At 37.4% G+C, this 72,089-nt stretch overlaps 3 protein-coding genes across 4 annotated transcripts; all 3 read right to left on the bottom strand.

Moving 5' to 3' along the window:
* Positions 1-16,543: 16,543 nt before the first annotated feature.
* LOC111518421 (60S ribosomal protein L39) lies at positions 16,544-16,808 on the bottom strand. Its single transcript, XM_023175054.2, has one exon. The coding sequence runs from the start codon at positions 16,769-16,771 to the stop codon at positions 16,616-16,618; it is 156 nt and encodes a 51-aa protein (XP_023030822.1). The 5' UTR covers positions 16,772-16,808; the 3' UTR covers positions 16,544-16,615.
* A 20,627-nt stretch (positions 16,809-37,435) lies between these two features.
* LOC6640903 (serine-rich adhesin for platelets) lies at positions 37,436-48,064 on the bottom strand. Its single transcript, XM_047009582.1, has 3 exons — positions 42,591-48,064; positions 38,059-42,506; positions 37,436-37,552 (listed from the first exon to the last, which is right to left on the bottom strand). Exons 1-3 carry the CDS (start codon positions 48,049-48,051, stop codon positions 37,436-37,438), a joined length of 10,026 nt encoding a protein of 3,341 aa, XP_046865538.1. The 5' UTR covers positions 48,052-48,064.
* Positions 48,065-64,262: 16,198 nt separating this feature from the next.
* On the bottom strand, positions 64,263-68,305 carry LOC111518435. 2 transcript variants are annotated; one of them, XR_006953858.1, is made up of 3 exons: positions 68,091-68,305; positions 64,811-64,974; positions 64,263-64,624 (listed from the first exon to the last, which is right to left on the bottom strand). XR_006953858.1 is itself a non-coding variant. In XM_023175104.2 (2 exons), the coding sequence occupies exons 1-2, from the start codon at positions 64,939-64,941 to the stop codon at positions 64,366-64,368; spliced, it is 390 nt and encodes a 129-aa protein (XP_023030872.1). In that variant the 5' UTR covers positions 64,942-65,108; the 3' UTR covers positions 64,263-64,365. The 2 variants fall into 2 exon arrangements, 1 of the variants encoding a protein (XP_023030872.1); XM_023175104.2 differs by lacking the exon at positions 68,091-68,305 and having other exon boundaries at positions 64,811-65,108.
* Between the last annotated feature and the right edge of the window lie 3,784 nt (positions 68,306-72,089).

Below are 72,089 nucleotides of genomic sequence, written 5' to 3'. Positions count from 1 at the left end.
TGGTGGCTTATCAGACAAATGCATCGCCAGTTTGCTGGGCATTCAGTTTTTATCTATGTGTCAATGCATTTTTATCTAATGGCTGCAGCTTCTCCCCATTGATTGAGTGTGTGTGGTGTGTGTGTGTGTGTGTGTGTACCCCCCATGGGGGATTGGTATCCAATTTCATTCCCATTCTGACTTATGGCTTATGGTCGGTTGGTCGGTCGGTCGACGTCGTCGTCGTATCACGGGGCTCTGTCCTGATAGCTTCATAAGCTGCGATAAGACGCTAATTGCTAGCAAAACTTTTTGGGGCGCCACAGTCAGTTTCAAGGCGAGTAGCTGTACGAGAGGGACGGTCACTTGGGGGGGACTAAATATAATTCGGTTGCTTGAATTGGAGTCTGGAGTCTGGCTATCACCTGCATGTTATCGCCCCGACCAATGCATTTTGCAAATTATTAACATATGTGTGCAGCGCAGTTACACGGCTACAATCAGACAGACATACAGCCAGCCAGCCAGCCAGTCAGCCATATAGCCAGCATGTGCAGATACAGATACATTTGTATCTGACGCCAATGGGTAGGAAGCTGTTGCTGTTGTTGTTGGTCTTTGGTTTATTGGCTGCTGGTCTGGGCTCTGGTTTTGCACTGCTGTGGCTCCAGCTAATTGATGTCTGTGCACAAAACTTGATTTATTTCTATTAATAAAGCCTCAATGCAAACGGTAGTTGTAGCTGCTGCCAGCATTCACACCGCCGGCTGGAAATATGTACCTACACACTCTCACACACACTCAAACACACACACACAAAGGCAGAAAGATATCTCCTGGTAGCGAGGTGTCTGCAAATGTTTCCTTTTTTTTTCATTTCCATATTTGGCACCAAGACCTGCTACCCAGTGGGAAATTTTCAACTAAATGTGTTTAATAATATTGCAAATAGTCTCAATAAATCGAATGAAATTGTGTTACATTTGTCGAAAGTGTTTTTCATTCTCCTCAATTAGAAGTGAAATGGAGACATTTGGGAAATGATTCGAGTGACGGCAACAACATTCACAATAGTAATGTGTGATTTCTTATGCACTGGGGACTTTACTGGAGACCTGAAAAAGAAGTGGAAAGGAGATGTACTATCAGCTGAATTGATTTAACTTTGAAATCTATCAAGTGTAGAACAAAAAGTTGTTTTGATCAACTTGATTTTTGTCGCTTTGTAGCTATTGAAATACCAGAAAAGACAACATTAAAGTTCGTTTCCTAAAAATTTATGCTCTTTTAGATATTTTGCTTTACAAACTTCTGGCAATTTTTTCTCTGAGTGTAAGCTAAACCCTAAAGTAACTAGTATAACAAAATATAATATAATGAACAATTAATATTTGACTATTTTTTAAACTAATAAACTTATAAATGATATTGGGTGAACCATAGAATTGAAAAAATGTCTACAATTACCTAAAGTCGAATGCTGAAAATCGTGTATTTTTCTTAAGCAGCGTTTTCAAGATAATAGCAGAAATCTAGTTTTTAGGCATAAGTATTCAAATAATTTTACATATTTCGTATAGCGTATTGTCCAGCCACATATTTGTAAGTCACATTGATCACATAACAATTATTCTAATGTAATTTTTTATCTTTCCATTTATCATACTGGAAGTACTTCAAAATCTGCAACTTTTTGTTCGAGAGTCTTTAACCTACCCTGGGATCTCAACATGTATTAATTGTTGTATTCGATCATGCTTATTTGATCATGATATTGCAACTTCTTCTAAACCAATTTAAGTTTTAAATTTTCCGTGACCGTATAGGATTTTTGAATGAAACTCTATACTTAAGGCTTCTTCTCTTAGATCCTTTTTGAAATCAAAGAGATAGCTGAACTAAAAACTTACTACAATAAGTAAGAGTTCGATCGGAAAGTCGAGATGTTTTTTCCGTAAGTGCTAAAAGTGGGAGAGAGTTAGCAATAGTTGAAAATAAACTCAACTCAAGTCTGAAAATATCAGAAACCACCTCTTAGAAACTGATTTGACTACTTTATGAAGTATTCCTCTACTGCTTCAAAAAGGCTAGCAACATGTACTTTTTTTAAATTCAATCGGTAGGTATTACAATTAAAAAAAAAAAGTTTGGATTACTAAAAACGTTTTGAAAGTATTATTACAATTAAAAGAATAAATTCTAGATCGAAAAAAAGACGAAGGATTTTGTTTAATGCACTCTATATGCGGACAATCTTTAGCCTTACTCAGATTTTGTTATCTCATATTCTACAAGCTATAATATACTCCCCTCTAGAGTACTAAGCTCTGCATATTTGGAATGATTTTAACATGCATTTTTTTTTCCACATAAACTAACCACAGTTGTTTTTGGGGTAATTTTAATATTGCATATGATTTATGGCATTTTTCCAATCGGGCTTAAACCAGGCTGGGCCAATAAATCGCTTGTTTAGCCACAATTGAACACACGAATGGAAAACCAAAAATAACAACCAACAAAAAAAAAAGACAACAACAACAAACACCAACAATAACAACATTAAATATAATCTGGCAATTTGGTTGGTTTTTTTGTTTTTGTTGTTGTATGTTGTTATTCCGATTCGGTATATTGGTCGATAAAAATCACATGAAAATTTAGTTGCATAAATTTTAACACCGATTTTAATCGAGCCAATGTCGATCGAGAAGCCAAAGCCAAAAGCCTAATCCGACATGGCCAGGTTTTTACCTGCCCCCCTCCCCCTGTCTGGCACTCTTTTTCTGTGGTAATTACGGACCAACAGCAGTTCCGGTGGCCTGTCTGCAAAAATCCAACACTGCAAATTTTGTTATAAATTATTGATATGTCAAATCAAATTCAAGAAATCTTTTCCAGTTTTGGTTATTTTTGGTTATTTTCTCGTGTGGAATTCAACAATGCAATTATGGAACTGCAATTTGTGTGAGGAGTGGAAGGAGTTAAAGGAAGAAAGGTTCGTGATGTTATCAACAAAAAGGAAATGTTTAATCATACGGTATGGAATCTAGATTAGGAGTAGTCGACGTGTTTTTTTTTTTTTTTGGTGCAAAGCTATCAGCTACATAAATTACCCTTTCCATATCCTGATGCAGTACGTTTTACAGCGTGTTTTTGTCAAAAAAATAACACTTTTCTTAGGGCAAAGATTTTTTTCGAAATTCGTATTGTCAGCCAGAGGATTTGTTATATTGTGACAAGTTAATGGACTATAAAGTATATGATAAGACTATAAAGTATAAAGTATATGATAATTAGTGAATAATAAGTGTTAACGATTAGTAGTATAAATACCCCTTAACTTAAAAAATTCTTGGATTTTTTTGTTTGTGTACGAATATGGCCTTTAACAGCATATTCCAATTGACCAAAATAAATGAATTAAACTTGGTTCTAATCCTGTATGGCATAATAAACGAAGTATTACCAAAACCTAACCAATTAGGAGTATCATAATTTATAAAGTATACCATAAGATTATCTTATATTTGTGAATAACTTTAAAATTTCGAATAAAGATTTTCCTTTGATATTTTTATTGTCCATATCCAAAATCAAACTTAAAATGACGAGTTTGGTTGGATATTATCTTGTGTTAGGTAATACAATTATTGGTTAAATAAGAAGTTTTTTCAGAGCAATCACATTTGGTATTAGTAAGAACTAAATTCGATCAAAACTAAAAAATTCATTCATTCAAATTCATTATCCTGATATTTATAATTTCTACAAAATACTAAAAAAGAAAAAATACTAAAATCAGGAATTTTTTTAATCAAAAATAATTATTTTGTTATAGATAAAACATGAGGCCAACAGTAACCAAAACACGATAAAATTTTTTTGCTTGTACAATGACTAAAAAAACTTTTAAAACGGGTTACAATTTTGGGTATCAAAACAAAAGATGAATAAAAATGTTCCCTATACCAAAAAAGTCATAAGTTGCATAGTTGATATCACTTTTCAATTAGTTAGTTAGTTAACTGACTTTTGAGAAATAATTCGTAATTGCATGTTGCATTAGAATGACAATGGAGTTAAATGGAGCAGGGTATATGGTGTATAATGGGCGATATTAATCTAATATCATTGTTAGAGTCCATATGCGAAAATCATAGCACGTGTGTGTTTGTGTTTGGGTATATGAGGAAAGACTTTGGATGTCGATGTCGGGCCAAGACAGATCTGGGGGAGTTGGGCGGCCATGTAAAACACTTTGCTTTACAAGGCGATACGAAAAATGAGCAAAGATTTCTCAAAAAGTATTGCCGTGCCATGGAATTTTTAAAGTTACCTCATGTTTTATTTGGTTTTTGACATAACTAGACCGTTGCGGCGTGGCGCTGCCGCTGGTTGCTGCTGGTTGCTGCCTTTTTTGCCATGGCATATGCAAAGCAAGTACAACCTGATTTGGACGAGGACGAGGACCTCCCTGCCTGCCGCCAGCCCCCATCCCCCAACCAAGCACTCAACCTTCTGTCTTGGGGTCTGTCTAACAAAATGCTCAAATGCTTGTCTTAGGTATTTGCATTTCGATCTTTTGGTAACTGGCCAACGAACCAGCCAAAAACAAATCCTATGGTAATAAAAGTTTTTTTTCCAGTTTTGTTTTGTTGGCTGAAAATTACATGGAATGGAAATGGGTGCGGGTGCAGGAGGAAGTAATACATGAATCTGTATATAGAGTACACACACTCAGTGTGTAAGTGGGTTTTGGTTGTGCCTGCCTCGAATCGCGTCCGCATTCACAGTTGTAGCACATTAGACTTTCACTTTTTTATTTTTCCTAGCCACACAAATGGCCATTTGGGCATTTTAGACGACTGCGCTTTAAATTTATGTTGATTGGCCGAGTTTGTTTTTTGGTTAAATGTTTGTTAAATTGTTTCTTTCCCCTCCACAAAATGACATGTTTTGACAAATGATTATGCCCGCTGTGGGCGAGTCAAAAAGGAATTTTCATACAGATTATGTTGAAATTGAAATAATGCGTGCAGCAAAAACAGTTTAATTATAAAATCGAGAAATACGTATGTAAGAAACTTCCTTTAAATTGAAATCGATTCTAATGTATTGGATTTGAAACTCTTCCAAAATCTAAAGCTAGCTTTCTACTAGAGAATCTAAATGCTTTAACTATCACTGAACTGCCTCTAACAAGCCTGCCAAGTGATCACGAAACTAGATCTCGAGCTCTTAGATGAAGACAGAGTTGAAAATTTTTCCCAACTGTGAGTTCCAAAATGTATTCCAAAGAAAACAAATGTTTTTATTGCAAAAGTCTGATCTGATATGTGAACTCTTTGCTTTGGAAATCTATCTTCAAGATCTACCAATCTAAGGAGTATCTTCATTTTTCGAACGACAAATCTTTGTTTTTTGCTCATTTTCGTTTGATTGCAACAAAGTAAGTATTATGACTTCTGAGCCATAAAATGCCCAAATACTGAAGCGAAAAATTCTTTGACAAATGCCGACACCCACAAAAGTCGTCGCAACAAATAAACCTAAAATAAAAAAAGTCTGAATTTTTGTTATTGTTTTTTTTTTTTTTGGTGATTGGTTGAGCCCTTTGGCGACCAGAAAACAGCAACAAGAGGCGACCTTCCTTCCGCGTACTACATAAAGTTCAATATTTATGGCGAAATTTTTTCATTGCTGACCCAAAACAACAGCACATGGTCAAGATAAACATCGGAGAGCAGAAAGAGAGGTGGAGAGAGAATGAGATTGGGATGCGAATTCGTATGCTGCGATTTGTTGTTTAGAGGCGTAACCCAAATAGAGGCGTTGACGCTTGACTTGACCCTATCCTTTTGTTTGTTTTTTCAACGAGGAGGACAAGTCTAATATACGACTTTCATTTCTATGTAACTAACGTCTGGCAATGGGAATCGTTCTATATAGTGTGAGTGAGAGAGCATTGCGCAAAGGCCTCAACTCACTGGCATCTCGTAAATAGTAGCGACATAAATTCAGTGCACTTTTTGACGTTTTTGCCTACCTTCTAGGCGGCTACCTGGATAGTTAGCTACACCTGACACAAATTTTCCCTTGCTTCTGGTTATTCTTTTTTCTTGCTTTTTCATTTTCATTTTGACTAGCTGGCCGCTAATCTTTGTAAACAAATCACTGACAAGGCCGGGGGCGCGTTTTAGCCACCTTGTCTCGTCTTCCTGTCCTGTTGCTGTTGCTGCCGCTGCTGTTGCTGTTTTGTGTGTGTCCTTGGGGACACGTTGGTTTTAATTGCTGCCAGACATCGCATTATTTATGAGCATCAATAAAGTGTCAACTTTTCTGTGTCTGTGTGGAAAAACGGGCAAAATAAATGCGCTTCTGGTTGTAAATCATCTGAAGAAACGTTCCTGGAAACTGCAAAACTAAAATGAAAAGAAGGGCCAACATTCTGGATTCTTAACTCGGCCAAGACATGCAATGCTATGAGCCCATCTAGCTGGCCAGCTAGCTAGCCAAGTTTCCGTCTTCTTTTTTTTTGTTTTGATGGCATTTGCATTTCAATTGAAGCAAAGTCATTAATGTATCGTATATCTGTAGAATTTTAATTGCCAAGTCAATGCACTTTTGTGCCTCAGCCAACAGAGATGCAACTATCTCTTTACACTGGACAACTAAATAATGAAACCGCATTGAATCATATATGGCCAAACCTCAAATATTCAGCTCGATGGTGTAAGAGTCGCGCGTGTGGCCCCATCACGTAACCATTTGCTTCCTAAGCCTTCCAAAGCCAGCTGCTGCACAGAATAACTACAACAATTAAAATATATAAATGAAAGGGTTTCTCCCTCCCCTTCATCCCGTCCCTCTATTAACATAAAAACAAAAACCACAGAATGCTAAACAATATCCGTTGCGAATAGCTAGAAACTTGATTTTTCCAAAAATTATGTAGAAAAACCAAAACATACTACTCAAATGGAATGCCTTCGGCTAGCTGAATGGCTGGATGACTGCACGTGATGATTGCATCATTGTGTCAGCTTAGTACGTGCTCCTCTGGGTTTATCACATAAAAAATGACACATAATTCTGAGCATTGCCTAGTTGCAGCACTTCCTCGAACATTCTTTCCATATAAATACCATTTTGCATGCTGTGCAATTTTGTCTATATTTGGTTTCCGGACAGATGTTAGAATTTCATGTGTCAGAAAAATGTTTAAAAAACTTGTGGTGAAACGAATAACAGATCAACCGCTTTACAAAAGGATTTACTTTAGGCAATTGAAATTTGTTTTCCTTTTGAACAACTGTTTTTATTTTCTAATTTATACCCTTCTGTCGAAAACAATTGCTGCCATCATGGAAAACCTTTAAAAGAAACCGCAAAAGACGATCACATGGAAAGAAAATTTAATTATAATCTTAAGAAGGACAGCAAGTTACTAGATTCCAGAAAAGTATTAGAATAAAGAAAGAAATATGTCAATATTTTGACGATTTAGTTAAAAACATTTGAAATGATGAAACAGAGTAAGAATAGTATACAAGTTTGTTAGACAAGCAAAATCTTATGAAGACGGTTTCTCAGATAAATTTTTAATTAATTTGGAAGATATTGTAAGGTTTGCTTTTTTTTTAAAGTGGTTCAGAAGAATATTTATCTTTAAGGTATACAAATCGCTTTACCGCCTTGAACAGTTTTGTAAGTGATGAAAGTAAAGAACTATTAACTATTTAACAGCATTTGCATATGGATATCATTTTAGAGATCCTTATCTTAGAACTCATCTTACCTTACCTTATTCTGTCTTACTAAATCGAAAGTATTTTTAACGAGTATTCCCCTTAATAAAAAATATTAATGAGTTTGCAAAAGGAAGTTTCATTAATTGTTTTTAATCCAACTTTATTATGGTATTAATAGTCATAAGTTGTAAACATTTTTAAAACCATTTTGAATTAAAATCTTCTCAATTTACTCAGAATATGATGACTTCTACTTAAGTTTCTAATTCTAAGAACAAAGTAGGACAAATCAAATTAAAAAAAATTTATGTAAGCGCTAACTGCTCGACCTTTTTCACTTATTGCAGTTAAAGTGTATGTACTTAAATAAACAAAAGTGTTTAATTTAAGGTGATGGACACTATCTATACTCGAGCTCTCAAAGATTGTCTTACTTGCCAAGTAAATCGTTGCAATTTTTTGCAAAGAAAACAAGAATAAACTGTGTAATTAATACATAAGAATAGCATGTGGTTATCAGATATTCTTATGCATTTAGATTTATTAGATTAATTTAGACAAATTTTTAAAAAAACAGAAAAAGGTCTAGATAATTTTTAAAAATTCATTAACAACTATCTAGTTTGGTATAAGAAAATATATTGATTCGGTCAAATGGTATTATTTATAATCAGTAGAACAGATTTGGTACACACCCAAATAAAAGGAAGCCCCAGTAGGTCATTTGTAATATATCTATGTATATTTTACGATCCATTCATATTTCCTACTAAAGAGTTAAATTTAAATATCAGTCTTTAGGGTATCTTGCCGCCTTGATGTCTGGTCTGAAACTATGACTCAAACACCAAGAAAACGATCATCGAATGATGGGAAATCATTCTGAAAACAGCATCAGCCTTTATCTTTTCTTCTGAATTTCGAACCGATTTCCGTTTTATTGTTATGCTAAGTCCATCTATTAAATTCATAACATACACAACAAAACAAAAAAAAAGAAGTAATATTGAAAACGCGGAACAATGCGGATCCAGAGCGTAGCTCCGCGGAGCCTGTTTAACTTTCGCCCGCGCGAACACAAAAGCCAACTTTTTTATATGCCACAAAAAAAAAAGAAGAAAAAAAAGGGAGAAAAGAAAAAGAAGTTTCTCATAATTTATGGCAAATGCGAGCATTAAACTTCATTAGATCGAAAATTTCAGGCAAAGTCCCATAAAAAACCGATCGCTTTTTTGTTTGCAATTAGTTCAACGGATGGAAGCAGAAGCTGCACACAGAAGATGAACAAAAAAAGAGAAGCTAAATCTGTAAACTAAACTGGACTACAAGTTCATTGAAGGCATATGGAATGGAGGAGAAAACGTATAAAACGAAATATCAAAGAGACAAAGGCGGCCACATAAATTTATTTTTAAAGAAATGCCGAAAGAAATGCACCACCAACTGCGTCATTGTTGGCGGTTGCAGTTGTCAAACGACTGCCGAGTTGCAGTTGCCTCCGGGCCTCAGGGTGCATTCCCCTCCAACCAAAAAAAACTTGAAATTAAAATATTTTTCTTTAGTCGACACCCACCCATTCAAAAAATTGGGGGGCCAGGTCCATGTGTAAACATTTGCTGGTATGTCAAAACTAATTTGGTTTCTGTTGCTGCTGCTGCTGCTGCTTGCGTGGGCATTAAAGCAAGTGCAGCTCCATCTTGCTGTCGATAATGATAATGATGAGTTGAGGGGAGACTCTCGACTCTTCACACTCTTGGTGATGGGTGTCAAGTGTTGAAAATGTCATAAATTTCATTGCCAAATGCAAAGTGGAGCTTATACTGGCTGCTCCACTATCTCCTACTCCTCAGCCAGATGTGGCCGCATGTGAAGAGCCCTCAAGTGAATGGCATCTAGGAGGCGTTACAGTTTGAAAATTAACACAGCAGAGTTTGCCAGAGTCTGCCACGTTCCATTCAATTTTTCACGCTACCTAAAACACACGCGTTTTGCCTTTTTCCCTTCATGACCTTGACCGATTCGCGGCGTGAAGCGCATCGGGTCATAAAAATCAATTGACAAAAATTGTTGTCATCTCGTTTTGAGAGTCCCTGCTGGGCGTGCGTCGCGACTAGCAAATGAGTCTAAAAGTGACCTGGCCAAAGCGTTACTCTTACCAGGAAAAGGTCTTGGGAATTTGTCATGCTCGAGCCTTGTCGCTCGACTTCGTTTGAAATTAGCTAAAAACAGCAAGCATTCCCATTGAATGATCATAAATTACCAAAAAGGGAAGGATTCGCGTGTATGTACATCCTCCATTTCTACTTTAAAACGACGCGTGTTCACTAGTAACTATTTTTACCTGTTGTTACACTGCAGCGCCAGCAACAAGTGTAAAACTAGCAGCCATTTTCAGGCCAACCCCCTCCTCCCCATTTGAGAGCCTACAATGTTGGAGACCATACAAATCAGCACAAGACTCAACCTTGGGATAACAAGTCAACGCCGCACCGCGGCATCCCTATGCGCTTAAGGCGCGTAAATTGTGGCAGACATTTAAGAGCCGAGACAAGATTAAATGTTAAATTACGTTAAGGCTAATGTAGATAAGCCAACCAAAAACCCCTTCACTTGACTCTGATTCTGACTCTGATTCGCTGTCAGCACAGAGCACCAGAGGAGTGCCCCGTGTCCAAGCCAAGGTGGCTAATGATAACGAAATGAAATGAAATCGAGTTAACGAAAAGTGGGGAACTCTACGCTCTTCGCCATGTAGTCTCGTGCACTATCTCAATGCGTATAAAGTATGAAAACTGATGCGTAGCATAAATTATCAATGCACTGTGGGAAAACTACACACAAAAAAGCACATCACGAAACTGAATAAAGTGCATAAATTTATGTTGAAAGCTACTATCGAAAATTTACAAGATGGGAACTAGAACAAACTTGGAAAAGTACTTATAGATGGAATACTAAAATTGATATTTAGTTAAATTATACAATTTGATCTAATCAATAGAACTATATACACTACTATTTACTTACTCTCTTTTGTCACTAAATTAAGACTACCTGATCCTAAATTGTTATTTTCTTGCACTGAAATAGTTTGTGGAACTTTTATACTAATTTTACATTTAATTGCTAGGTCTGGCATCAGAAACCTCATAAAAAAGCATATTTCTAGAGATTTGTTTACTGAAAGTCTTTGCAAAAGAAAAAAATCATGAAAAACTGTTAAAAATTAGTTCTATATCTTCATTGTTAATTATTTCTTGCATTAATCTGACAATCCTGAAATATATACCTATAAATTTATAAAATATACAAAATCATTTCTAAACTTTATATTAATCATATTTTACAGATTTAAATTCATTTTTGAAGTAGACGATTTGGATTATTTTAAGTAATCATTAACAGATACTTAATATCATTTAATTGAATTTTATTCTATATCTAGAAATTTCTATGTATAATACTTACTTTTCACATGGGATATATTTCGTTAAATTATTTCATTTACAAAATCTTTTATGAAATGATAATATTTTAATTTACACATCGAAGTTATGAAAATGCACTTTCTATCAAATATTAGAAAGCTTTTTTTTAGTTTTTGTAGGTTTCCAAATTAGCCTAATTAAAAAATAATTTATATACGATTTGTATTAGTTTTTTTATTATTATTAGAATGAAATCCCTAAAACTTTAGTGATTTACCAATTTGTAATCATTTTTAATAAAAGAGTTCAGGAACGTAACAAAATATTAAATTAACACATTCTCATTAAAGTCCCTCGAGTATCTAAATCCGCTCCTGCTTAGCATGCAAAGTACTTAAAACTTCTTACTTATGTATATTTTGTTGCAGAAATTGCATTCTTTGCCCACTGCCCACGAGTATTTCTTGTTTTGCTGTGTTTTTGCCTGGCCTTATCTCAGATGGAACATTGCTGTGAGTGTGTGTGTGTGTGTGTGTGTGTTTGTGTGTGTAAATCTCTCTTGGGTAAAGCACTTGAAACAAAGTCACAGTTGGCATTGCTATCGTCACAGTTGCCTGGCCGGGGATTTGACCCAGGGCGTCGTCTGACTGATAAGTAAAATTGATTTTTGCAATTATTTTTAGCATAGCTCAGAAAAATCATCATGGAAAATGTGTCAAATGGCAAATCGGGCTCTCCTCAAAAGGAAGAAAATACTCATAATTTTATGATTAGTGGCAATGCTTGTTAGTGGGCAGCACTTTGCTCCTCTCCCGCTCCGTTCTTTCCCGCTGCCCATCAACATGTTGCTGCTGCCCGTTGTCTGTGGCCACATCAGCAACACGTACGCACACCTCTCTCATGACTTGACGCTGCAAGCAGAGGACGACGAAACTTTTGCCAAAAAGGCCGCCAAGCCGACGTTCTGTGATAAATTGCAATGATAGCAAAAGTACTTGACTGTCTTGCTGTTTCCCAAGTTGTTGTTCTCTGTTGCTCTTTTGCCGAACAGAAAAAAAACCCACAAGAAACAGAAAAAATTGAAACGAAACGAAACGTTTTTTGGCAGACGTGTCCACCAGACAACCGCCAAAAAAACAAAACAAAATTGAACCGCCAGCAACAGAGTGTTGCATGTAAGCCAGTCAGTCAGACGAGTAAGAGAGGACCCGTAAGATGATATATCCGAAAATTCCATATAATGACTGCCAGGCAACAACTTTGTTGTTCCCAGTTGCCTGCCTGTTGCTGGTCAGCAGCAACATCATCGGCAGCAGCAGCAGCAGCAGCAATAACGGCAAGTACTCGACGCGCATTAGAAGCTAGTGGAAAAAAAAACCCCAGACATGGGAACTATTTTCACGCTTAGTTGCAATCTGTCAATGCCGTTCGCCACACCAAAGAGAGAGACAGAGCCATAGCCATGCCGTGGCACGACACCTTCCTTGTGGCCTGTTGCATTTGCAACGCCCCGGCACGCTGGTCCAAACCGACTAACCGACCAACCGACCAACAGACCAATCGACCAACCGACCGACTAGCTAGCTAGCCAAACGCGCTGATATATCAAAGCCAAACCATCATCATCTTATTAAAGAGTGCCAACTTAATTTGCTTCTCCATGTTGCTAGACAAGTTGTTGCTGTTGCTGTCCTCGGTGTCTAGGTGTTGCTGTGGGGCGTTACTGAAAACAGTTAGAAATGAAAGAGACAAGGCAACAAATTGGGAAAGCTCGAAGTTTTAATATCCTTTGGCATAGAAAACTAAGAGTTTTCTTTATGAATTGTTTCACAACTAAAAAAATAAAACCTTAAATTTCTTTAAAATAACATTTGAAATTATATCAAGATTTTTTTAATCCTTTTTGTTCTTAGTTTTTGTTCTATGTAAGACGCTTGTCGATGCCGAAAAAAAAAAACGTGTTGATGTAACAGTTGAGCCTGAACTTGAACTTTATCAATTTTTTTTTGGTGCGAAGGGGCGCAAAGGGGATTTTACTCCTTCACTCAACACCTTTTGGGCTGCCGCTAGCTGAAAGCTATAATTAATAGATTACCATCGACAACATTTTAAATTCGCATTAAACTTGCCAGCGCGCCAAATTGCAGCGTCAAAGTGGAAAATGCCAAAAACTATTTTCTAGCCATTTTATTTTTCCCTCATTTTTTGTTTTTTCTTACTCGCTTACTAACTTCTGCTTCATTTTGGCATTATTCTTTTTGACTGCTGCAGCGCTTTGCTCAAATACGCGGAAGTGATTTTTCCACTTCAATGACATAGTCTTCATCATCATTGACATCATCATCATCATCATCACCATCATCATTCTTATTGTTGTCCTCGTACAACAAGTTTCATCAGGTTGTTGTTATTTTTGTGTGTTTGGAGGTGTCTGCCAATGTTGTTGCCTCAAACATGGTTGTTGTTGTTCCTCTTGCTGTTGCTATTGATAGACAAGATCAATGTTGGATCAAAATGTTGGAATTGTTTTTGTTTGAAAATTGGCCAAATCATATGAAAAGTGTGCCTACTACCCCCTTGGAGCAATTTGGTAACTAATTTTATGATCAACATTTTTTATGTAAATAGGCAAAATATTTGAATTGTTGTCAGCAGCATTTAAGTGATTACTCAGATTGCGAATCAAAACTCCGCTGATATAAGCAACAAATATTCAGAAAATATGAAACCTCTGTACGCATGTACATATGTTTGTATGTATGTATATTTACATATGTATCAGGGTTAAATAATAAGGAAACTTGATAAGAAATTGAACATAAATCACTTCTATAATGAAACTATACCAAGGTGTTGTATTCCGAAGAATGAGTGTTATCAGTTCGTAGGTTCATTTTAAAGCAAGTGTATTGAAATTTTATTGACTATTTTGAAACTATTCGAAAACTTTTTAAACTTGTTTTAAAAATAGAACTAAACCCTATCTAAGTGTACAATTGGATATTGAGTGAGAAGGAGGATATTTTAGTAGTTTTTTTGAGTGACATTCATATGTACATATACCCAAATAACATATGAAAATAAAATTTCATTTTATGTTCTTTGATTTTTCAGTTGGTAAAAGTTATTTAATTTAATTCTTGGAGTAAATGAAATCTTTTTTAATTAAACTAATAATTTTACCTGAAGATCACACGCTGCATAGAAATTTCCATATAAAATATACTTTTTTTCCTCTTGTCACCTTCTTGACTATTATGCCACATTAGCTAAACTCAACATTGAGTGAGCCTTCTTTCCGCACGAGCTGCGACATGCCAATATTTAAACTGGAAATTAACGTTATTGGGAATAATAAGGAGAGAGAGGAGGGCGATACTTATGGCACACAAAAGCCATCTCGTATTTAATAAGCAAATATCAACACCTGACTGGGAAGAGAAAGAGAGAGAGAGAGAGAGTAGTAAAACCTGACCTCACATAAGCTTTTTTTCCGCGCCAGATTACAAAAAATAAAACGCAAGTTATACAGAGGATAGTGAATGATCTCTGGTGCTAACTCGTCGACAGAGAAGAGTCGTCAATATGTGATGGTCATACAAAGCAATCAGCAAAGAAAACAATGATCCATAATGATGAGGCTGATGATGATGATGATGATGATGATGAGAAAGATGATGAGGCTGATAATAAAGATGCTGATGCTGGATGCTGATGAGTTGGGTAAATATAATTTTTCAAGATCAATGTTTATTTACACAACGTGGGCCAAAAATGCATTATTGGCAGCATATGTACAAAGATGCTGAGAGCCAAACTCCACAATTGTGGTAGAAGTCACCAAAAACAAAAAGAAAAACAAAGGAAATGGAAAAAGAAAACCAAAAAACAAACAATGGATGAATGGCCGAAGCTTGGAAGACACGCAATTGCAATTAATGGTAACCAAAAACCGATGGATGGGACCCAAGACGACGCCGTCAAGTGTGTATGAATGTATGTGTGTGTGTGTGTGTGTGTGTGTGTGTAAAAGGCGTCGATGCACGCACACACACGAAGCTGATGTTGCAGCTACGGCCTAGAGGAGACGATGAAGATAAACTTTGTTTCAAGTGCTTTGGCAACTTGACGGCGACACGGCTAGCAGAAGTCGGACAGACCAGCAACAAACTCGGCAGCCAGAAAATTAAGACATCAAGCGACGTCAATTGCTGACCAAAGGCTTCAACGTAAAAAATGTCTATGAAATATAAACAAGCAATAGCCCCATGATGATGACTATGTAACCTAACAACAACTGTTGCTACTTCCAACCTCCAATTCCACTCTCTGTAGTGTCACGAATGCCAGACACAGCAAGTTCAATGGCCAAGGATATACCTACATACATATATGGTACAAAACTAAAACCAAAACCAATATCCAATACTCGAAACCAAACAATGGTCAGCAATTGCGTGCCACATGCAGCAGGAACATCGGCAACAATATGAGATGCTGATTAGGCAGCTGGTCAGCCACAAGACACGCATGTCCATAAAAACGCTAAATGCATATTGGAAAAAAGAAACTATACACATATATATATATATATATAATGATGACAGTCTTCCTAACTAAGCCAGACAGAGCGGCCACAGTGCAATATGAAATAAAAACCAATGCAACAACATCAACTGAATCCAGCCACTGCAACTGCAACTGCAACTCACTCCTAACAGCAGCAACACATTAAACAAATTAAGATGCAAAATGTAGACAGGTAGTCGTCCATTCAATGCGCTTATTATTAACCATCTCATGATGACAACACTAGTCAACCAAAATGGGAGCTTGATGATGGCTCGTCCAAGGAGTGAATATGGCGAATATATAAAAAAGTTAGTCAATTCCTTCTGAAAAGAGCCTCCTTCATGAGTGCTATTTGTATATGAGTTTCCTTTTGACAACTTGTCAATAAGTTTGATTAATTTGTTGCTGATTTTTTCCACTTCACGGAGCTTTCCACTTTTAAAATGCTTTAAAATTACAAACTCTGAACCTACCAGGCTCTTTATTCTAGAATTATTTTCAAACCGTCTAGGATGTTGATATTTGAGCAAGAGCTTTTTCCCAAAGATTATCGAATGTTTGGACCCTCGATCGTTGAATCTCTGAAATCCATATTGGATTATACATCATCTATGCTAATCCCTTAGAATGAGGCTTTCTTACTGAGGCTTGGAACACTTAATAACCTAAGCAGAAGTTTGTTTTGCAATCACTGCAAGTTTTTTAATTGTTTGGCTTAAAATGAGTTAGTAATTCCCATTTTATACATATTTGTTAAGAACTTAGCTTTATAGAGAGAATCTTGTTTTTTTTTTTTTTTTTTTTTTTCACTTTTAGAACATTTTTATTTTATATTCATGGGAAGTTTTATACCAGCATGTCGAAAAAGATTTCATCCACCGCTTACAACTTCAACTTGGTGCGCCTCCAGTGACGACGCTTGGCGTTGTATCTGATTGTGTTACCAGTACGCAAGCGAACCCACTGCGGGACAGATCTGTTCTGCTTTAGCTTTTTAGCTAACTTTTGCTTGATTCTGAACGATTTGTGTGCGGCCATTTTAATGCAATCCAATTGAAGCACCACACCGGAAAGAAAGGAACAATTGTTAAAGTAAAGGGTCTTGAAATTATTTAAATTTCTTAATGAGAAACTATTTCCCAAACTTCACGTAATATAGTTCGAAAATATTAAAGAGTTTGTTTGAACTTCAGTTGAATGTTGAGTGTAAAAAATGTAGAAGTTAACATTTGCCTTGAAAGAAGAAAAATATCATGATCATACGAAAACTATCAATTTAATTGCAGTTCGTTTAATTAAAACTTTTTATGTAAAGATTATAAATACCATCATTAAATTAAATGTTTTGAGCATGAAAGTAATTTCACTTATAAATCAATCACTTTCTATGCACATAATTATATTTGATCAAACTTTATGTTGTATAGCGTAAGTTGAAGCCTGACATTGTCTGCACCTTATGTCACATTACGACAACGTTGACAATGCTCTGTTGATGCCTCGAAGGCTGAGAATTGGGTCAGTTGGGGCTCACGTCAAGGTGTTTGTTGCAGTTGCATTCTCACATGTTGCTGTCGGGCCTGGCCATGTCAGCGACAACAACAACATACGTACATACAATGCATTGCAACAAGAGATGGGTGGGTGGGGTGAGTAAAAGACTAAGCTGCATCTTAATGACAGCCAGAACAAGAGGTAAAACAAACAAACGCAGTCAAGTCACAGTTTTGGGAGTGTGTGAGGAAAGTTTTGTGGTAACAATTGCAATTGTCTCATTAGCGTGACAGAACAAGGCATCACCGCCCACTCGACACTCTGCACTCCCACTCCTCTACAATTTCGATTCAATTTCAACTGTTGTTAGATAAATTTTGCAGCTCGTAATTAATCTGTGTCCAAAGTAATGATTTCTCTACATTGTTTCTCACACAAAATTTGCATAATTGTTTCACATGATGCTGATGGCGTTTGTTTTGTTTTGTTTTCCAACTCCTTTTACCCTGGTCGTCTCCCGCTCGTCATCGTGTGTGTGTGTGTGTAGGTGTTGAAAACTATGGCAAACTCTAGCCGACTTTAATTCGCTATCTCTCTGGCTAATTTTGCAATTTTGCCACCACTAGCAACAACTATCTGCGATTAATCAACTGGCACAACACCGCAAATGAATGAGTTACCCAGTTGCCAGCGTATTACTCACATGAACCGCGCCCAAACACACAACAAATGAGTGAAATAAACCAAAACAAGCGGTCCAGATACGAGTTTATGTTTGTTTTACTTTGCCAATTGCAATTTTTCCTAGGCTCTTTTCCACTATAATTGATCATATTGCATATCTCTAACAATTGTGTGCTCGTAAATTTCGAGTTTGGCCGCAAGGAAATTGCTGCTAAAAACAATAAAACAAAACTAGTCCATTAGCTCTTTATCAGTTGTTTCAGCATCCGTTCCAGATGGTGCAATATGAATGTTCTACTCCAAAAATCTTGATATTTTATGAATATTGCCATTCATTAATAATCGATTAATTGGCTATGAATGTCCATTTGCTCATTATTTCCTACGGCCTCATTTTATGTGTCAGAAAGTTATTAATTCAAAAAAAACAAAAACGAGAAAGAAGCTGAATCAAGTTGCGCCGATGTTCAGATACCCTTTTAGCGCGGGCTATTAATAATTTTAAACTTATTTTTACAGGCAATAAAAAGCATAAATACCAGTGCTTTCTAAGTGAACCTAATGCCTACAGCCGGATATGGCTACATCCACTCAGCATTTTTGTGATCGATAATATATATGGTTTATGGGGTCGGAAATGTCTCCTTTTATTCGCTACAAACATAGGAGCAATTTTAAAATACTCTTTACATGGGCGTAATCTGAATTGCATTGAGTAAACATTTCATAATTCTTTATTAATTGATTAGACGAATTTCTAAAACTAAAAGCTTTCAGCTGTGGAGTTTCTATTGATCTGGATTTAGACTAATCTATCTAAGTTATCATATGTATTCACATATATAGGACAGATAGATTTTATACATATGATAACTCAGATAGATTATATTACACTAATTTTATTTCTTTGGGAATCTTAAGAATAAATTGCAAGAACTAGAGAACAAGGTATAAGAAGAGGTAGAAACTAATAGTTTGATAGTGATTAGAAGAAAATTTCTTTTTAATTTCCAGGAATATATATAAGGTAAACCTCCTCTTTATAAATGAGAATACAAATCCTAGAGCAGAAGACATCGAAATCGATTGTAGTCGTAATTGTTTTTATTTTTGAAACTTTAAAATGTGATAATGCAATATTCTGTTTATCAGTTTAAAATTTTAGGTTTTGTAGACAAATTGAACCATAAAACAAAACTTTATTAAATTATTTATTAAAAACCATATATTTTTAAATGTAGAATTATACTCACTACCTTTTGTTTTATATTGGTTTAGGCAAAGTTCAATTGAATATTGCCAGTTTATTCGCTGTTTTGTTCTGATTCGATGTAAAAGATATCTTATTTTCAACTTAAGTACTATGTACTTATATTAGTTTTAAAGGTCACATAGCAAGTTAACATGATTAATATTTATTTATTGAAACCAAAAATTCTCCCTTATTTCTTTGCCTTTTTGACTTCAATTCACACAAGTCTTTGTTATTTATTTTGTGTAAGAAAATAAATGAATGGTGCCCTTAATTGCCTTTACTAGTATATAATTTTCATGTTCATGCAATTTTGTTTTAACCAAATGAATTGCAGTTTTAACCAGTTATTATTTTTTTATATTTTTCAAAGTTTTTGCAGTTCTTTTGGCGCCCACAGTGGCTTCAATTGCCGTTGAACCGCTGCACCGCTGAGCCACTTTCCCAATATGAAATGGTGCTAACTAAAAGTGGTAGGTGGCGGGGTCATACAGAGAGGTGGGTGGGGTTTCGGGTGCTGGGTTTGCAATCTGCATACGTCCCACATCGGTCGACATGCGTGGCGGCATGTGATATATATTTTCAATTAGTAGCAAACTTTTTTTTTCTTCTTTTCGAACGGCGCAGAAAAACTACATAAAAGAAAAACAAGTTTTTTGTTTGGGAGTTTTTTGTTTTTTTGTTTCTTTTGATATTTTTCCTGACTTCTTTTTTTGCACGCAAGCAATTAATTTTTGCTTAATTTTAATAGTTCAGTTTTTATTTTGTATTTTATTTTTTTTCTACTATATATGTAAGTTGTTGATGTTATTTTTGCATTTCTGCAGATTGAAATGGATACCATAGGTGACCCGAGCTCTGCGCCACTGCGTTTTGTGGTGATTTATGAACTTTCGTGAATAAAATGAATTAATTCATTAAGCGGCCACAAGTGAAGAAAAAAAGTGAATGCAAATAATTTCAGCACTTTGAATCATTAACGCAACGGGGAGTTTTATTTTTTTCTAAAGTGAGCTCGATCGGAATGGGTTAAGGTGTGGCTCGAAGACTTTCATAACAATAAATGCTGGCCAGCTAGCTGACCTAAATAATTAAAACAATTTTTACAACAAATTTGTATTTTTTTTTTTGTTTTTTTGCGGTATTAAGATAGTTTTTCAGATTAACCATTTGCGGTTGCGGTAGTTTTCATTTTTGTGAAAGGGCAAAGTGAACCTTTTTGTCTGAGCTGCACCTTTCCTCTGCCTTGTCGCCTAATCCGATTAACAAATTTTGCAAGCCCATAGGTAAATTTCTTGCATTTTCCTTTTTTTGAGACATTGTTTAATGCAGATGCCTCCACATAAGTGATTTTCACACTTGAATTTCCCAAAAGACAAAAAAAATACACACACAGAGCCAACACACAAAGGAAATTGCGCCTCCAGAAGGATTTTCACGCTTGGCATTTTTCCTGTCCTCTGGTCTCCGGTGTCTCCGGTGTGTGCAACATGCATTTCAAATTGGATTTTGAGCGAGACGAAAGTACATTTTTGGCCAGTTGGCAGAAAGGCGAAAAACCAAACAGCGAGAATAATTTCATATAATTTGGCAGCTGCTTTTGGCCCAAAAATCATTGCAATTGTTGATCGAAATACATAGATTTCTTATAAAAAGTAATCAGCCAAAAGGACAATGTAATAAAAATAGCAAAAGGAGCCTAATGATTTAAGGCTTTACCATTTTTGGAGAGTGGAACTTGAATAACTTAACATGTTTTGTACTATTTAAAGTTCGCGAATAAATGTCTTTGTCACTAGATTGAATGGGATTTTATGTTAAGACGCAATATTCCTTTTTTTTTCATAAAGCAAAGTTCTTCCTTTTATATGGTTCGGGATCGGTTAATTGGTGCATGAAATCAGACTCAGGCAACGCAGAGAACCTTTCAATGTTTTTGTACAAAGATAAAAAAACGAATATTTGGGTAGGCTTTGAATCTATGTGAACATCCTGTAAAATATCCATAAAAGGCACTACAAACCAATTATCCTTCAAACATTGTAAATACAGGGAACTACTTTAAAAACGCATACATTTATTAAGTAGATTACATTATATGGATAGATAAGGCACTTTTACCATTTTGTAAGCCATCAGTGTTTGGCCAAAAAAAAAAATTAATGTTGAAGGTATTAGGATGAATTCTACCAATGATTGGCACAAAGTCGACCTCAAGCTTAATTACCAATTTCTGTCCTTACTGTTCTAATTAAAGTTTAATAAGTTTAATATATCTGAAACACTTTCAATTATAAGTCAACTTCAAAATTATAGAAATTATAAAAGTCCCACTTTTGAAACTATCTCTAGTACAATATTTACCTTTTCATCTGACAAAAAAAAAACACATTGCCCGCCGCTGGTGGCCTCAGAGCCAAGTTAGACACATCTGAGCCATCAAAGTTCAGGCTACAAATTAACAAAACACTTTCACAGAGATTTGCCGACTCGTGTTTTCTCGACTAATGAACTTTATTTGATGGCCCTATGTAGGCTTGAGATTTACGCTCTTTTAATGACAGGGGAACCGCTCCCCTGACCCGCCCTGCCCTGGCCGCCCTTTTCAGTTCAATTCAGTCAGTCACTCTCCCTAGATACCTACTTATTATCGAGTCAAAAAACCAACACATGCTGCGCTTTTGCTCAATACTTAACCTGGTTTTACTTTTAATTAAAAGACAAACTCACATCAAATGGCGTTAAATTCAAGTCAATAAAAAAGAACCTCACCACGGGCATCTAAGGAAAGTAACGTTGCTCTCTTGCTCTCTCTTTCCCCCTCTCTCTCTCTCTCTCTCTCTGTCTATTACTCTGTGTTATCTTTGAGGCTCCAAAGGGCCATATTATTATCAAACCGATAATGTTAATGAGGGCCTTAAAATAATTTTACGTTTATTGAAATGTGCCTACAAGAAGTTTGTTGTCCCAGTCAGTCAGTCGGCTTGGACGTCTGTCGGTCTACTGCAATTTTGTGGTCGACAATAAAATCGAATTTTATTTTTAATTTTTATTACAAAATTTTACTTTCCTCAATGAATTCTAGTAGGACTCTAGTAGTAGGGGCAACTGACTATGTGGAAAATGGAAAAACTTTTTGGTGATGCGTTGCAGTAACAAGCGAAAGCACTTTGTGGTTAACCAATTGATTGATTTCATTTGATTTGATTTACTTTTGGTTCAATACTTCGATTTGATCAATTGGGGAAACTTTTATACACGAGCAAACGAATTTCTAGATAGTTTTTTATTTAAATATGTTAGAATGTATTTAGGAAAACATGAGCTTAGCGAATTAGTTACTGGATTACAATTTTTACGCTATTCAAATCCTAAAAATGTTGAACGTCGAATTATTTATATAAGAACAAGAACGACATTAACATTGCATGGATCAATATTTAATACATTACTTTTATTAAATTTCGCAATTTATTTTATTGTTTAATAAATGATAAATATTTAGCAATCAGCTTTAATGACGTACGTTTCTATAAATTGCATTTGTTTAAACAAATTTTTTATATCTAAAACTCTTTGTTGTTCTTTGTTAATCAAATTTTTGGCAATAATATTTACCAAAGTGAAGTGGAGGTAGTAAGTAAATATTTTTCATATTTAAATTTTTTTTAGAGAAAAGTAGTATTTTGCAGATTGAAGGTTTCTCCATTTCATATACAAATCCAACAATAATACCAAAAAGGTTTGATTTGACAAGAAGTAAAATTTCATCAACAAAAAGCCTTTAAAAGAAATTAAAAGTAAACGTTTTTAAAATTATTGGTGCCGATACTTAAAGACCATGAAAATGAAATTATATGTCGTTAAGACTAAAGTAATTTAAACAGACTTTGTTTTGCAGAATTCATATTGACATTGCCTTCTGAAATTTTAATCTATCAGTAAGTTGTTGGAAATTGGCGCCTTGGACCCACACACACACATATACACACACATCTAGTGAAAAATACAACTTCTTAGAGTAACAATTGGAGTGTCTCTCTCACATACCAGAAAAACCACACCCAGGTGGTGCATTCCCGTCTGTGAACGACTGTGTCTGTGGCTGCTAATGTGTTGTAATCTAAAGCTAAGCGTTTTAAAAATCAATTAGAAATGTCAGTCACATTGTGCCCAATACCCAATGACAGTTTGGAGCGACAGTTTGGTAACAAAGCATTCTGTCAGTCGTATTCACTAGAGAGGCTTTAGTCATAGTCCCCAATGCATTGACTGCATTCTCCTTACAAAGTGGGTTGTGTGTGTCTGTGTGTGGCTGGCTGATTAGTTGACCTTTGAGGGGGAGGCAGGCTCGATGAGGTCGATGCCACACAGAGCGAGAGAGAGAATTTGAGACAGATCGTTCATTTATCAACCGTGGCCAGAAACTCTGACAATGACTTCCAATAAACAACAATTAATCAGTTTGTAAATAATATTTCTACGCCTACACATAACAATAAAGAAGACCGAGAACGAGAATGTGAACTGAACTCTGGAAATGTTCATCAATTAGACGGCGCAGCACTTGCAACACATGCCCCTGATGGAGCAACTCTTCAATGGCGCCTATCATGGAGCAATGTGGGGCTAGGGCTAGGGCCGAAAGGAATTCTTGTTACTCGTAGAATTCACTCCATTTTTCATAATTTCCACACTTGCAAAATGCAACGACAGAGAGAGAGAAAGAGGGAGAAAACGGAAAATCAAATACCAAAACATACGACTTCCGCTCACAATTGATGACCAGAAGGGAGTTGGCTACTTCTATAGCTGGCTATAGTTGGCTACTTAATAGCGAAAACTTCGACATGAAGATGGGAGTTGGTGTTGCAGTTAAAGTTGAAGTTGCAGTTGGTCATGCAGTTGCTGATGCTTCCAGCAACGATTTTCATTCAAGTTACGTGGTTAGAAACTGAACTAGAGTACTCTAATAGCCAGAGAAGGGGTCCAAGCACTTAAAGTTATCCGAGACAGGAAGTGCAGGCGTTTTGAAGCTTTGTATGTATATCTATCTATCTGGTTATATTGCCGCTGCAGGAGCTATATAACAACTGAAACTGCAATTGCGGCAGGTGTTGCTGATATCTCTGATTAAATGGCATGCGCCGAATCATGGCCAAAAGCGTTTGTGGCAATCCTCTGCTTGTTAGCCGCATATTAAATTATGCTGCAGAATTGTTATACACTTGAAACCGATTGAAACTCGAGCAAAAGGCAACTATTGATTAACATTTAACTGATTTGCAACTGTGAGAGAGTCACAAGTTTTCATTTTACTAAACATAAAATTAGTTTACTAGCGAATTTTCTAGATCCCTAAAAACCACAGACCACCCAATTGGTTGCGAATTTCTCAGGAAAACACTCTCGAAAAATCAGCAATAACCCTCAAGTTAAAAATCTCTTGCGATTCCCTTTGATAGGCGGCCGCCGTGTTTGATTTACTCACACACATGTGTATGTCCTTTAGTCTACTTCCTCCACAGACTGAATTAAGTACTTGACTGTACTTTTTTCTGCCATCTCCGATTTCGCAGTCACAGCAGACCGCATGACGCTCCCTATTCTCTCACTCAGCCTCAGCTGGAGGCTAGTGGAACTCTGCTTAATATGTGGTCGCCCACACAGTGTGTGCAATGCCTTCAGAACATGTCTAACTGTTAAAACTCACACATTTTCGTAACGAATTGTCAATTAGTAATGCCCAGAGACAACTTTCATTCCTTCTTTTGACTACTGTCATCGGTCTCTGGAAAGATGAATGAGCCCTGGCACTCGATCGATGATTTCGACCCACCGCAAAAAAAAGGACCAAATCAATGCCAAAAAAGAAAAGACCAGAGCAAAGAATAGATGAAAAACTACACAGTGACAATGCGGGAGTCAAAGCCGGAAGATGTTCGACTAGGAGCGGCGTGTGAACCGTGTAACAAGTGTAGCAAATTTCCAGTCGAAGGGGACGGCAAAAAAACACGAAAGAAAATGTGACACAAATTAGTAACGCCCTGGTCCCAGGACCTGGTCTTGGTCCTGGTAGGGTGCTCGCCCTCACTCTCTGTGGTCCTAGATAAACGTGGGTGTCGTAGAGCAACTCTATGGCTCTGTGATGGTGCCGCTAGCGTTGTCTTTGTTGATTGTGAAACACTTTCATCACTTCACAAACCAAATACATGTCATCCATGCCGACTGACTGACGGTGGGCGTTTGTTTTAATAGCTCCGCTCTTGTCATCTTTCTGGCACTGGCACTGAGATTGCGACTGACTCTTTGAGCCCACACACACACACACACACACTGGAGTCACTTCTCGCACGTTTTTCAGCTAAAAACTGGAAGTCCCACAATATTAACATCAAATGGTGTAAATTCACACATTACCGAAGACCAAATGCCCTTGCAATTATTACACGATAATAATAATGCCGATAAATAATGCCTTTATATCTTGGATCGACTTATTGATAATAATCCTAAAACAATAGCTAACTTTTCGTCCTTTTTGTTTAGGAAGTGGTTTTATTGGCGCTGTTTCTTTTTTTTTTCATGTTTGACGTCTTAAGATCGAACTTTAATACAAATTATTAATCTTCTTTAATATGAAGTTTGCTTATAATCTACGAATTGAACAGATCCTCGATATATTTTACTTAGTTGTTAAAAAAAATCAGAATTTATTTCACTTTTGTTCCAACTTTCATCCTGATTTTGAAAAGATTTTCTTAGTGAAATATTTTAATTCGCTGGTGAAACTGAAAAGTTGAGGAAAAAACGAATTCACCTTGACCTAATTTTAAACTGTCGCCAATAAAAGTAAACTATGATATAAGAAGACTTGTTTAAGAGAAAAAAGCGTTAACTTTATCCAATAAAAACTATTTGTATTACTAAGATATAATTCCAGTAATAGTATAACAAAATAAGAAATAAAATCAGAACGCAAAATAATATTTATTACAAGTCGAAACCATAATCAGAAATTTCTATTTTTATAATTGTAAAATTAAGACAGCATTTAAATAAATGTTTTAAACCAAAAAAAACCATAAACTGAAGACTGCTTAAACTTTTTCAACCAGTTGTCTAAAAATATATGTTGAGGATTCTTAATCAATGTTTGTAAGTTTTTTTCACATATCTTACTGGATTCAAAATCAAGAGTATACAGATTTCGACCAATTTCACATATGAAATATTTAAACCATTATGCATTTGTGCTCGTATATCTTGTCATATGCAAAGCTCTTTGAACTAAAGTCAAGTAACTTGGCCCACACCTGCAAAGCATGGCATGGCATCGACTTGGTCTTGTCTTATGTCCCGAGCAATTACCTGCCCATCTACCTGTCCGTATGTCGCAGTTAATTTGTGTGCTCTTTGAAATCAACTCGAAGAGAAAAGGAAATTCTAAAAGTGTTGACAATGCCTGTGGGCAGTCGTTTCAACGAGTTCCATCTTAGCCCTTCTTCCCACTCCCCACAAACCATTTGACCCTCTAGGCTGTTCAATATGCAAACTATGCACAGTGACATAGATTTTCATTTTCATTAGCCCCAGCCTAACCCCATCCCATCCCCACAAACTTAAAGAGAAAAGTCGAATATTGCAATGGCTGACCGACCAACCTAGTGGTACTGAGTTTCTGTTCCATGCTGTGCAATGACTGATTAGAGAACAACAACAACAGCAAGAACTGCATACAACTGGCAACTGAGTACTCAGTCCTGGACTCTGGGGCAAGTTTGATAAAGAAGCAAAAAACAAGGGGAACAAAAAAAGAAAAATGAAATGCTAGACCCACAACCACAATACGGAATGGAAACGATGGCTCCAATGTGAGAGAATGCTCCTGATCTAAGGCCTTGGCAGTGCCAACATTGCACTTGATTAGAAGCAGCAACAACAAATCATGAAGGGGTAGAGCAAAGAGGGGATTTTGGAAGATGGAGGGATAGATGAGAGGCGGTCAAACCTGGTTACTTGCCAGCTTTTGGCTCCGCTTGTTTCTGCATGCGTTTCATTATGTCAAACAGTCAATCATGCAAAACAGTTTCCAGCTACCAACATTCATTGGGTCTACGCAGATGTGTACCAGGCACGGTGGGGCAAAAATCAACTCCCATATCAAATACAAGTCTAACTAACCAGCGGTCTAATCTTTATTTAAAGATTGGAAACCAGTAAGAACCGGGACTTTTATATATTTTCTTTTTATCCATTAAAAAACAACAATTTTAAAAGACCTGAAATATTTTAAATTTTTTGATTAATTATATCAATTATATTTATATACGGAATATATATCCTTTTCTATTCTAGGTAAACAACTTTAGGTATCCCTAAGAATATCTGCTTTCGATTTGGTAAGTTTATTTAGATGATAAAAATGTACATAATTCATTGTATTATTGCTAAAAACATCTACTTATTATTTCGCAATTGAATAATGTCTTTCGATCCTTTTTCTGGATGTACAATTCGCGGCACATGGGAATTTACACATTTGGTATATCTAATTGTTAGAAAGAAGACACCATAAAAGGTTTTTACAAACTTTAACAATAAACGAAATCAATTTTTTATTGAAGTTAATTTAATTGGGTCCTATTAGCGCCGGTTGCCCCCATTTATTCCAGTTGTATGTATAATTACTTGAGATACTAGAATCCAATTACCCTTAAATATTTCACAAATTTTATATGAATCGACTTATTAAAGGCTAAATATACATATATAGGTATTCACAGAAGTTTGTACCAATTTCCTCCATAAAGGTGTACTATTTTAGAGAACTGGAATTGAAATCAAAATCTATCCCCTTTTTGGTTTTGTGTTTTGAATATTTGCCCCAATGTGTGTGGTTTTTCTGGTGACCAACAATCCCAACCAGACTAAGCACAGAAGTTGCTGGAGTAGGCCATTATCGTCATTATCATCCTCATCCTCATCATCATCATCATCATCCTGAGAATCATTTGAAACACGGTCGGCAGAGGATTTTAAGCATATGCAAAGTCAGGAACCAAAATGCAATGCTTTTTCGAACTGCACTGATTCCCATCGACTGGTAGGTCTCCCGAGTAGGACCACACACACAATCGAACGGGGTCTTCTAACAGTTTCTCTCAGCCTTCTCTTTCATTGCTTCTTTTTTTTTGGCAATTGAGCACAAACAATTGCACATATTTGGAACAATAAAAGTAGAAAGGTGCCGCCGCCTTGCGAACCAGGCTTGGATTGCGTCTGCCAAAACACTTTAAGGATGCGCAAGTGCAGCCAAATGAGTTTCAAATGAAAACAAATCGACCGACAAACAACAATGCATAAAAGACTATTGCAAGGATCAAACGAAGCGTTCATTTCTGCTCACTTGGACTCATCATCAACAGAGAGAAATGAAACATGGCCCACACCTAGGCTAGGCTAGGCTAGGCAACCGAAAAAATGGTACAAACAATAAAACTGACAATGCCAGGACGAGAAAATAAAGAGAAAGAGAGAGAGAGAGGGAGCGAGAGAGAAAGAGATGGCCAAAGAAGAAAAATAACAAGAATATGCTATGGGAAAGCATTGCTCAGGTGACAATAACAATGAAAACGACAATGAGTATGACAATGACGTTGTGTGCGACATTTTCCCCTATGGCAATGATGCCGCCGCCACCACCTCAGTTGCTTCCATTGTCCATGGCAAAACCAATCGGTAGTCAAAAGGAAGGAAGACGGAGGCTCGCCACACGCAATCACGAAAAACGATGACGTTGACATAAAATTCATTTTTGGGCCCACAACTTGGAAATCGTATTAACCTGCGTTTGTCACTTGCCGCCCTATTCTCCTCCATCTCTATCCATCTTCGTGTGTGGCTACAAGTGCGTCTTGTAGCAATTAGAAGTCTTTCGGGCTCTTTTGGCTCTTTGCTTCTTTTGTTGGCTTACCGCTCAACCTTGGCAAATTAGTTAATAAAGGTGGGAAGAAATTGTCATCTTAGATATATATTTTTTTTTTTTTTTGATGCTTGCCGCAATGAGTTTGCAAAAATTGTCTTTACTTATTGAAGCTCAATCTCTGTTGGCTATCGGTCTCTTTCAATATTTTGACAGGCGCAACAATCGCATAGAACATTGCAATCAATTGAGATCAATATAGTTCCCACAGTTGACGATTTAGAAATTTCAAGTAGGCGGTCAAATAATAAAGTCTATGAAGGGTACAAAGAAACTGTTCATAAGGACCGCAAATATTCCAGGAATCTGAAGAATAACCTTATTTTTTTAATTAGATGATAGATTGCTGTGTTTTAAATATGACTTGAAATTAAAAATTATATTCATGCCATTGTGATTGTTTGATTTATTTTGTTTTTAAGTGAAAGAGAAAGTTATTATAACAGGTTAATATAATCTTAAAATGAAATCCTAATATATAAAAATAAAAATTTAACGTACGAATTTTTTAAGAATACATTGACTAGAATTTGATTGTTTTCTGTAATGTTTCCAGGTTGATTTTATGAACGTTTTAAGAACATTGACATCTTCAATCATTAAACGATACTTTGCTTTATCAACCGTAGAGGATTACCTGAGCGATATGCTTTTGTATATACCACATAGTATGTTGCTTTATTTTCAACAAAAAGCCAAGTCAAGTCAATTTTTTCACAATTTATTACATGTGCTATTGATAATCCAACTACTAAACAAATTAGGCTTAAATTATTCAGATTATAATTAGGCATGTTTATTTAAATTAAGTAAATTGTTTAACTAAAACTAAGCTTTAAATTGTTTTAAAGAAAACTTAAGTCACCGTCGTCAATATCTTAAAATCTTTGTACTGAAAAACAATTCATTACTTGCAAAAACAAAACTCACTATATTCTATCCTAGAGATAGCAAGGGAGAAGTGAACAAAAAGGATAAGGATAAGTAAAACTTCTATCCCCTTTCCTATTTTTTTTTAGGGATAATTCATTCTAGTAAGTTTCTGCAATCGTTTTTGGTAAAAAATTCCCAAAATGTCTTATAAATAATACTTCATTCAATAAAGTATTCTTATCTCTTACCATTTTCAAGACAATTCCTTTATTTTGCCCACAATTTGTTTGTTGTAAACATTCAACGCCAAATTAAACAACAGCCCTTAGTTTATCTAACGGATTCTTTCCGGTTCGATCATTAATTTGGTAGATGCTTCAGGCACACTTCAATTTACTTTGTGTTCAAATTTTTACAGTTACGGGTAAGATTTTTTTTATTAATTACCCCAAGTGCCTAATTACGCAGAGCAACAGGCCACTTCAAAAAAAGAGGGCCGACAAAGGCAAGCTGTTGCCTAAGCCCTTTCGCATCATTGCCACATTGACGCATTCACACCTTAACCAGAAAAGGGCCAACAAGGAGTGAAGCAGCTAGGGGAAGGGGAGGCAAAAGTTTAATAAATATTTTTAATATGAAAATTGCGGCTTTTTAAGTGAGAAACGCCCCAAAGTTTCAACAGATGAACGGGCAGCTGAAGCAGGATTAAAGATCACCTGTTAAATATTGTTCAATTCCACCTGCATATACATATGTAGGTATACATATATATATATATCTATAGGTATGTGTGTGTATAGGTAGGGCTATCATTTATGATTTTACACGCTTGTGATTTTATTGCCGTGAAATTGCCAATAATTACAAGTGAGAAGAACCATACTCACAGCTCGCTGGATGTCTGTCAAATTCTGCCTGCTAATCAGATTCCTGTTTGAGCTGCCTGCCCTTTATATTAAGTATATATATATATATATGTAGGCACCCATATAGGGAGTAGATCTTATCGGTTTAATCAACAAGCAGATTGAGTGAAGCCGCCGAAAGAGTGGAGAAAACTAAAAAAGGGGCAAAAGCTTATATTCTTCTCTTTTTCTCATTATGTGACTTGGCAATGCCATTTGCCAGTTTCACTTTGGCATTTGCCTTTAAGCCGCTTGGCAAAAACTTCATTGCAACTTTAATTTGGCATTTTCGCTAGTTTTGTCCTCTCTCTCTCTCTCTCTGTCTGTCTGTCCTTGTCTCTCTTGCAATGTCTTTACCATCTGCTTCATGGCTCTGTGTTTGGCACAAATTGGCTTAAGCCCGCACAAAACGGTTTTTCATCATCATGGCAAAAGTTTTATGGCTCCGGCCCTGCTTTTCCGCGCTTTTGTCACAAGTTTTCCTTTTGCGTGCTATCTCTCAAATTCCTTTTCCCCTCCCTCTCTGACTCTTTTTTTCACTCTTTGTGTGTGTGCGTAATTGTATTGCATGTTGCGCTGCATTAAACATTTAATAATTTCTTTTTTACTTTTTTGTGTCACATTTAGTTTTTTCTTTTTTTTTGCCAACTATTTTCATGTGGTTCGTGGCAAAACCTTTGTCATTGGCTTACGTTTGTTTGCCTGTTTTTCTGTTTTCCTCTATTTCCGGCTAAAAACTTTTCATCGCCATTTTTGCACAAAATTTTTGTCGTAAGCCTTACAAATAAGTTTCTCATAATGGCTTGTAATCTATAAAGGGAGACCAAAAAAATAGAATGAAAAATTCAAATATTATCGAGATATGCAGAGGTAGTTACTCTAATTTAGTCATTTGGAATTAGCCATTTGGAAAAGGTGCTCCCATTATAAAGTCAACTGATGGTAAGGGAGTTTGTTTAATTAGATTGATTAAAAAGAGACTGAGGTACTTAAACAAATACTCCAATTAAACGAATTAATATACCCAAAAAGACCTTAATTTAAAGCACACTTCAATGTGCTCTCTATTAAAATAGCAATACAAATTATCTCATTGGATAGATTTCAGACTGAAGCTACCATTAAATATGAAAATATGTGTAGGTTCAGATAAGTTAAATAAAATACAAAAGATAACTTGTAATTAAATGAAGTAAGTAAGTCGTCTCGCCGACTTAGGTATACCATACACCAGTAAAGCAAATATTTCAACTTTATTAAACAAATGCATTTTCACATGCTTTTTACAAGCATATCTTAGTATCTCGCTCACTCAATCATACGAGCACCCTAGCGCCCCCACCAGCCAACGGCCAACTCCGGCCTTATGGAAAAACGTTTATATGCATAACTCCACTGTTTTTTGTCCGATTTTGATCAAATTTAGTATTTTGCTAGATATTAGTATTAAATTTAAGTGTGCCAAGTGTGATTGCATAAGGTAAAAAAATACGGGAGATAATCAAGTTTTTCAAATTACGGGGGCGGAAAAGGGCGTGGCAAAATTTTTATACATACAAAATGTGTGCATTTACTAAGCGAATATACATACCAAATATGGGGTCTCTAGCTGGAATAGTTTTTGAGATAAACGCTTTTTTTAAATTGCGGGGGCGGAAAGGGGCGTGTCAAAAATTTGAAATAAACTTGATCACTCTACATACTACACGAGTCTACGTACCAAATTTGGTGGCTCTAGCTCTTACAGTCTCCGAGATCTAGGTGTTCATACGGACAGACGGACGGACGGACAGACGGACGGACAGACGGACATGGCTAGATCGACGCGGTTGTTGATCCTGATCAAGAATATATATACTTTGTGGGGTCGGAGATGCTTCCTTCTGCCTGTTACATACATTTTGGCGACTTTAATATACCATTTCACCCTATGGGTGTATGGTATAAAAATAAATTTCTAAGTAGGGTTTGAAAACTGTGAAAACTGTCAACAGTTTTGCTGTGTGCTGTTGCTTCTGCTTCGAAAACTATGAACAGTCGAAGCAAAAGCAACAGCAAAAAAACCAAATCAGAAAATCTGACAGCAAAAGCAGCAGCAAATAACCGAAATAGAAAATTTTGACAGCAGTTGAAAATTAACATTACATTACATTTATTTCTACCTAAAAGACACTATATTGGTTGGCACAGTATTGATTTCATTTAGTTTATTATTAAATATGTATATTATCATTTATAAAACTCACTGCTCTCAGATATTAGTTCAATAAAATACTTCGTTTGACTTTCTCTTTATTGTTGAGAATAGTGCATTACATAAAAATATTCTTCTCATTTACTGTAACCAATCTAAAAGTCGGATATATTTAGTCCTGTCTAATTTATGATTATTTGGATAATCCGTATGTAACCCAGTATTCCCTTAAACACTTTTACTAGTTTTCCTATCACACATTGAATGTAATCTAAATTAGATCGGGTCTAAACTGACATTTACCTTGACCTTACTTCCTGTTCCATGATCATTGCCCCTTTCTGATTCGTAGACATTCCCAATTTCGTTATGCTTATTTAACAATGGGCAATGAAACTGAGATAGTTCTATAGAACATAAACTTCTCTTTGCGCGTGACATTTGTCTAGCTGGCAGAGCCATTGGCCACGCTTTTTGTTGTCCAAAAGGATAATGGTTATCATGAGCTACCAGGTGGGTGTGCCTAGTTTATAAGTATGTATGTATATAGAGCTCAAGGTGACCTGAGCCTGCTGTTGGCGTTGTCCAGAGCTCTGGCTCTAGCTCTCTCTTATAATTCGCTGTGACTAACTGGGCTTTGTCCGCGCGTGCACAGAGCGCTGGACACACTGGACACACGTTCCGCGATTAGCCACGCATGCGCAGTGTCCGAAGGGTCCAGAGTGCAGCACGGAGTCTAGTTAGTATCTTAGAAATGTCAACTTCTGCTTTCAATTTGATACGCTGCAGCATTCTTTGCAATCAACTTGGCTGCCTTTTAATGGCATGTCATAAAATGTAATTTCAAGGCTTCTGATTCGGTAGTCGCACTTCGACTACTACATCCTTTGTCATTGACTTCGTGGAATTTCCCGACATTTGTTAGAAGGCAGCAGCACTTCTCATGTGTTGCAAATATTTTGGCAGAAGCAAATCTCAAGCTGAGTTGAATTGTCTCAAAGGACAACGTGCTGTGTGCCTTGTGCCAACAGGAGGCTCGTGCTGCGTGCATCCTGCAAAGTTGTTTTCTCTAACAATTAAAAAACAACTAATTCCTGTTTATGTTGCTTATATTCGTTGCGGTTTTGCTCAGGTGCTCGAGCAGCTGCGAATTGCAACAAAAGAAATTTTCTAGAATAGTTATTCCCCAGCTGCCGGGACACATCATTGCCAAACAGAAGTCATTTAGCTGACTTTCTCCAGAAGGTTTAACAAACAAATTTCAAGATTTTGTCTTAATACTTTCATTATAGTAAAACTAAATATCAAAGGCTGATCAGAAAATTTCAAGGTGTTTTATGCAATATGTCAAGCTAAGTAAACTGATTAACAATGTGGGGGCTCAAAGTGTTATTGGATAATTTAGAAGATCAAGAAATAAACTCAGACATATGGAAAATTTCTAATAAAAGTTTATTCGCTTCTTTTAGGCTCTTGGACTTGGCTCTTGGACTGACCCAACCAAGGACTGCTTAAATTTAAGCTATCCAAATATGCATTTTAAACTACCTTGCGTTTAAGACGTTTTCTAGGTTTAAGGACTTCCAAGAAGCAGCAAACTTTGTCAATATTTGAGATGATTTATTATTGCGATCCTTTACTGCAAAACTGCTGATCCACAGCCTTCAGGGTTCAAATTGTAATATTTTGTGGTTTTTTCAAACCTAAAGGTTATTAGTTTAAATAGTAATTATAGGATTTCTTAATCCTTTTGTAACCTTTTAATTTGGCAGAAACTCCAGAGACTCAATCTAAAATTTGCGAAATATACTGAAATTCGACATAATGAATATATACAAAGGTAAATGTCTTGGTGGGGAATCCCCAACATATGTTTTGTACAATACCATTCTTAATGAAACTTCACTTTCTAATTTATTCAGCTTCTTGAATGTTATGTGAATACTATTCGAAGGCTAATTCATATCACAGTTAAAAATATAATAATGGAAAACTTTTCCTTTTGAAGTATACACTATATAGTTTTTTATTTTCTAGTTTAAAATATCATCAATAAGTTTCAGGAGAGTCCGCAGCAGGTATAATAACCCTCTACCGCGGCCTGTTGCATTTTGTGTAACAATTGTATCGATCGAATTTATAATTGACCTAATAACTGGCCAAAACTATTGCAGCTGCTGTCCATTGTTGTTCTTGTTGTTGTTGTCGAAGTTGCATGATGCACTTCAGTTTCAGTTTCTGGGCAATTGCTACAATTGCAGCTAATTGGGCTAGGCACAGACGCAAAGAGAACTCTCTAAGCTGCACTAAGTACACTTGGAAAATTGAATATTAATGCCCGAGATTCCACTTGAGGTGGTGGCCAGAAAGGAATAAGTAGTAAATTACAACCAAGTCCAAGTCCATGGCATGCAACAAATTGCAGTTATGCATCATCTCATCTCTCTTCTTAAAAGCAAATGAAGCGAACAATTTTATTTCTTCTTTTTTTTCTTTTCCATCTCCTCCTTTCCATTCGCCACACACTCGGGGACGAAGACAAGAGGATGAAGTGAACCCTAAGCCAGCTGCCTAGCTGAGTCGACTGTGGAACGAAACGGCAGTGAGCCAGAAAAGGACATTTCATTAGCACTTTTTGGCATCTTTTACAACAAACACACAGCACACACACACACACACACACACACACACACACAAACACTCAGAGTAACTCACAGTGGAAATCTGTGGATCGCTTAGCCAGTCGAGCGTTGAAAATTTCGTTTCGACACGAGCGATTTGCTCTCTTTTTACAGTTTCCTTTGCGCATACGCAATCCGTATTGCAGCAATCCTGCTGCCCCCGAGCCATTTAAAAGGATCCTAGTGCGTAGTGCTTTGAGCACATTGTAATAATGTGTGTCACTCTCGTAAATCCTGTTCCTGTAAATGAAGTGACTTGCAGGCGGCTGCCTGTAACGAATTTCTTATTTGATTTTGAGCATACTTTGTGTCATTTACAATTTGTTAACTTGTGTGTGGATAGGAAAAACAAATTTTTCCCATTTTCCCGTTTGCAACGCTTTTCGATTTTGAATTGCCCTTTAGTAGCTTCCCCCCATATGCAATCGTATGGCAGATGTGACGCAACAGACAATGTGTCATTTGCTTGTTGGTTTTGGGTCACTGTTAACAAGGTGTGTCTGCAGGATCGGTGGAACATGCCATGGAGGGGGAGGGTTAGACCTACTAGATGGTCATGCTTAGGGTGTTAATCGGAATGAATCGTTTACTGAACATCAAAGAAGTTTTATTTCATTCTACAGAGTTAAATAAGTGTATTTTATATTGAATATTTTGTTTTTGTTGATCCAAAGTCTGTAGAAAGAACACAATGTATTTGCTTAGGGAGAAATAGACAGAGAGAGTACATTTGGTCATATTCTAAATCAGCACAGTGATGCTGATGCTGTTCAGTGGATTAGTTTTTGTTTCTATATGTCCAAAATATTAACGCAATTTGGCTAATGCAGCTTAACAGATTTTAGTGCAATTGTTGATAAATTGACACGTTTAAGCACTATTATTAATCAATAAGAATTGAAATGAATTTAGAAATTTGTTTAAAAATAAGATTTGAACATTTTTAAAATGACACAAAATAATACATAAAATCTTAGACGATCCAAATGTTAAATTAAATACTTCTTTACTAAATCTATTTAATTATTGAAGAGTTATATTCTATGTTTTGCTGCTACTAAATATGTTCTTAGTAAATATTGTTCGATTCTATATTTTTCGCGCCTTCCAATATATTTATTATTTAGAGATGAACCTACAAAAATATAGACATGTGGTGTTTCAACCAAACGAATTTCCTGGGTTGTTTCTAATGGGAACATACATTATGTTGAGCATATGTTGCAAAGGAAAAATCTCAGAAATTGGGTTAAACATCACTTAACTCTTCAAGGAAACGGACATTTCTATGGCGCTTAACGTTGACTTTTTTCTTTCACTTATTTCCATGAAAATTTAAATTTGCCAAAAAAAATGAAGTATAATGAAAAATGGATGCGAGTAAATAAATTATTTTTCAAGTGAATATTTTTAAATTCTTGATGTACCCTAACGAGTACTACGCGTTTGGCTTTCTGTTGTCTATTTTTTCTTCTTTATTTTGAATTGGAAGAAAGACATTTGAGTAAATATTTGACAAAGCGGTGGCTAGAATTTTTAGCAAATGTATAAAACGGCCGAAAGAAAGAGTTTTTGAATTTAGTAAGCAATCAGCAAATCGACGAAAATGAAGTCAATTTTACTCAACGCTCTGCTTATTTATTTATTGATTTGGGAAGTTTCGAGTGCCTCATACTCAGCCACCACGGAGCCGACATTGTGTTTGGGTTCCTCGACCAGTACTGAACCGCCAACTCAAATCCCTGGACCACCTAAATGGTCATGGAAAGATATATTACATCTTGTACACGATAATAAGGGAAATAAATTGTATTTCTTTTTTTAGACTATTAATAAAAAAAAAATATTGAATAATCAATTTTGATTTTTTTGAATGTTATTTGACAAGAAATTTTTTAATTTAAACTTTACTGCGTACACAGTGTTCGATTGTCTCGCAAATATTGAAACAACTGTTTCAACAATTTAAAAAAATCGTTTATCCAACAGCTGAGCTAATACCTATGCTAAATACATCTCCACTGTCTACTAACTATGTATGTACATATGTACATATATTGTTTTGTTTTTCTTGATGGAAATAAAAACTCAATTTTATATATTCATATGCATATATATTTTTTTTTGGACATTCGTTTATAAGATAACTGGCCCAATTGGCCACTTAGTTTTAATAACGATTGTTCCAATTTCCCATTCCACTCCAAGACCTTCTATATGGCCAACCATATCCCCAATTCGGTCTGGCTCCTCGTACCCAACGCCATCTGTATGGATAAGCTCCTTGATAGCTTCCAGATTCGCCTGTCTCTCCATCGCTCGATGCGGAGCCCTCATTGGTAATTCCCTCCATGTTGTCTGCGGAACTGGCCGACGGAAGCTGTTCATTGGCATCGTTATCAATTTCTTGCGGGTCAGAGCTGCTCCTGGAAAAGCCCGATCGCTGAGACCATGAATGAGAACTAGGTGGACCTGTTTGAGCAGCGTTATCTACTACAGATTTTGCTCCTAATGAATCCTTTGTGTTGGTGCTCGACTGCTTGGCCCAAGTACGCCAATTGGCGCCGTATCCGTTGCCATTATCGCCACCATAGGAAGGACCTGAAGTTTCATCCGTACTGCCAACGTTGTTCCTAGATATTACAGTAGGTCCTGCACTATTGCGTTTATTGTTTGATGTGCTCCTTGAAGAGCTTGATCGCGTTGTCCAAGACGTTGACTTGGAATTGTTTCTTCTCGGGGGAGAAGAATATGTTGTTTTTGTCGTTTTCGTTGTAGAAGAGGAAGTTTTACGGCCACCATTTGCCTTAGAAGACGCGCTTGAATTATTGTTTTCATTTCTAGAAGTGGATGTAGTGGTAGAACTGGAAGGTTTAGATCCATTGGAAGATGATGTTATAGTCGTTGTTGTTGTGGTTGAAGACTTAGTTTGGCCGGCATTTCCTCCCTCAACGGTAGTGCTCGACTCCTTAACTATTGGAGAAGTCGAAGATCCTGATTGTTGTGTCTGTTCAGAAGATGTCCAAGTTGTTGACTTGGAGTTGTTTCTTCTTGGGGAAGACGAATATGTTGTTTTGGTCGTTTTCGTTGTAGAAGAAGAAGTTTTACGGCCACCATTTGCCTTAGAAGACGCGCTAGAATTATTGCTTTCATTTCTAGAAGTGGATGTAGTGGTAGAACTGGAGGGTTTAGATCCATTGGAAGATGATGTTATAGTCGTTGTTGTTGTGGTTGAAGACTTAGTTTGGCCGGTATTGCCTCCCTCAACGGTAGTGTTCGATTCCTTAATTATAGGAGACGTCGAAGATCTTGCCTGTTTATTTCCTTCAGAAGATGTTGTTGTCGTTGTAGATGTGGTTAAAGAACTTGACTGGTCAGTGTTTCCTCCGTCAACAACTGTGCTGGATTCACTCTCTACTGGAGTAGTAGAAGAACTTGACTGCTCATTTCCTTCTGAAGATGTTTTTGTCGAAGAAGATGAGGTAGGATCGCTTCCTTCAGAAGATGTTGTTGTCGTTGTAGTTGTGGTTGAAGAACTTGACTGGTCAGTGTTTCCTCCGTCAAGAACTGTGCTGGATGCACTCTCTACTGGAGTAGTAGAAGAATTTGACTGCTCATTTCCTTCTGAAGATGTTTTTGTCGAAGAAGATGATGTGGGATCGCTTCCTTCGGAAGATGTTGTTGTCGTTGTAGTTGTGGTTGAAGAACTTGACTGGTCAGTGTTTCCTCCGTCAACAACTGTTCTGGATTCACTCTCTACTGGAGTAGTAGAAAAACTTGACTGTTCATTTCCTTCTGAAGATGTTGTTGTCGAAGAAGATGACGTAGGATCGCTTCCTTCAGAAGATGTCGTTGTCGTTGTAGTTGTGGTTGAAGAACTTGACTGGTCAGTGTTTCCTCCGTCAACACCTGTGCTGGATTCAGTCTCCACTGGAGTAGTAGAAGAGCTTGACTGTTCATTTCCTTCCGAAGATGTTGTTGTCGAAGAAGATGAGGTAGGATCGCTTCCTTCGGAAGATGTTGTTGTCTTTGTAGTTGTGGTTGAAGAACTTGACTGGTCAGTGTTTCCTCCGTCAACAACTGTGCTAGTTTCACTCTCTACTGGAGTAGTAGAAGAACTTGACTGCCCATTTCCTTCTGAAGATGTTGTTGTCGAAGAAGATGAGGTGGGATCGCTTTCTTGGGAAGATGTTGTCGTCGTTGTAGTTGTGGTTGAAGAACTTGACTGGTCAGTGTTTCCTCCGTCAACAACTGTGCTGGACTCACTCTCTTCTGGAGTAGTAGAAGAGCTTGACTGTTCATTTCCTTCTAAAGATGTTGTTGTCGAAGAAGATGAGGTAGGATCGCTTCCTTCGGAAGATGTTGTTGTCGTTGTAGTTGTAGTTGAAGAACTTGACTGGTCAGTGTTTCCTCCGTCAACAACTGTGCTGGATTCAGTCTCTACTGGAGTAGTAGAAGAGCTTGACTGTTCATTTCCTTCTGAAGATGTTGTTGTCGAAGAAGATGAGGTGGGATCGCTTCCTTGGGAAGATGTTCTCGTCGTTGTAGTTGTGGTTGAAGAACTTGACTGGTCAGTGTTTCCTCCGTCAACACCTGTGCTGGATTCAGTCTCTACTGGAGTAGTAGAAGAAATTGACTGTTCATTTCCTTCTGAAGATGTTGTTGTCGAAGAAGATGAGGTAGGATCGCTTCCTTCGGAAGATGTTGTTGTCGTTGTAGTTGCAGTTGAAGAACTTGACTGGTCAGTGTTTCCTCCGTCAACAACTGTGCTGGATTCAGTCTCTACTGGAGTAGTAGAAGAGCTTGACTGTTCATTTCCTTCCGAAGATGTTGTTGTCGAAGAAGATGAGGTAGGATCGCTTCCTTCAGAAGATGTTGTTGTCGTTGTAGTTGTGGTTGAAGAACTTGACTGGTCAGTGTTTCCTCCGTCAACAACCGTGCTGGATTCACTCTCTACTGGAGTAGTAGAAGTTCCTGCCTGTTCAATTTCTTCTGAAGATGTTGTTGTCGAAGAAGATGAGGTAGGATCAGAAGATGTTGTTGTCGATGTAGTTGTGGTTGAAGAACTTGACTGGTCAGTGTTGCCTTTGTCAACAACTGTGCTGGATTCAGTCTCTACTGGAGTAGTAGAAGAGCTTGACTGTTCATTTCCTTCCGAAGATGTTGTTGTCGAAGAAGATGAAGTAGGATCGCTTCCTTCGGAAGATGTTGTTGTCGTTGTAGTTGTGGTTGAAGAACTTGACTGGTCAGTGTTTCCTCCGTCAATAACTGTGCTAGTTTCACTCTCTACTGGAGTAGTAGAAGAAATTGACTGCCCATTTCCTTCTGAAGATGTTGTTGTCGAAGAAGATGAGGTGGGATCGCTTCCTTGGGAAGATGTTGTCGTCGTTGTAGTTGTGGTTGAAGAACTTGACTGGTCAGTGTTTCCTCCGTCAACACCTGTGCTGGATTCAGTCTCTACTGGAGTAGTAGAAGAACTTGACTGTTCATTTCCTTCTGAAGATGTTGTTGTCGAAGAAGATGATGTGGGATCGCTTCCTTCGGAAGATGTTGTTGTCGTTGTAGTTGTGGTTGAAGAACTTGACTGGTCAGTGTTTCCTCCGTCAACAACTGTTCTGGATGCACTCTCTACGGGAGTAGTAGAAAAACTTGACTGTTCATTTCCTTCCGAAGATGTTGTTGTCGAAGAAGATGAGGTAGGATCGCTTCCTTCAGAAGATGTTGTTGTCGTTGTAGTTGTGGTTGAAGAACTTGACTGGTCAGTGTTTCCTCCGTCAACAACTGTGCTGGATTCACTCTCTACTGGAGCAGTAGAAGAGCTTGACTGTTCATTTCCTTCTGAAGATGTTGTTGTCGAAGAAGATGGGGTAGGATCTGAAGAAGTTGTTGTCGTTGTAGTTGTGGTTGAAGAACTTGACTGGTCAGTGTTTCCTCCGTCAACAACTGTGCTGGATTCACTCTCTACTGGAGTAGTAGAAGAGCTTGACTGTTCATTTCCTTCTGAAGATGTTGTTGTCGAAGAAGATGGGGTAGGATCTGAAGAAGTTGTTGTCGTTGTAGTTGTGGTTGAAGAACTTGACTGGTCAGTGTTGCCTCCGTCAACAACTGTGCTGGATTCAGTCTCTACTGGAGTAGTAGAAGAGCTTGACTGTTCATTTCCTTCCGAAGATGTTGCTGTCGAAGAAGATGAGGTAGGATCGCTTCCTTCGGAAGATATTGTTGTCGTCGTAGTTGTGGTTGAAGAACTTGACTGGTCAGTGTTTCCTCCGTCAACAACTGTGCTGGATTCACTCTCTACTGGAGTAGTAGAAGAGCTTGACTGTTCATTTCCTTCTGAAGATGTTGTTGTCGAAGAAGATGAGGTAGGATCGCTTCCTTCAGAAGATGTTGTTGTCGTTGTGGTTGAAGAACTTGACTGGTCAGTGTTTCCTCCGTCAACAACTGTGCTGGACTCACTCTCTACTGGAGTAGTAGAAGAACTTGACTGTTTATTTCCTTCTGAAGATGTTGTTGTCGAAGAAGATGAGGTAGGATCGCTTCCTTCAGAAGATGTTGTTGTCGTTGTAGTTGTGGTTGAAGAACTTGACTGGTCAGTGTTTCCTCCGTCAACAACTGTGCTGGATTCACTCTCTACTGGAGTAGTAGAAGAGCTTGACTGTTCATTTCCTTCTGAAGATGTTGTTGTCGAAGAAGATGAGGTAGGATCTGAAGATGTTGTTTTCGTTGTAGTTGTGGTTGAAGAATTTGACTGGTCAGTGTTTCCTCCGTCAACAACTGTGCTGGACTCACTCTCTACTGGAGTAGTAGAAGAACTTGACTGTTTATTTCCTTCTGAAGATGTTGTTGTCGAAGAAGATGAGGTAGGATCGCTTCCTTCGGAAGATATTGTTGTCGTTGTAGTTGTGGTTGAAGAACTTGACTGGTCAGTGTTTCCTCCGTCAACAACTGTGCTGGATTCACTTTCTACTGGAGTAGTAGAAGAGCTTGACTGTTCATTTTCTTCTGAAGATGTTGTTGTCGAAGAAGATGAGGTAGGATCGCTTCCTTCAGAAGATGTTGTTGTCGTTGTAGTTGTGGTTGAAGAACTTGACTGGTCAGTGTTTCCCCCGTCAACACCAGTCTCTACTGGAGTAGTAGAAGAACTTGACTGTTCATTTCGTTCTGAAGATGATGTTGTCGAAGAAGATGAGGTAGAATCAGAAGATGTTGTTGTCGATGTAGTTGTGGTTGAAGAACTTGACTGGTCAGTGTTTCCTCCGTCAACAACTGTGCTGGATTCAATCTCTCCTGGAGTAGTAGAAGAGCTTGACTGTTCATTTCCTTCTGAAGATGTTGTTGTCGAAGAAGATGAGGTAGGATCGCTTCCTTCAGAAGATGTTGTTGTAGTTGTAGCTGTGGTTGAAGAACTTGACTGGTCAGTGTTTCCTCCGTCAACAACTGTGCTGGATTCACTTTCTACTGGAGTAGTAGAAGAACTTGACTGTTCATTTTTTTCTGAAGATGTTGTTGTCGAAGAAGATGAGGTAGGATCGCTTCCTTCAGAAGATGTTGTTGTCGTTGTAGTTGTGGTTGAAGAACTTGACTGGTCAGTGTTTACCCCGTCAACACCAGTCTCTACTGGAGTAGTAGAAGAATTTGACTGTTCATTTCCTTCTGAAGATGATGTTGTCGAAGAAGATGAGGTAGGATCAGAAGATGTTGTTGTAGTTGTAGTTGTGGTTGAAGAACTTGACTGGTCAGTGTTTCCTCCGTCAACAACTGTGCTGGATTCACTCTCTACTGGAGAAGTAGAAGAGCTTGACTGTTCATTTCCTTCTGAAGATGTTGTTGTCGAAGAAGATGAGGTAGGATCGCTTCCTTCAGAAGATGTTGTTGTCGTTGTAGTTGTGTTTGAAGAACTTGACTGGTCAGTGTTTCCTCCGTCAACAACTATGCTGGATTCACTCTCTACTGGAGTAGTAGAAGAGCTTGACTGTTCATTTCCTTCTGAAGATGTTGTTGTCGAAGAAGATGAGGTAGGATCGCTTCCTTCAAAAGATGTTGTTGTCGATGTAGTTGTGGTTGAAGAACTTGACTGGTCAATGTTTCCTCCGTCAACAACTGTGCTGGATTCACTCTCTACTGGAGTAGTAGAAGAACTTGACTGTTCATTTCCTTCTGAAGATGTTGTTATCGAAGAAGATGATGTAGGATCACTTTCTTCGGAAGATGTTGTTGTCGTTGTAGTTGTGGTTGAAGAACTTGACAGGTCAGTGTTTCCTCCGTCAACACCTGTGCTGGATTCAGTCTTTACTGGAGTAGTAGAAGAGCTTGACTGTTCATTTCCTTCTGAAGATGTTGTTGTCGAAGAAGATGAGGTAGGATCAGAAGATGTTGTTGTAGTTGTAGTTGTGGTTGAAGAACTTGACTGGTCAGTGTTTCCTCCGTCAACAACTGTGCTGGACTCACTCTCTACTGGAGTAGTAGAAGAGCTTGACTGTTCATTTCCTTCTGAAGATGTTGTTGTCGAAGAAGATGACGTAGGATCGCTTCCTTCAGAAGATGTTGTTGTCGTTGTAGTTGTGGTTGAAGCACTTGACTGTTCAGTGTTTCCTGCGTCAACAACTGTGCTGGATTCACTCTCTACTGGAGTAGTAGAAGAGCTTGACTGTTCATTTCCTTCTGAAGATGTTGTTGTCGAAGAAGATGAGGTAGGATCGCTTCCTTCAGAAGATGTTGTTGTCGTTGTAGTTGTGGTTGAAGAACTTGACTGGTCAGTGTTTCCTCCGTCAACAACTGTGCTGGATTCACTCTCTACTGAAGTAGTAGAAGAGCTTGACTGTTCATTTCCTTCTGAAGATGTTGTTGTCGAAGAAGATGAGGTAGGATCGCTTCCTTCAGAAGATGTTGTTTTCGTTGTAGTTGTGGTTGAAGAATTTGACTGGTCAGTGTTTCCTCCGTCAACAACTGTGCTGGATTCACTCTCTACTGGAGTAGTAGAAGAGCTTGACTGTTCATTTCCTTCTGAAGATGTTGTTGTCGAAGAAGATGAGGTAAGATCGCTTCCTTCAGAAGATGTTGTTGTCGTTGTAGTTGTGGTTGAAGAACTTGACTGGTCAGTGTTTCCTCCGTCAACAACTGTGCTGGATTCACTCTCTACTGGCGTAGTAGAAGAGCTTGACTGTTCATTTCCTTCTGAAGATGTTGTTGTCGAAGAAGATGAGGTAGGATCAGAAGATGTTGTTGTAGTTGTAGTTGTGGTTGAAGAATTTGACTGGTCAGTGTTTCCTCCGTCAACAACTGTGCTGGATTCACTCTCTACTGGAGTAGTAGAAGAGCTTGACTGTTCATTTCCTTCTGAAGATGATGTTGTCGAAGAAGATGAGGTAGGATCAGGAGATGTTGTTGTAGTTGTAGTTGTGGTTGAAGAATTTGACTGGTCAGTGTTTCCTCCGTCAACAACTGTGCTGGATTCACTCTCTACTGGAGTAGTAGAAGAGCTTGACTGTTCATTTCCTTCTGAAGATGTTGTTGTCGAAGAAGATGACGTAGGATCGCTTCCTTCAGAAGATGTTGTTGTAGTTGTAGTTGTGGTTGAAGAACTTGACTGGTCAGTGTTTCCTCCGTCAACCACTGTGCTGGATTCACTCTCTACTGGAGTAGTAGAAGAGCTTGACTGTTCATTTCCTTCTGAAGATGTTGTTGTCGAGGAAGATGAGGTAGGATCAGAAGATGTTGTTGTAGTTGTAGTTGTGGTTGAAGAATTTGACTGGTCAGTGTTTCCTCCGTCAACAACTGTGCTGGATTCACTCTCTACTGGAGTAGTAGAAGAGCTTGACTGTTCATTTCCTTCTGAAGATGTTGTTGTCGAAGAAGATGAAGAAGGATCGCTTCCTTCGGAATATGTTGTTGTCGTTGTAGTTGTGGTTGAAGAATTTGACTGGTCAGTGTTTCCTCCGTCAACAACTGTGCTGGATTCACTCTCTACTGGAGTAGTAGAAGAGCTTGACTGTTCATTTCCTTCTGAAGATGTTGTTGTCGAAGAAGATGAGGTAAGATCGCTTCCTTCAGAAGATGTTGTTGTCGTTGTAGTTGTGGTTGAAGAACTTGACTGGTCAGTGTTTCCTCCGTCAACAACTGTGCTGGATTCACTCTCTACTGGAGTAGTAGAAGAGCTTGACTGTTCATTTCCTTCTGAAGATGTTGTTGTCGAAGAAGATGAGGTAGGATCAGAAGATGTTGTTGTAGTTGTAGTTGTGGTTGAAGAACTTGACTGGTCAGTGTTTCCTCCGTCAACAACTGTGCTGGATTCACTCTCTACTGGAGTAGTAGAAGAGCTTGACTGTTCATTTCCTTCTGAAGATGATGTTGTCGAAGAAGATGAGGTAGGATCAGGAGATGTTGTTGTAGTTGTAGTTGTGGTTGAAGAACTTGACTGGTCAGTGTTTCCTCCGTCAACCACTGTGCTGGATTCACTCTCTACTGGAGTAGTAGAAGAGCTTGACTGTTCATTTCCTTCTGAAGATGTTGTTGTCGAGGAAGATGAGGTAGGATCAGAAGATGTTGTTGTAGTTGTAGTTGTGGTTGAAGAATTTGACTGGTCAGTGTTTCCTCCGTCAACAACTGTGCTGGATTCACTCTCTACTGGAGTAGTAGAAGAGCTTGACTGTTCATTTCCTTCTGAAGATGTTGTTGTCGAAGAAGATGAAGAAGGATCGCTTCCTTCGGAATATGTTGTTGTCGTTGTAGTTGTGGTTGAAGAACTTGACTGGTCAGTGTTTCCTCCGTCAACAACTGTGCTGGATTCACTCTCTACTGGAGTAGTAGAAGTTCCTGCCTGTTCATTTTCTTCTGAAGATGTTGTTGTCGAAGAAGATGAGGTAGGATCAGAAGATGTTGTTGTCGTTGTAGTTGTGGTTGAAGAACTTGACTGGTCAGTGTTTCCTCCGTCAACAACTGTGCTGGATTCACTCTCTACTGGAGTAGTAGAAGAGCTTGACTGTTCATTTCCTTCTGAAGATGTTGTTGTCGAAGAAGATGAGGTAGGATCGCTTCCTTCAGAGGATGTTGTTGTCGTTGTAGTTGTGGTTGAAGAACTTGACTGGTCAGTGTTTCCTCCGTCAACACCTGTGCTCGATTCAGTCTCTACTGGAGTAGTAGAAGAGCTTGACTGTTTATTTTCTTCTGAAGATGTTGTTGTCGAAGAAGATGAGGTAGGATCGCTTCCTTCAGAAGATGTTGTTGTAGTTGTGGTTGAAGAACTTGACTGGTAAGTGTTTCCTCCGTCAACAACTATGCTGGATTCACTCTCTACTGGAGTAGTAGAAGAGCTTGACTGTTCATTTCTTTCTGAAGATGTTGTTGTCGAAGAAGATGAGGTAGGATCATAAAATGTTGTTGTCGTTGTAGTTGTGGTTGAAGAACTTGACTGTTCAGTGTTTCCTCCGTCAGCAACTGTGCTAGATTCAATCTCTACTGGAGTAGTAGAATTTTTAATCGTTCTTGTTGTAGATGTCGTAGTTAGGTTTTTTTTTGCACCATTGGCTTTAGTTTTCTTGGACGTTCTTTGTTTTGATCTTTTATTTTTTGTTGTGGATCGTTTAGATCTTGATTTAGACCGATGTTTCTTAGATTTGCTGTTATTTGATTTTCTTCTAGACGACTTCGATTTTTTTGATATTGAGTTCGACTTATTCCACTTTGATCTGCGGATTGTCTCCTTGTTTGATACCGAAGATCTGGTTTGAGCTGGGTCGTTTTCATCACCGTTATTATCCGTTTTTTCAATGTTTGAGTCGTCATTATCCTCATAATCAAATTTGTTTTCGTTTGATATTCTTGTAGTCGATCTCTTCGATCGCTTAGAACGAGAGTGCGATTTTTGCGATTTCGAATTGCGATAGCTTTTCTTTTTTGAATTCGAAGAACTAGAAAAAGCTTGATCACTTTCTTCATCGCTATTATCTGCTTCTTCAATCCTTGATTCATCACTATCCTCCAAGTCAATTAGTTTATTTTTGTGGTGTGCACAATCAATTGAGTTTACAAGTAGTTCACCTTCATGCGTTAGAACTAATTTCCCGAAAAGCCTGTCTAAAAGCCATAACCGTATATCTTTTCGTATTTCAATTAGAGTTTGTCGAACACTTTCGCAACACGGTTGCTGTTTGATTTCTTGGGTGCTGATTGCCGTTGTCACGTTCGTTGCATTTTGAGCACCAGTCGCGATGGACAGGAGTAGTCCCAAGAACCCGATATAAAATATACGCATGATCTGTCTACAATTCCAGATAGACTAGATCTGTTAGCCAAAACGAATAACTTGCTGCCTTTTATACCTTACTGTTTTTTGTTGTCTCTATTATATTATATTTTGTGTTATTAAATAAACTCTTGTTATTTACGTAGATGCTTTTGTCAGGTTTGCAAATTTGTACATTGTTTTAAAAGCCAAAAAAAAGTAAAACATTTGGATTCCATTGTCTATCCACAGACACTTCGACGTCAAAGTCAAGACCAAGAACAACTGTGCAAAATATTTGCTTCAAGCATAGATTAAACAATTGTTAGCAATTCTTTGACTTTACGTAAGAATTTAACACTCGTGGCAAATGCCAAAAAATAATTTAAAAACGTCAGACCTGCTGCAGCAAATATTTACAAATGTTTTCTACATACAGCGTAGATTAATTGTGTTTTATAATAATACATATTGTTTAGCACACATTTTTAATTTTGGTGTAAGAATTCAATTTAATTGTGTGACCCCTCGTTGCCTCCTTTCTAGAATTTATCTGTCTCAAATGGATAACCGAAGAAATATGGTGAAAACAGAAATAGTATCAATATTTATTTAAATCATATGAATAAGAACAAAAAAAAATGGAAACTACAAAAGTATAGCGAAGAGGATGAAATATCGTGATTTAGGGGTTTTTTTATGATTGTTGAGTTTAAGGAAAGTGGATTCTTTTGAGCTACTTATGCACACAAATACATATATGTAAATCAGTCAAAGATTTAAAGAAAAGAATATTGAAAAAAATCAAAACTCTTTGAAATAAAGTTCATGTATTCAACAATTCAAATTTTATTGTTAGGCAACTTTGCAACGTAATTAATTATAATCAAATTTTTTGTATACAATAACTCTCTTTTTTTTATCATGTTGACGCTATTCGTCAGTTTTGCTAATAGTAGTTCAAATATTTGTTAAATAACTACATTTATTGTATTTTGTTTTCTTTTTCGGCCTATTTTTTTTATGGAGTTATGGATTTTATTTGATTTAAAATTCTTGCTTAAGCAAATAAATACAAAAGGTAAAAATAATATAGTAAAAAATATACATATATATTCGAGGTCTGAACTAACTTTGGTCTTGCCAAAGTTTGAATATTCTTTTAAATTATGTTGGCATTTTCCTGACCAGCTCTGATTATGGTGCATCAGACACGACTTAAAAAAATTATTCCTAGATCAAGCTTTATTTAAAAAAAAAAAATGTTCTACCCTCTTTCATCTAATATAAAGTTTGTTCCAATTTATCATTTATTTAAGAACATTGTACACGTATCTGACATTGACTGTTTACTTCCTTCAACGTGAGATGGTAGCAAATATTTATCCATTAAATATTGATGATAGTATGTTCGAGGTTTTTGTTTTTTTAATTTTGGAATTAGCTATTTTGAGAAAGAGTTTCGAAATATTTAATATAGTCTATGATCGCACAAGAAGATGGTTCTAACAATGCCGTAGATTCTAGCACTGTTTACTGTAGTTATATTGATGCCTTTACAATTTATATTATTAGTAGCCAGATTCTACCGTCTTCTCTATTGTTTTGGTTTGATCCTAAAGACTATTTTTAAGCTAGAAGAGTTTAACAACAATTTAACTTCAAACAGCTGAAATTTACCTTTGTGTATCTATAATACTTTCATATTTCACATATTTTGATTGTTTTTCCATTGTTATAACCAAGTGTCTACTTCTAACCTTCTACTAGGTCATATGTATGGACTAAAAAAACAAATTTACGTCAATTATCAGACATAAAATTGTGTTTTTTTTTCTCTTTCACCTGGTGGTCTTAGATTGAATCCGTAAAAAAAGGATGACGTAGTAAAGACTGCTGCAATAACAAACAAGGACACACAAAAGAACAACAGGACAACAAAGTCCTGGCCAACAAACACACTTACACACACACACAGACAGGTAAATGGGGGCTTAATGCCACAAATTGAGCAATTCCCTCTATTCTTGCCCCTATACAAAACTATTCTCATCTCTACCTCCCTCTCGCTCTCACTTTCGCTCTGCCTTTTTGCCTATTAATGCTGCTATTTGAAAACTAATGAGTGGCATTCACCAACAAGAAAAAAAGGACAAAAAAAGAAAAGATAGGAGAACTAACAACAAACAAATGGGACAAAAAATAGAAAGCAAGCTGCAGCCAGAAATCCGCTTACAGCGTTGAGATGGAGGAGAATACTGAGGATGAGAATGAGTGTAAAAGTGGATGGGGACGTGACTAAGGCTGGGATGAGGATGACAATGAGAAGAGAAGCTGCCAGGCAAAAGGAGAGCTCCCAAGCCGAGTGCAAATGAATGCGCATTTCAAATTAAGCCCTAATCCTTTTAGAATTGATGCTGTGCAGCCAGCCATATACCTGTATGAACCATGTGTGGTTACTCCTGTTGGAGTAGGAACAACAGCAACAACAACTGACAACTGTTTGGTGTTCTTCCTTTGTTCCGTTTGGTTAGCAGCAATCTGTTTGTATTTACCTTGGCTTCAAAGGACTCGGGTGTGCCCAAAGGCAATATGTTATTATAGCTTTTGTCATTTCGCCTGGATCAGCCAAGACTGACCTACCGCGTACTCGTTAGGACTGCTGAGCAACCATTATTGTTATCATAGATAGATTCACTATTTTGTAAAGAATACTTCAAATTAATCTATTTATTATTATAGGACGAAAATTTTATGTTTATTCTCTAACTAAGCTTCTGTTTAGAGAGATTTTGTCTAATCCAGCGTTTTAGTCTCCTCTGCCCGGATTAGGTTTCGCTAAAAATCCATCATTATTACTTACCTTTAGAAGCAATCAAAAGTCGATCGTTGTATTTGTTGAGGACAGGTTCATTAAGAAAGCAATTTTGAGAGTAAACTGTACGTTATAATCTTTAACTTATTTGAATTTGTTATCTATTGTTTACATATCTCTCTGAGCCTCTACTTTTCTGAGAATGATGATGAAGCCTTTTTGAAAAGCCTTCAAATTAGGTAAATTTATCTCAGACTTTTAATAAAATTATATATCATCAGTGTTAAAGGTTGTTAAAATTTAAACATATTTAAAGAATTCTTCAAAGATCTTTGAAAATAAAGCTGTTACTATTACTATCACTATTTTCTCAAGTAAATTCAGGTATCATATGGTTCCCTTCTCATTTTGTAAATATTTATCGATCAAAATGTTTTTTTTTTCTAGATTTTAATAAAAACATCAGCGACAGAAATGTTTAAAAGGCCTAAATCAATTGTTATTACATTATTCTAAGAAATTAATAAATCAGCAACATCTGCTTAAGCTAGAACTAAGCGAAAATGCATATTAGGAATGAATAATAATCCCTATTTTTAATGTAATTAGAAATTCGGAACTTTTAATTAATTTTGAGTGCAATTTGATATACACATATTAGCTTCCTAATTATTATTCCACAAAAGTCGACTTTTTGGTGAACCAGAAATATTGGACAAGTTAATCGGGATAAGTCATTGATTTAATTTATTCAAATAAATGCTGAACACTTTAAAGGTAAAGTCAATGTGTTCTTTAAAATTATTATCAATTATATTCCGCAAAAATTTACTAATCAGTATAATTTTAAGGATCTGACCTTAATGGAAATTCTCAAAATTGTATAAAATAAGCTAAGTCCCTTGATTTCCTTTTCATATTCTTCGTATTTGCTTGCGATGCATCAAACACCTTTTGATGGTGTTCATAATGGAATGGAACAAAGCCAAGTTTACTTAAACACTTACCTATGGAGTCGTTACACAGTGTAGCATGACAGGTTCGCTCGCCCCCTTAAGCGGCTCACATAAATTAGACTCCTCCTTGGCCAATTTGGTTTTTTTTTCTTTTCCGGAACGACCATTGAAAATCCGCTTAAAAAAAAAAAAGAAAATAAGAAACAAACTGAAAGGGCCGCGACAAAAATCGGAATTAAAATGCAACAATGTGGAGAGAAGACAGTGAGCCAGCCAGTGAGGCAGGCAGCCAAATGGGACGGGCGGATCTGACAGGATGGGACATTTTTCTTCGCATTTCTCTTTTTCCGCTCGATGGCTGATGAAGTGCAGCAGCAGCAGCAGTAGCAGTAGAGGCAGCCACTTTAGGCAAATTCACACTGTTCCCCCATTTCGCGCAGTGGCAAGTGGCAAGTGTGGCAGCGAGTCGCTGAAACAGAAACACATGTCACAGATTTGTTTCAGTTTCGGAAGCACTTAAGCACTCAGCGAATTTGTTTGAAAAATCTGGAACTAGAACTGGGGCTTGCTCCTCTTCCACATCCTCTGGCTGCTGTTATTTCTTTTGCTGCTATTATCCGCTTGGTTCCTCCTTCTATGATGCCATAAAGGCGGCTCATTGTTCACTCGTTCGTTTTGCTGGCAGTTTTATTTTTAAATATTTGTGAGGATGGGGCCGGGGACCGAGGTTAGGGGCGGTAGACCGCCGAAAAACAAATTGATGATATGCCCCTTTGACACTTAAGTCCATTATTTATGCGCGGGCTTGCGATTATTTTCACATTCTACTGACTCACATACACAGTTTCTGAGCGAAAACGGCTCTGGTTGGCCCCGCTCTCGAATGGCTTACGGATTTCATGCATTTTCCGTTGCCAATTTAATACAAAAAGTTTATTCGTTGAGTGCCCTGTGTGCCCACTTGTTGAAGCTTTGTTTTAAATACTCAAAAGACAGAGCTCTACTGGTAACTTCTTTCTTCCTCTATTATGATTACACCCATATTGGATGCGCACTTTAAGCTTAACAGTGTCCACATGACATTTGATTAATTACCCACCATGCTTTAACTTTTCGTCATGCCATTTCATTGACTTTAGGCCATAAATTTCAACCACAAATGTCTTGAGATTCTGGGGCAATTTTTCTAATTAGTCAGACAGGTGATCGAGTTAGAGATGACGGGCAGTTGGATGTCTCAATTAAGCGACATGCTAAATAAATTAGATTAGAGTAGTTGTGCGTTTGAGTTTAGACTCAATGGTATTAGTAGTAATTAAAATATTGAACATACATGCATAGGTTTTTCAATAAAATCGAGACTAGTCAACCGAAATTATAACCGGTAAATAAAAATTCTAATAAAATAAAACCGTATAAAATATATAGTTTACATACATTTTAAGCTTTAGTTGATGAAATTTATATACACATATGTATATATATTTTTTATTTTTATTACACAAAGTTATAAAATATGAAATATCTATAGCCAATGTCTGCTAAAATGGGTAAAGAATTTTTTTAACTTTAATCGACATCAATTCTGAGATTAAGATTATCATTTTATGAGTACTTTTCTTTTCAATTCACTTGCAAAAAAGCAACAAAAAAATATTACTTCGAGTATTTGAGATCTGTATATTATTTTTTTTTTGAGACACTGGTATTTGCATTAAAAAAATTTACTTAAACTCATAATAGTTGCTGTTACAACAAAAAAGCAACAAAAAAATATTACTTCGACTATTTGAGATCTGTATATTATTTTTTTTTTTGAGACACTGATATGCATTAAAAGAATTTAGTTGCTGTTACAAAACAGTTAGTTAGTTGATGTTTTAATCATAGTTGATCATTTTGAAACAAAAGTCTTCTAAATAAAATCAACCACTTTTCTTTAGAATGTTTAGTCAAAAACCATTTCAAAAGATATTCTTCTTATCAAGTCGGCTTTGACATCAAATTCAAGTTGTAAAAGTTCATCTACAATAATTTTATTTTCAGTTTATGTACAGACTTCGTTTAGAACGGACATTCCAATTTTTTTTTTAGTACGAAATTTTATTGTAAAGAAAGATGCAGAATTTGAACGATTCAGATAACTTGAATTCAAAAGTAAGACAAAACCAATTGATTTATAATAAAAAGAGAGTCATAATACGTGTAGTTTTTAGAAAGCCAATGGATCATCCTTAGGACGTAATTCTGATGCCCCTGGTCGTGCTTTGCCTAGATGCTCGAAGAGTATGTATTGCCAGCTGCAGGTCACGGAACAAGGACCTAAACCAATGGAGGACGCGAAGAAATTGCGTTCAGTGCAGTCAAAGCCGTGTTATCTTCAGGATAAGGCTTTCGAGCAGCGTCGTCAGTAGAAAAAGGAGGCTGATTCACTCCAAGCTCCTTACAGCGTTCGTTCAAAAAAATTTTTAGTCGAAATAGAAGCCCGAACTGGCTATCCTATTTGACCATTTGGCCAGCTCTTGCAGCACCCTGTTAATTGTGGCGGAGACTTGTATCGGTGTTCTACTAAAGCATTCGTGCGTAAATCATGCCAACATAATGAACTATTAAATGTCGCTGCCAAGTCGACGGAGGTTCGTGGTACAATTCCAATGGTCGGTCGAGTGCTGGCAAGGCGTAAATATATTTATAATAAATTGCAAAGTTTAAAAATGACGATATATCATTTGTCTCAGCATGTGTCACATGTAAAAGAAAAGCAAGGGGTAAGCTGAGTGGCTAAGAAGGAGTAGCAGGCGGAGGAAGGGAATAGAAAACTGGGTTTGTTTGGCAAATAGCAACTCAAAAGTGCGAACGATTCAATTAATCTTGACACTATTTATTATTATTAGGAGAAACAGAACGAGAACGAAACGAAACGAGAATGTGAAGGCTTCTTCGTTTGCAATTGCGACTGCCCATGTAGTTGTTACATTAATTAGTAGAGCAGGCTCAAAACTTCGTCTCTGGTCTTGGGAAGTTGGCATTATCATATTTATTAAGCAGCCGCTTCGCCTGCAGCTCCTTCCAGAGGGTCAGGAGGACCAGGAGGGCCAAGGCATTGGGCCTGTCTGGCTACCCGCGGCTATCACAACAACGAAAATTGATTGCTTCTGTTGTTGTGGCTGGCTTTGATCGTGTTAAGATAGGCCCGACGACCAACATGGTCGATGGTCGTCATACAAGAAATTCCCTACACCAGTCACTGGGTTCTGGCTCCTTCTCTCTCTGTCTGTCTCTCTCTCTTTCTGTCTCTATATAGAAAGTTTTATGCATAACTTTGCCCTGGCCGCACCGTGGGCATCGTAAATATCTTTTACTGCCATCCTGTTCCTTTCACAGTTTTTGCATTGCACGCATTTTTTTATTTGCCCATAGATATATGCATATACATACATACATATAGATTTCTAGGTGGGGGCAGAACGGGTTGTATTCGGTTAGGTGGCAGCGGGGCTTATGGGAGTAGGGAAAAAAAACTATTTTTGTGACAGATCATAAATCAAAAATCATACACGCTGCTGCATTTTCAATACACATATATATGTATATGTATATGTATATGAGAGTATTCCGCAGGAAGGCTACTTGCAGGTGTTTGAATGAGTCTCCTTGCGATTGTAAATTAAGTTCAGTCCTCCATTCCATCTCTGTCTTGACTGACTGCCTGACACTTGCGGGCATAACGGCGGCCGCTCTTTATTTTGCTACGAAATATTATTACCACAAAGTCATATACATATATTTATATTTTTTCATGTAGCAGCATAAATTAAAACATTTTTTCGTTTCTATGGGTGGAGTGAAATCTTTTAATAGTTAGTTCACACTAAGCCGTCACGTTTAACTTGCAAGTCCGAAAATTAACTCAATTTTATTAACTTAATAAAGGTCTTTCAAGAAACCAAGCAAGCTTTCTTAAACAATCCGTACAACAATCTTTAAATACTTTAGAATTATGATAATTTTTCTATTTATTGCGAGTGCTAAATTCTTTCACTTTTGTTTTAATATCTCTGTTAAAAATATTTATTATTTTTGAGCTTCACTGTACTTATTTCTAGCAATCCTTTCACACTTTTTAAAACCAGCGTTTTGAGAATCGTTATTAATTCATTTTGTGATAAATTCAATGTTTCCAATCTATTTGGATTAGAAAATGTGCAAGAATACCAACAAAATATATATTTCTGTGTTTAAATTGATAAATTCAAATTAAATTAGCATTTAAACTCAATATTATAAATTTAAATGACCAATCGGTTTTAAAGTAACTACCGATAACCAAAGTGAGTGTATATAATATTAAGAATATCTCAAAATAATATATCTAATACTTTAAAACCGATTTACGATATAAATTTATAATATTGAGTATAAATACTAACTTTAATGGTTTGACTAGTCGATCCGTCTCTTATTTATTCACACTTAACTTTTTTTAGCAAGGTTAACACGTAGACCTCCTAATGGTTTTTGTGGATAAAATATTAAGAAATCTTTTCAATTGCAATTTTATTTCAAAGTCATTAAGTACTGCAAAAAGGTTTAAACTAAAAGCTTAAATTTATGAATGAATTTTAAATTAAACTCACTCACTTTTTAGTGCATTCAAAATTTATTAGCAATTGATTTTGAATGGGATATCCTTTGGCTCGTGCCATTTACTTTCAGACGATTAACAACAAGTATTTGGTGAAATATTTAATGCATATTAAAGTAAATTGTCCATTCATTTATTTATAAAGGATATCCATTAAGTGGTATCCTTTTAGGCTATTTCCCAAATGATTTCATTCAATTGAAATACAAGATTTTCCACTTTATATGCAATGCACGTAAAAAAGAACCCAGAACCAGAGCGTTAATCGTCAAAAGAGATCTGTGGCATATGCCTAATAAATCTCATTTTTTTGGTAACCAAAAGCAAACCAATTGCTACTAATTTTTAGTGCGTTTTTTCGAGCAGGGCGACGTGTGAGATGCTCGATTACGATATTACCAAAATACTCCAACTCACGTACTACCGAAAAAAAGAAGAAGAAAAAGAGAAAGAACGAAATAATTCAGTCACAACAAATTGCTTCATTCATGCCCACAATATGTTGGACATTACCTGAGGGAGAGCCAGAGAGAGATAGAAAGAGAGATAAGGAGGGGGCTCATCTAATCAGAGGGTTATCAAATCTCGTATGATTCCTAGAAACGACAACTCGCAGTGTCCGTCGTGTGATGTCCGGCAGTTGCTGGAGTAGCATTTTTAATTAGTTTAGTGCTTCATGGAAGCAATTACCCCAACGGAATAAAATTCTAGTGACAGTTTTTTTGTGGTTGAAACTTTGATTTTAATGCATTCAAAATTATGACAAGCTGTTTGAGAGTCGAGACAAAAACAAGAGCAGCTCTTGATTTTCGGGGGCCTCAAAATATTTTATGGTTTCGGAATGTTGAATGTTAAATTCGACTTAAAAACGCCAACGGAAATGCAAAGAAATAACCCTCTCTGCCGAGACCCATTAAATTGTGTGATTTGCTTTGTGTGCAAGTCAAATGCGATCGGAGATGGCGATTGGAGACGGGATGGAAGAGTTGGAGATATTTTTTTTATGATTTAAGCCCAGACAGAGCAACAGTTCGATGCCTAATCCTTTGAGTTATTGACGCAGTCTCTGGTAACCAGTCTCTGTCTCACTTTGATGAAATTTTATTTATTTATTTGACTCTTTTGTTGTTGCTGCTGTTGTTGTTGTTATTATTTTGGGTCTGCTCCCCCGGCATGAGATCGTGTAGTGGCAGTCATCAGTTTATGGCCAAGTTGGCTCTAATCCCGCAGGAGTTAAATCTGTGTGTGTGTGTGTGTGTGAGGGATCTTTGTCTTTGGTCTCTATACGATGTTGATGTCTTATATAACACAGTGTTACTTTTGACAGTTTTATTGTACCCCCAGTCCCAGCCCTAGACCAATGGCGGCACCATGGAGCACAAAGGAAACCCAAAACACAAACCCCAGAATCGTGAGCCTTCAATGCATTAGGGATTCTCAACTAAAGTGGTAATTAAATTGGATGGCATTGTTAAAAGAGATCGTCCAAACGATCGGGCAAACAACTTGTTATATAACTTAATCTAAGCGCAACCGTCAAATAATTAGCCAGCCCTGCCACAAAAGTCATTCGAATTGCCAACTGACCAGGCAACTGGCGATGACAAATTACAGGGAGAACTGGTTTCTCCTCATCTACGCATGCATGTGCCAAGTTAGTCGGTCGGTCCAGTTGGCTTTTAATTTTGGCCAGTCTTTGCAGTCCGAATGCATGGCAAATTAACACCTCAAACGGACAGGCCAAACTCATTTGGCATTGGATGTCTAATGTTTTAGACCGCTGACAGCAGCGAATTGCATTTGACGTGGCCAGTTGAAGTGCATTTCCTGCCATGGCAACGTTCTTCGCGGCTAATTTGGTGTCTTGAGTGCTGGCAATTGCCAGCAGGAAAACAAAAAGAGCAACAAGGAAATAATACAGTATTAAATGTGATTTGAGGATTACCGATTATTCAACATAACCAGCCAACTCATCTCCTTCTGAAAGTGGGAACTGTGATGGGGACAAACAAAAAAGAAAGTCAATGGCTGAAAATTAATTAAAAACTCATCAGATAAATGATGTCTTGGTACATTGTTGTTACGGCCAGGCGAAAATTGTTTCTAGAGAACAAAGCATCTTTGCCATAAGTTGCCTTCGCATTGGGTCTTTGGCTTGGTCAGTTAAGTATTCATAACTATATTTATCAGCCATCAAAAATCAATTGCAGAGACTAAAAGGAAAGGTAGCCAACCAACCGGTCCTACTCCCGGCTACTACTCCAGGGTCCTATTGAACTCCTCATCCCCCTTCCCCCTTGCTACTTGTTTGCTGGGCCGTGTGGCGTTCAAATTGCGCTTGTTAACATTTTTGACCGCCTGCTGGGGGCCAACTATGGCGACTGACGAAAAAACCAAACCAAAAAAATAAAAAAAAAGCCAACAAACCGAACGTGTTACGCATAATAATTTTCGCAGTCGAATAAATATTTCAATGGTTTTCTGCTCTCTGCCTCCTCGGTTCATCATCAAATGCGTGTGGTTTATCTTGGTTCAGGCATCGCACTCACGCTCAAAAACAGAAACAGAACTGCCAACTGATAAGATGGACCAACTGCAGGTACAACATCCAGCAACAGCCACAACAACTCGAGTCGTTCGAATGAACGCCTTCTCTCTGCGTTGTCTTTGTGCGTTTCTTATTGAAATAACAGAAATCATAATGTTTATGCCATTAAATTGTTAACAAAGCGTACAAGCTACTGGCCCCCAAGCTCACACACTCTCCTTCTCTCTCTTGGCTCAGAGTCTCAGGTAAAGAGGACGACCCCTGGAAACGGGTCCCGCATGTCAGCACGCACATAAATTATCGTTGATATATATTTGGGTAGTGTTTTCTATCTCTCTCTCTCGTTTTTCAGCTTGTCGTGTGAATGTCCAGTGTGTCCAAAACTCTCTTATTTATTTGCCCGAAAAACTCTCCTGTCCTCCTACGTGACATTCACGCTTCGATATCCGCCGTTTTCCACTGTCATACGTGACCCAGTCTAGGGTCACTACCGTTTCAAGACCCACTTTTACTCCCGCTCCGCTTCTGCTGGAGCTGCTGTGTATCTTCGTGTTTTCTTCTTTCTTTTTTTGCTCTTATCTATGTGCTCTTATCGCCCGTCGGGCATTTCTTAATTTTTTCCCTCACTTGCTTGAATTATTTCCTGTAATTGTCCCCCAAACTCAATCCCAACCCACTCCCAGTATCATCCTCATCATCATCAGCACCATCTTTAGGCGTAAAAAATAATCAAATGTTTCCTGGGATCGAAGAAAAAAATGCTTTAAACCGACCCAAAGATATATTCCCATTCCAGCCATTTCGAACCATTTCGGTCCATTTCACTTAAAGGAAGCCAAAGGATGTGAGTGTGTGTGTTTCTGTCTCTGTCTGTCAACTCTAGGAGAGAGTTTACTTCGAGAATGAATTGGCTTTGGGTTAAGGGAAAAATGGACTAGGGACAAGGACGGACAACGTGGTCACACTTCCACAATTTTATTTATGACTTTATCTTTTATTTTGTTTGTGCGAGAGAGATTTTTGTTTATGTTTTTCTCCTTTCTTGGGAATTTCACTGAGATTTCTGTCTTACTTTTCTCCGTCTCCCTCATTCTGTGGATTTTGTGTGTGCGGTCGAAATTTGTTGTGGCGGCTTCATTGCGACTTAATCACGTGCAGCGCGTTTCAGTTTTTGTTTTCCAGTAATTATACCTCAGTGGGTCTTTTAGAATGTGACTAAACTTAATTTTGAAATTTTTTAGACACAAATTGATTCAGAGAGGATACACTAAAGCCAACATTGCTTGTCCTTTCTTAAAGTCGATGTCAAATCTTAATAAAGAGATCAATGTAATGTTAGCTGAAGCGCCACATCGATTAAACTTGTTAGTTTTTCTAATTTCTTTACATTTCTCAATAAAATTCCTGATGGAAATGGAAATTTAAAGTTACTTTTAGTTGCACTAGTCATTTGTTTAATCAGCTCAGATCATTCTCACTACTTGTTGAGTTAGTTTGATTCCTGCATCTGACTCTATTTTGTTCTAAGCTCAATGTTTTTTTCCTTAGCTAATGGTGATGATGTCTTGCACCTGTCTATCTAAAGTCTTTACACTAAATGCTGCAATCAAATTAGTTACAGAGATGGGGCGATGGGAGAAATAGAATAACGTAAAATTTGATTAGCACAATTATATTATTACATGCCACAAAATGTGGCAATTAGGGCACTTCTTCTCTATTGTGTTTGCCATCTGCCATTGACCCACGCAAGCTTGGGAGAAATTCCTGCAACATACCACAAAAGCCAAAAAAAAGAAGGAATCCAAAATAAAACCAAAAACCACAAATGAACGACATTAGTTACACTTATAGCCGGCATGAAAAAATAATTAACAAATTAAATGCTATCTGGGCCAGAAAGAAGAATTATGACAAAGAACAAGAACTTGGAAATTACTTGAACAAACCTCGAAAATGGGGGGAGAGAGAGAGGAAAGAGAGAGAGACATCAAGAGATATACAAAGAGAAAGAGGAGACGCTAATTGAGGTTTGAGGTTGAGATAAATAGAGAGATATAGAGGGCAAGTTTACATAAGCTAATTGTTATATAATCTAGCTGCAACTTGTGAAAATCTCTTCATCATACAACATTGAAAAGAAGGTGGCAGGTACAACCTTTTGTTGCACACGCACTTGTCAAAATACAGAGGGAAAGAGAATCGAGTGATGGGCATTAAAAATGCATTTTGACAGGCGGCGGCATCGCCGACTCGACTCTACTCTACCTGATGGCCCATAGAGTTGGATTATGTTGGGTTGGGTTAGGTTGGGTCGCTAACTCCTCTACCTGTTCGCACTTTGCGGCTTTGATCGATAATCAGCAGCCCACGCAAAAAGTGTCTGTCACGCTAAAACCCTAATGGCGTTACGAGTATTCGAGTATATGTACGTACATATATGTGACCAGGTCCCGGGACAGTGACTAGTTTTTGTGGCCTGAACAAATAGTGAAACCACAGGGACAAGGATTCGCAGCTGCCTGGCAGCATTCTCCTTCCAGTTTATCCTTTAATGTGCTTTTGTCTGCGATGGCTCGTCGCAAATCCTCTCAAGTGCAACCGAGCTGCATCAGATTAGAACAGGTTCGTCTTTGTCCCATGGACAAATAAATCCAAATTTTAATGCTCTCCCACATTGATAATGAGCATTTTGCGTTTGACACAAAAGTTTTTGCTGGAATTTTATGTTGTTTGACTTAATCGCATTGACTGAAAAGTTGCCATCAACTACTACAACTAAGCCGATGCCGCGGTAAAAGCCACCGCGTGTTGTTTTTAACTTTGCAATTAAAATCCATTCGGGAAAACCCATAGAAACTAAAAACGCACTTCACACCCTTACACACACACACACACACACACACACACTTACATTTTCCATAGAAAACTGTCATCATTGCCAGATCCAGATCCATGCATTTTGATAACAAACTTGTCACAATTTCTGACAAGTTGCTGAAGAGTTTCCTTCTATTCTAATGAAGAAATTATCTATAATGATACGCGGAAAGTGCAATGCCTGGAAAATGAAATAATAATTGAGTTGCGTTCTGATAAAAATCAAATTATATGGAAACTGAAACCCTTCAGGAATCCACTCCAATATATCCAAATAATAATAATGGTCTCACACACACTCTCACATACACACACAGTCATAATGAGAATGACGTATTATTTTATGATAAGTTTATGAAACATTTGATGGATTTATTACAAGACTCGTTGGAATGAGAGAAATAGACAAAAGAGAGAGTAAAAGAGGCAAAGATGGAGATTGGAAAATGTGTGCGTGTTCAGGATATGTCACTCACCTGGATCTGGGAGCAGGTGAAATAAATTGGTTCTCCTCGTATAATATTCTATGAAGTAAAAGAGTTGCAGGTGGACAAAAGGCGGGGAAATTGTGATAACTTGATGCAACCAGAGTGAACTTTTGTGCATCCATAGAACTAAGAGCTTCTAAAGTTGAAAATCATTTTCAATTGTTTAATTTTGTCGTTTATTGATTTATTGGTAACTGCATTGTTTTTGTTTTCAGGAATATATCTGTAGGAGTCAAATATGTTTTGACATTGGGTAAATTGGATTTTGGTCAGGTAAGGCAAGTTGTTTCCTTGATTATTTCTAAGAAGACATATTAGAGAACAAAACGATATAGTCATTAGATTCAAATCACATTCGTTTGCGGTATTAAAATTAACCAAAATTCCTCGTTAAGTAAACTTTTTTTATGTTTTCTAATATATCTGATCAGTTTTAATGCTAGTTTTTAAACTTCATTGCTTAATAAATGTTTTCTACCCTCTGGTCATTACACACAAGAAGCTATATTACCAATGAAAAATATCGGCTTACTTTAAAGACGGATATAGAAAAATTTTTGGGAAATGTCTCGGTTCAGTAGGCTTCTCGGCTAGAAAGTTTAGAAATTTTTGAGGTAACGATATGTTAAATTAGAAATTTATAAACATTTTCCTACCGCTTTGAAGTTTTACTATGCTAGTTAATATGAAAAAATCAACAGTAAAAAAATTGTGAAAATTTTGACATCTTGGTTGGTTTTCAGACCTGACCCCACCATGGATTCGTCCTTTGGCCTATTTATTTATACCTGTACTAAACCTTATCGACAAAACAGATTTGAACTTGAAATTAGATTTTGGATTTTCTAAATAACAAATTATGTTTACCACTTCGATGTGTCTCTTCAGATCATAGAATTGAGGAAAAGCCAGAATTATTTTTCGTTTCTTTTCATTACAAAAATTTGTCCCGATTTGTCGAAATATCAATATATCATATATTTAAATTTGTATATTACGCTCTTATACTCTTATTACTCTATCTAATAATAAATTGAAGCTTTAAATTTAAAAAGATTTTGTGTAGATCAAAGATTTTTCAGAGACTGAGCTCAAACAACTTGGTGTAAAGCCGATTTCTAATTGTCTATACCAGCAGGAATTAATGCCATATCATTTTGTGGAATATTTTAACGATTCTACTCAGGACATTAGCATCTGTTAAGGCAATAGCAAAACTGTTCTGGCCATTTATCATGTGGACAAGCCAGCATAATATACATAATATGTTCCTAATGCAGGCACTGGCAACGTTTGCATTTCAATTGTCAAAGTCTTGGTTGAAAGAGCCCACCGAAATGGCCAACGACGCAGAAATACCCATTACTAGGCTTTGTTTGTATGTATTAAAAAGGCGACGAAAAGGAAATGGAATTCCATTTGTCGACCAACACATATATGCTCCACTCGGTATGGCAATGGTTAACGAGTGTTAAGAAACCAAACCGAAATATTTTCAAAGTGTTTGAAGAGCTAAAAGCATGTTATCACTCATCTATGTGTTTACATGCGTATCAAAGGCGAACACGAAGCAAACTGGAGGACCGAAAGAACCTAATCAATATGCTCGTCATTTGCGCCAAGTTACATTTTCCTTTTAACCAAGTACGTGTCAACGGGGCTCAAAGACAAACCAAATATTGTACGTATTAGAAGGGGGCCCAGGCCAAGGATAGAGGACAGAGGGAGGGCAGGGAGTTGGGGACAGGGACAGAGTCTTGTCAGACAAAGCCCTTGGCATTGTGTCTTTGATATTTCGTGCATTAAACTTTGATGAGTTATCGCACGAAAAGTGCCAGTGACATTGCTTCTATTCAAGTATTAAATAATTATTTTTACTTTTCTTTTTTGAAGTATGTAAGGTGTTTTTCTTTTTTGGAAATTTAACTCCTCCTCCTGATTCTCTTTTAGTGTCTGTACGCGTTGCTTTAATTTATGTCCCTGACCTTTGGGTTGCCCAGGCATCTCTTTTGTCAACTCTGACTCTGACACGCAGCGAACGAGAGACAGACAGACGTAGAGAAAGAGAGCGCCATCAAACAAATTGCCTTGGCGAGCGTGCGTTGTATGCACATTGAATTTTGATATGGATAAGGATAAGCCACATCAGCTCCAGCTCCAGTTCCATCGCCTGCTCCTGTTCCACCTCCAGCTCCATATCGCCTCCTCATCATCAGGCCAAGACCCATGCGTAAGATTAATTGATACCTGTCCATTTTGTGTTGACAAGCACTGTGAATGGAAAGAAATCTTGTCGCAACAAAAGAAAACAACAATAAAAAGGTACGCAACTATGGCCAAAAATAAATGATGTACAATAAGGCTAGGACACTTTTATCGCTCCCAGTTGATAATAAACAATCTAGGCAAAGCACACAGGAATGAACAACAACAGCAACTGCCAACTACCTTACCTACCAGCCAAACCATTGATTCACTCCATGCTCCAGGAGGGGCGGGCAAATGGCAGTGGGGGAGACCACTGAATTCCTGGGTTCCTGCTTTGTTGAATGACATATGTGTGCGTGGTTGCCCCACTGACTGCTCATCCATTTAAATGTCCAATGGTTTGACCATTACCGCTAAAGAGGGATGTTTCATTAGTTGGCATAGGTGAGAAATGAAAATAAATGGATTAGAGAGAGACTCATAGGAACAGAATAACATTTAATACGATTTTTTCTGTGGAAGTGTTTTGAATTTCGTAGAATTTTGATAAGCTAACTGTAATCGGAATTGAAACAGAAAAGAGTTCTTTTAAAATAGCCCAAGAGAAAGTTCAATTTATGTTCAAATTGGTTTTATTCTACTAAAAATTAAGTTTCGAGGATCATTAGGATCATATTGCAATGGTTAATGGATCCCAGAGGGTAACCTATTTAAGTGAGATGCAAAAAAGTTTTTTAACTTATTAAAAGATCTTTCCACTCTACAAGTCCCTTTAAGGGACTTATTTTTTTTCTGTCATATTCAAAACTTCAAAATATCTAATTACTAAAGGAGGTCGTATTGGAGTGAAAAGTAGTGTACATATATATACCTATGCTTAGCCTAGTTAAAATGCGTGACCAAAAAGCCCAAAATCTATGCAGCAATCGATTGATCGGCCCTCTTCTGATTTGCTTTTAGCATTACAATAGAAGTCCTTGGCCATTGTATTCTCGGAAAGAATTTGAGAGCACGTTCAATAAATTTACACAGCATAAATGTTGGATTTCCACGGTTCCATTTTCCTTCCCTCCCCATAGATGGGTGTTGGCTGGGCCAAGACGTTGGCGGTGGTTTGGTGGGGAGGGTAAGCAGGCATTTGCCTTTACAGTTTAATTACAACGCACACAAGGACGTTGGGCCAGAGAGCGCGATTCCTGGCAACGCCGCATGGCCGCTTGACAGGCCAGTCCGGCTGACGTGTTGCGGCGTTCAATCAAAAACCTGTCATGCTGGTCAAGCCAACGGGGCAACGGGTAAAGCTGAAGCTGAAGCTGACGCCGACGCTGCCGTTGACTCCTGAAGCCTGGGTAAAAACTTATCAGGCTCGCGACATAATGAAAAACCACGATGCGTCCCATGATCGCCCACTCACCTATATTCCATGGCCCACGCTTTACGCCCACTTAATTAGTGCCCCAGCTCATTGTCAGAAAACATACATATATATAGGATATATACGTCGGCTTGTCGCTTGATTGTTTTTGGGGTTTGACCCATTTGTGTAAATGCGAAACAAAAGCGAACGAAGGATTCTCTCTCTATCTTTTGTGTGTGTATGAGTGAGTGTGGCAAACAAATGGGTAAATAGTGAACGCACCCCATCCCAATGGGGAGCAGTCAAACAACGTTGACAGCTGCAATTTCTATGCAGCTTTTGTTGCACATTGACTGACTGACTGACTGGCTGAATGACTGACTAGTTGACTCAGTAACTGACTGACTAATGGGCCTTGCTGCAACTGACTCATAATTTAATTCATTAAATTCAATAGCTGCACCAAACTGTGCGTACATGTGTGTGTGTGCTTCTCGTTCGTGTGAGTTTAGATGATGGAGGTCATAATTACGCCCTGTTGATTTACAACAACAATATTTAAGCCCCTAACGAGCTGACAATTTTGCAACCCCTCCAATTATACCTCCTCCAAAGTCTTTTTTAATGCGTCTGTAAAGCAAAAACTATTGAAAACTAACACACTGACGCTTTTACAGAGGAACGCACAAAAAGAGAGAGAGGAAAGTTGAACTACAGTCATTTGAAATGTTGGGGGAATCTCTTGCTACACAGTGAATACTGCCTAACATTTACTTGTTCTCTCAAAACGTATGAGTATAAAATTCTTTGCATTGCTAAAATAAATAGAACTGTTCTCATGCTTCATTTGCTTTTAATTCCCAAATGGTTTTGGCTTGAGTGGATTCTTGTCTTATGCCAGAACTAGAAACTTATCGAAAAAGAATTTATTTTCATTAAGTACCTACCTAAAATGCTCTTCAAAATATTATTGCAATGATATGATCTAACCTTTCTACAGACGAACATTTACTAGTAATATGCTTACCGAAATGTTCCCAGAGTTTATTCATAGTGAACTTAAATGAAGGTGCCGCATTTCAAATTTTCCACGGAAAATCAAGCAACCTAACTAGTACTAAATTCAAACGTTTCCTCCAATTTACCGCCCATTGTGCCTTCTGCTCATATTGCTGTTGCTCGTGTTGCTGCTGCACCTCTGAAACGCACAATTATCGATGATTCGAACAGCTTGAACCGCAACAAAGTCCACAAATTGGCAATTTGACTTGAGCCAGTCCGTTCGCCGTTCTCTCTTTCTCTCTCTCCCCCCCCTTACTATCTAGGTAGCAGTCCTGTTCCGGAATACTGCTCACTGCTGGAGACAAGACGCGTCGCGACATCGCCACATTGAACTGGGAACCGGGCAAGTCAATATGATGATTTAGAGCACGGAAATTGGTGTCGTCGTTGCCGTTGTTGCTGCTGTTGTTGTTGTTGTCGTTGTCGCCGGTAGGATTAGGTTGTAGCTTGCTTGTTTCTGCTGACAGCAATGTCTGGAAATTTGAGCTCATGTTGTTGTCTTCTTCATAAAAAAAGCATTAATTCTAATTGGCAGCAATTGCATTGAACCACCACCCCCACCTATCTATACTTCCCAGTCGACATTTCCCCTTCCCCACCACCCCCTCCCCGGCAGACCGGACAGCAGCATTTCGACGCACCACATCATGTGAAACAGTTCCATGTACTGTCCAGAGACAAAAGTGTTTAGCTCCGTGAAGAGTTGAGCCCTTTTTGTTGTTGTTAGTTTCCCCTTTTTTGTTTGCTCTCTATTCGGTGTGCGGCAAAAGAACAAAAGAAGGTAACACTAGAAAATATAGTTACACTACAATTTAGCGGCAGTTCAAATAGTTGAACAAACAAACTTTCTGTCTTGCGTATGGTTTTCCTCTGTATGTCCACGTAATTCTCGCCAACCTGCTAATTGTCTTTTGTCCGTCTAAATTTGTCTGTATGCATGTGTGTGTGTGCTGGTGTATGTGTGTTGGCCAAATGCGTGGACTTTGTTTTAAGTGCAGCCGATCGACCCAAAGAGCTAACAAACAAACAAAATAAAGTCGAAGCAAATTCCTTGTGTATAGTGTGAAACCGTTTGGGTAATGGGCAAAAAACATATATATATATACATACCTATATACATATATCTTTTCCATTTGCATATGACAAGATAAAGATTCCATACTGTAAATATATGTGTACAACACAATATGGCTTTGTTTTACCCATTATTAAGAAGTTTTTAGATTAGATTTTTAGATAGAGAGATCTTTCGGTCTGCTCCGTATATTTTTAATATAAGTATCTAGATAAATCCAAATTTTAATAGATTACCAGATTTGTGTCTAACTGGGTCTAAATTATTTACTTTATTATTTATTTATTAACTCTAATTGACAAATATTTCACTGGGAAAAATGGATAAGCTTTTAGAATGAGTTACGTTTTCTGCTAGTAAGCCTTACAAGTTATTTTTTGTATCGGAAACGTTTCGCTAAAGTTATTCTCTATTAGAATTAGGATCTACTGTGGACGGGTTACTACTTGATTTTTAAATTTAGAAATATAAATTAAGCATGATGCACTTTTCCTTCATTGCTCGAGAGCTGTAGACAACTTAAGTTTTATCTGCTCATTGTTATGATCTATGAATGGACCCTGTAGATGAGTCCCTATGGTCAATGGAATAAGTATAATAAGTATAATGGATGAAATTGTGAAATTAAAATTTAAACAACTCGTATTTTCGAGCCAATTGAACAAAAATTAATTTTTAAAGTCATTACTTTCGAGAATGTTAAAACTGCTAAAAAGTTTTGTTATATTTATGGATACATATCGTACAATAGGATTACCTTTTCTTAGGAATGGAGAGAGTAGGGCAGAGTGGATAATTCAGGGAACATTTCTCTTTGACCAGTCGGGAATTGTTATATTAATTTTATGACTGGATAATTATACTACGATTTCAAAGTAATTTCTGGTTACGTATTATTCAATTCGACCACAGGTATATAAATAGTAAAATCCCTAAATCACAAAATTAATACATTCATTTGGGGCACATTTTCGAATTGCTCAATATACTGTATCTTGATTTGTTTCATGAACAATGGGTAGTGACAAAGAAATGTGAAATTAAGCGATGCGCAAAATTCAAGAGGGCAAAGTGAAAAACCGTCTTGCACTTAAAATATCAACCGCAAAGTGTCAAAGAGTTGGACACTTGAAACGAGAGACATTTCACCCACATGAGCCCCCAAAAAGTGCGCCATTAACATTTAACTTTTGCTCAAGAATATGCCAAAGAATCGGTGCAGAGGATGGAGAAAGGCGGCAAAAGCCTGCGATAATTAATTGTTTCATTACCGTGGCAAGTGGAAAGTGTACAAAAATTTCATGAAAAGCAAAAAAAATATGTATCAAGCCAAGCCAAGATGCTTCTTGAAAGACATTCTGGGAACAAATGAGACAAGTGATTGTGCGGGGGTGGAGGGAGGTTCTGGAAGTGTAGTGAGATTCATCTGGATGCCTGATAGACAGGCGTACAATGAAAGTTTGACAGGGCAGCTAATTGAATTGTTTCTCTTTAAAATGTGTGGCCATCAAAAGAAACGCTATCCCCGAGAAATCCAAGCAAAAACCGCAAGAAGAATGAAAAGAAATAGTTGGTCGCGGCTATTTTCAAAAAAAAAAAAGAAAATATAATAAAAAAAAACCAACCAAGCGACCAACCATCTATCCATCCATCCAACGGGTGTGTGTGTGTGTGTCTGCCTATGAAATAGTTTAGGAATGTTTTCAAATTATTTTAATGCCCAAGCGACCGTCGGACCTATCTTCTGTCTGCCCTGTTGATGAACTTAAATGTTTGTTGTTTTGCTTTTGCCAGAGTTCTTGTTGGCACAACACAAGAAGGGGGCATAGAGAATTTTTTGTTTTTTTTTGTTTTTTCTACGCCGCCCCAATCCAATTTGCGGCAAGCAGCAGCCCCCGCTAATAGTGTCAAAAGTTTAATGATGAGGCACCGGCTGTCAGTTTTTTGGGGCCGTGTGCCGTTAAGTAGTACGAAGCTTCAACTAGCTCCATACCCATCGCCATTCCCATCCCCCCCACCACATCAGGCATGTTCGTGTGCGAAGCAGCTGTCAGTGAGGATGTGACAGGAAACTGGCTGGCTTGGCTTGGCTTGGCTGCCATTTTGTGCAGATGTCGACCTCTTTCGCTCGATCGGGAAGAAGGAAAATCGGGTTAATTACACATTGAATATTTTATGGCCAGCTAGAAGGAAATATATGTACATTTTTGGTTTCCTTTTTACGTGGAAGGATCTTGGTTTACTCTCACCTGTGACTTGTGGCCACACACACAAGCATTTGCTCATCTTGCAATCTTTCACCATAAATCTAACAATTCTCACATTTGCCTATCAAAACCTCGAAACAAACCTCAAATGGGACATACTCTCTCTTTCTCGTATGTGTGATAAGCTGAGATGGCTATCGAAAGGGATCATCATGTGGTTGACACCTACCTATGTACACACACACACACACTCGAATCTGCACATGTTGTAAAACGAGGCAACTAGGAAGACTGTGTAAAGAACCTGCAAGTAAAAGATATCCCTATGCATATTATAGACTTGCTTGTTATCGCACATTTGGGATCGCTATGTGAACACAATATGCCTGGATCTTGATAGCACTAGCAAACGAGAGGATTGTAATGGGCTGGGGTATACGTATCTCTATCAATATCTAGTTCTGGCTCTCCTTGTGGTAGCCTAGTGTGCACATGTGGAAAACGAAACGAACCCAAATTGCGTTGTTAAAATGCGTAAGGCGTTGACAATAGCTGCTTGCTTGTAGGGCACACATGGTTTCAATTGAGTCTCGGCATACAGGAACTGGCCAAACAATGAGCAGCTCTTGGTCTTATCGGGCCTACAAGATGGCCCATTGAAAGGAGTATGATAAGCATTAGGTTTGGGCTTGATCAATGATATGCTAGGACCTTGAAAGGAAACAGCTGTTCCATAACCGGAGGTTGCCACTCAACACCTCATGATGATGGAGTAAAGAAATCTGTTGTCTGTTGATCTGGCCTTGATCGAGGTGTGAGCTTCAATAATACCCTGTAATTACGAGCCGCAACTTTGCCAAACGGCAGGTGTCAAAATAATTAGGCGCCTACTTATCCAACTGAACGAGAATGAGAGGAAACGACAGAGACACAGAGCGAGAGAGAGAGAGATAGTGTGAGAGTGAGAGCTTTTCAGGTATCTGCTGTCTTGCCCAATTACCGATAATTATCGTCAACACCTTGCATTCAAGGTGTCAAAATGTGCACAGGGCATCATGCAAAATGGCAAAAGGCACTAAAACCCCGAATACCTTAACTCGAAAACACTAATTATGTGAGTGGCAGCTCAGTCATTCAGTCAGTCACCCAGTCAGCCAGTCAGTCAAAGTCAACCAAATGCAGTCCGAAATTATTTTTAGCAAGTGTGAAGTTGATAGTCGGGCTCGTTCATTAATCATTTGGATTGTTAACAAGGCAACTTGATGCGACTGACAGACCCAAAAAAAAAAGGAAAGAAGCCAAAAAAACAACCCAAAAATGTAACCCAACACGACGATCTCTTCAATTTCGTATTCTCCTTATTTGCAACTTAAAGACATTCGCCATAAAGAAAAGAGATTTGAGGGTAAGCCAAATGAGCCTGAATTGTATCATTTTGATTAGGTTGTTCCACTTTCCATTCGAAAATACCATGCAATCATGGTTCAAGATCCGTTTTGCTTAATCTTGTTTTTTGGTAGTAAAAGTTTTTGTTTATTTCAATAATGTGAATTTGTATAAATTTATTTTCAAATCAATTTGGACACCTTTTTAATACAGTTTCAATATTTCTGTAAGTAAAGACATTTGATTTCAGTTTAATGACGGTTATTAACTTTATACTTTTTAATTTGAATAGTTGTCCTTTCATTAACAAAGCATTTTATAATAATAATAACAAATGTTTAGTAATATAATATAAATATTGAATTAAATATTTCTTTAGACATTTTTAGCCATCAATTAATCAATTAAAGTTGCCTTTACTATTTATCTTAAACTAAATAA

The sequence above is a fragment of the Drosophila willistoni genome (assembly GCF_018902025.1).
Source record: "Drosophila willistoni isolate 14030-0811.24 chromosome 2L unlocalized genomic scaffold, UCI_dwil_1.1 Seg168, whole genome shotgun sequence".
In the NCBI taxonomy this organism is placed as follows: Eukaryota; Metazoa; Arthropoda; class Insecta; order Diptera; family Drosophilidae; genus Drosophila; species Drosophila willistoni.
The sequence above is the reverse complement of the archived record's forward strand: the minus strand, read 5'-3'. Positions and strand labels throughout refer to the sequence as shown.

What these genes read in the sequence shown, in the direction of transcription:
- LOC111518421 (XM_023175054.2), bottom strand. Translation starts at nt 16,771, where the DNA reads ATGGCCGCACACAAATCGTTCAGAATCAAGCAAAAGTTAGCTAAAAAG.
- LOC6640903 (XM_047009582.1), bottom strand. Translation starts at nt 48,051, where the DNA reads ATGCGTATATTTTATATCGGGTTCTTGGGACTACTCCTGTCCATCGCG. An exon ending in TTCTACTACTCCAGTAGAGA is followed by an intron (nt 42,507 to 42,590) that starts GTGAGTCCAGCA and finishes CAACATCTTCAG; the next exon opens with ATCCTACCTCATCTTCTTCG. An exon ending in ATCCATACAGATGGCGTTGG is followed by an intron (nt 37,553 to 38,058) that starts GTACGAGGAGCC and finishes ATGACCATTTAG; the next exon opens with GTGGTCCAGGGATTTGAGTT.
- LOC111518435 (XM_023175104.2), bottom strand. Translation starts at nt 64,941, where the DNA reads ATGAGCAGTCAGTGGGGCAACCACGCACACATATGTCATTCAACAAAG. An exon ending in GTGAATCAATGGTTTGGCTG is followed by an intron (nt 64,625 to 64,810) that starts GTAGGTAAGGTA and finishes TTCCATTCACAG; the next exon opens with TGCTTGTCAACACAAAATGG.